The sequence below is a fragment of the Notolepis coatsorum genome, assembly GCF_963971535.1.
Source record: "Notolepis coatsorum genome assembly, chromosome: 1".
Taxonomy (NCBI): Eukaryota; Metazoa; Chordata; class Actinopteri; order Aulopiformes; family Paralepididae; genus Notolepis; species Notolepis coatsorum.
In genome coordinates this window covers 109,170,308-109,242,396 of record NC_140165.1, presented here as the reverse complement: position 1 = coordinate 109,242,396, position 72,089 = coordinate 109,170,308, and the positions used below count along the sequence as shown (strand labels likewise).

General features: G+C 43.3%; 1 protein-coding gene across 1 annotated transcript; it reads left to right on the top strand.

Moving 5' to 3' along the window:
• The first annotated feature begins 12,232 nt into the window (after positions 1 to 12,232).
• Positions 12,233 to 46,228, top strand: LOC311246214 (uncharacterized protein). Its single transcript, XM_084336335.1, has 2 exons — positions 12,233 to 12,275; positions 44,991 to 46,228. Exon 2 carries the CDS (start codon positions 45,474 to 45,476, stop codon positions 46,125 to 46,127), a length of 654 nt encoding a protein of 217 aa, XP_084192461.1. The 5' UTR covers positions 12,233 to 12,275; positions 44,991 to 45,473; the 3' UTR covers positions 46,128 to 46,228.
• The last annotated feature ends 25,861 nt before the right edge of the window (positions 46,229 to 72,089 follow it).

Here is a 72,089-nt window from a genome sequence, read left to right as displayed (position 1 = left end):
CCTGTCTGTGCGCTCCGTCGAGACTGTGCTTACTTTTGTTAATATTTATAGTTTTTAGAGTTTTGTTTGTACCAACTGTTGGTGCATTTAATGTGTATGACCGTCAGTCACTCATAGACATTGGATTACGGGAAACTTACCAACTGGATTACTCACTGGACCAGCTTTCCGAACCGCAAAAATGGCCTGAAGAGATTCTCCGGAGATTAGGACCAGATCCTTTGTTCCTTGATCCCAGGAACAGAGGAACCAGACGGCGTGGGAAGAGAGCTGGGATCCGTAACAGGCTGAGATCCAGACGCCACCGAATACCATTGCCCAGTATATTGCTAGCCAATGTACAATCAATTGACAATAAACTGGATGACATCCGAGCAAGGATTCAATACCAAAGAGACGTTAGGGACTGCAACGTTCTCTGCTTCACCGAAACGTGGCTCACGCCGGAGGTTCCAGACCACGCAATTCAACCAGCCGATCACTTCTTTATCCATCGCAAGGATCGGACAGCAGAGTCCGGTAAACAACGTGGAGGAGGTATTGCCTTCATGTTTAACAAAAATTGGAGCGATCCAACTAACGTGAAGGAATTATCCAACCACTGCTGCCCAGACCTGGAGTATATAACCATCAAGTGCCGTCCTTTCTTCCTCCCGAGGGAGTTAACGGCGATCATCCTTGTAGGAGTGTATATTCCACCGCAAGCCAGCAACAACGCCGCGCTCTCCAGACTCCACGACGAGGTAAATAGAATACAAGCGACGAACGTTAACGCCGCCATTTTGGTGCTGGGCGATTTCAACAGCGCCAATCTGAGAAAGGTATTACCTGACTTCTATCAGCATGTGACTTGCAACACCAGAGGCGGTAACATCCTAGATCACTGTTACACGCAATTTAAAGGTGGCTACAAGGCTCATTCTGATAGTGGCTTTGGTAAATCAGATCACGCGTCAATCTTTCTTTCACCAAAGTACAAACAGAGAATTAAAAGTACTCCTGTAGTCTCGCGAGAGGTGCAGAAATGGGATTTGACGTCAGAGGAGACGCTCCGGTCTGTGTTTCACTGCACAGACTGGAATGTGTTCCGCGACACAGATAACATTAATGTCTACACGGAAACAGTGCTGGACTATGTTTGTACTAGGGTGGAAGAAACAATCCCCACTACCAAAATGAGAGTTTACCCAAATCAAAAACCCTGGGTAGACAAATCCGTCCGTGAAGCTCTGAGAGAGCGCACCAAAGCATACAACGACGGCCTAGTGGCAGGCAACATGAATGACCACAAGGTGGCGCGATACAACGTAAGGAGGACAGTGTCAGAGGCCAAACGGCGCTACAGGGATAAAATTGAACTCCAGTTTGAACAAGCTGACTCTAGAGCTATGTGGCAGGGGCTCAAAACGATGACAGACTACACAGGCGCCTCCCTCAAACTGAACAGTGACATCTCCTTAGCAAATGACCTCAATACCTTCTATGCGAGGTTTGATGCTGGTAATAACAACACCAGCTCACAAGCCACGGCAATGGGGGGGGGGGTGTCGGCTGCTGATGGAGGCGCAGTGTTCAGGGTAACAGAGCATGAGGTGAGGCGGACCTTTAAAAAAGTGAATATCAGGAAGGCAGCAGGTCCGGACGGCATCCCCGGCCGCGTCCTAAAAGTCTGTGCCGACCAACTGGCCCCAGTATTCACTGACATATTTAACCTGTCCTTAGAACAGGCTGTCATCCCCACCTGCCTGAAGAAGTCCACTATTATCCCTGTACCCAAAAAATCCAAGCCTGCTTGCCTCAACGACTACCGCCCTGTAGCTCTCACCTCCATAGCCATGAAGTGCTTTGAGAAGCTAGTAAAGGGCTACATCTGCTCCTCCCTCCCCATCAACATGGACCCCCTGCAATTTGCATACCGCCCCAACAGGTCCACGGAGGACGCCATAGCCCATGTGCTGCACACAGCAGCATCACACCTGGACAAGAGGCAGGGGAACTATGTGAGAATGCTATTCATCGACTACAGCTCGGCATTCAATACCATAGTCCCCTCCATACTCATAGCCAAGCTCAGGGACCTGGGCTTGAACTATGACCTCTGCCATTGGGTCTTGGACTTCCTGACTGGCAGACCCCAGGTGGTGAGAGCAGGCAACTGCACCTCCTCATCCATCACCCTCAACATAGGGGCCCCCCAGGGCTGTGTTCTGAGTCCCCTCCTCTACTCCCTGTACACACACGACTGTGTGGCTCAGCGGAGTAGCAATACAGTCATCAAATTTGCTGACGACACAGTGGTGGTGGGCCTGATCTCTGCCAACGACGAGAGGGCCTACCTGGAAGAGGTCAAGGTCCTGGCGGGATGGTGCCAGGAAAACAGCCTCTCCCTGAACGTCAGCAAAACAAAGGAGATGATTGTGGACTTCAGGAGGTCGGGGGTCAAGGACTACAGCCCCCTCAGCATCGACGGGGCACCGGTTGAGAGAGTCAACAGCTTTAAGTACCTCGGAGCCTACATATCCGAGGACTTGACATGGACCACACACATTGACAGTGTTGTGAAGAAGGCACGACAACGCCTCTACTTCCTCAGGCGCCTAAGGAAGTTCCAAGTCAGTCAGAAGATCCTTAAGAACTTCTACTCATGTACAATAGAGAGCATCTTGACCGGCAACATCACCTCCTGGTTTGGGAATAGCACTGCACAAGACCGAAGCAGACTACAAAGAGTGACACGTTCAGCCGAACGCACAATTGGAGGGGGGCTCCCCACCCTCCAGAACATTTACAACAAGCGTTGCAAGGGCAAGGCTAAGAGAATCATTAAAGACTCCAGTCACCCGAACAACTGCCTCTTTGAACTGCTGCGGTCAGGCAAGCGATACCGGAGTCTCAAGGCGAGCACAGAAAGACTCAGAAGAAGCTTCTATCCCCAGGCCATCAGGCTGCTAAACGAACAATGAATGAACACTACACAACAACAACCACCAAACGCACATAGCACACACATCCACACGCACACACTCACTTTAAACAAACACACTGTAGCACCCACTCCACACACTTTATAGCACACACCCACTTTAAACAAACACACTGTAGCACCCACTCCCCACACTTTATATTTATTGATGAAGGATTGCACTACAACTCGTACACCTTACTGTAAATTGTACCTAAATTGTACCTCATCCCATTTCTGCTTTGCACTAGATAGTACTGTACATTAGTACACTGCATAGTATTGTATATTATATGGTAACTCAGAACATTGTACATATGTCTATACCGAACACTGTGACCTCATTTTTCTTCTTCTAAATTACATGCTATATTATGTTATTTGATACTATCTTGTCTAGCACAGTCTCTGGAGCGTAACAGTAAGAAGCATTTTGTATGAAAGTATTCTGTACTTCTGTATGACAACTATTAAAGAACTTGAACTTGAACTTGAACTCTTTCGTGTCCCTCAGGTGCCTGCGGTTGCGGCGGTATTCGCGTCCATCTTGGGTGCGAACGTGGTATGACCGCGCAGTGTCAGCTGGTTGTATGACTACTGCTGGCCTCCAGCGTCCAAGTTCTTGTAGCCTGACAGATTCACCACAATGTAGTGGGGGCAGCGGTCTAGCTGACCTGTCATAGTATTTCTTCTGGTGCTGTTGTCTTTGCACTCGCTTGTTATGTCCATCTTTTTGGCTTACTACCCCTGGCCGCAGCTGTTGGTTGGTGCTCGGGAGGGTTGAGCGTAGCCTGCGGCTCATCAACAGTTGTGCCGGCGATTTGAAGTTGTCGACTGGGGTATTACGATACTCCAGGAGGCTTAGGTACGGGTCTCTTCCGTCTGCCTTAGCCTTGTCCATGAGTGATTTTGCCGTCTTCACGGTTCTCTCCGCTAGTCCGTTGTTTTGCGGATAGTGTGGGCTTGACGTGACGTGTGTGAACTCCCACGACTTGGCGAATGCCTCGAACTCTTTAGACTTGTATTGTGGTCCGTTGTCCGAGACTATGGTCTCTGGGACGCCATGCCTGGCACAGGCTGCCTTTAGCTTGTGGATAACAGCTGCCGATGTGGTGCTGTGAAGTCTGTCTAGTTCGAAGAATCTGCTGTAGTAGTCGACAGTCACAACATAGTCCTGGTTGTTCCAGTTAAAGAGATCTGTCCCTACAACCTGCCAGGGGCGGTCTGGGATACGATGAGGCATCATGGGCTCCTTGGTGTTTGATGGGCGGCACTCTTGGCATATTGAGCACTTCTCCACGACTTGCTCTATATGTCTACCCATTCCAGGCCAGAACATGATGTCTCGTGCTCTCAGTTTGCATTTTTCCATTCCCATGTGGCCTGCATGGATCTTGATCAGCATATCTCCTCTGAGGCTGGTAGGGATGACTATTTTCTCCCCCTTGAAAATTATTCCATTCGTCTTGGATAGTTCATCTCTGTGATTCCAGTATTCGGTAATGTTCTGGGGGCATTGTTTTCTTTCCTCAGGCCATCCCTCCAGGATAGCCTGGCTGAGCAGCTTTAGCTGTGTGTCATTGTCTGTCGTTTCTCTGATCTCCTGTAGCCTGTCGTCGTGTACAGGTAAGCTGTTGTACACCATGTGTACCTGAAGGTCCATCCCTTCACTGAGACCGTCGTCGTGAGAGGTGAGTGATTTCCTGGACAGCGTGTCGGCTACTGGGATGTCTTTCCCAGGGCGGTGCACGATCGTGAAGTTGTACTTGTGTAGTTGCAGTATCATCCTCTGTAACCGCGGTGGGGCTGCGGCGATCGGCTTCTTCATGATCGACTCCAGGGGCTTGTGGTCAGATTGCACCATAACATGGCGACCGTAGGCATATTGGTGGAAACGTTTGAATCCATAAAGGACTGCGTACATCTCCTTTTCGATTTGTGCGTAGTTGACCTCGCTGTCCGTGAGTGATCTGGATGCGTAGCTAATGGGCCTCCCTTCCTGCATCAGCACAGCACCCAGACCATACTTTGATGCGTCCACTTGTAAGCTGAGCTCCTTATCTGGGTCAAAGTAGATGAGGACTGGCCCAGGTTCACTGGTAAGTATGTCTTTCATCTTTTGGAATGCAGCGTCGTGCTGCGCGTCCCACAGGAATTCATTCGATTGTTTAAGCAGCTGTCTCATGGGTGCGTTGATCTCGGAGAGGCTCGGGCGAATTTCGCCAGATAGTTGACCATACCTAGCACGGTTTCCAGTTCTGCACGGCTCTTTGGCGCCTCCATCTCCTTGATGGCAGCTATCTTGCCTGGGTCAGGCTTCATGCCGTCGGCTGAAAGGATGTGCCCGAAGTAGCTCACTTCGGTGGCTCCGATGGTGCACTTGTCTGCGTTGAGCCGAACGCCTCTCTCCCGTGATCTCGCCATCATTGCATGTAGGTTCTTATCGTGTTCCTCTCTGGTCGCGCCATATACAAGGATGTCGTCTACTATAGCTGCTACTCCGTTCAGTCCCTCGTATGTCTCGTCGATTTTTCGTTGGAACTCGTCTTGGGCAGAAGCGAGCCCAAATGGTAATCGTAGGAATCTGTACCGTCCAAACGGTGTGTTGAACGTCGTCAGCTTTGATGATTCTGTGGAGAGCTTGATGGACCAGTATCCCGACCTTGCATCCAGTACGCTGAAATAGCGTGCGCCTGTTAGTCTGGGTGTGATGTCCTCTAGTGTCGGCAGAGGGTAGTGCGGGCGCTTGATAGCCTTGTTTAGCTCCTTAGGATCCAAACATAGTCTGAGCTTGCCTGTGCGTGGTTTCTCAACAATGACCAGTGCACTGACCCACTCCGTTGGTTCGATGATTCTAGCGATGATCTGTGTGTCTTCCATACTCTGTAGCTCCTTCTTTAGTCGGCCACGCAGGGCGATCGGTGTCCTTCTCAGTGGGCAGACTACTGGCTTGGCGTCTGGGTCTATATGGATGTGACACTCTCCTGGGAATAGTCCTATCCCTTTAAACACGTCGTGGTATTCTTCCATGATGGACTGTTTATCTGTGTGTGCATTCACTGACAATACTAGTTTAATGAGGTCCATATTCAGGCATGCCTGTAAACCTAGAACTGGGGGTGCATGAGTGTCTACTATGTAAAAGTCTAACAACATGCCACGCTCTTTGTATTTACACTTTAACGTGCATGTGCCCTTTACCACTAGCTTCTCTCCACCATATCCTGTCAGTCTGCGTGAGGTAGGCTGTATTTTGCGTTTATCTTGTAAACTGTGATACTCTCTCAAAGGAATTACATTTACTTGTGCACCTGTGTCTAACTTAAATTTAAGCTCTGTGCCCTGTTTTCCTACTTGTATGTCTGCGAACGCTTGTTCTGTTGCATCAAACCGTCTGTCTGTCACGGTGTCTACATACAGTTCGTCTGACTCTTCTCCTGACTCAGAGCGCATGCTAATCTCGTGTACTGACTTTTTCTGGAAGCTACCGGCCCTGCAGACTTTGGCAAAGTGGTTCCATTTTCCACACTTCGTGCACTGTTTTCCCCTAGCTACACAATTATCCCCTTCCTTGTGAGCTCTACCCCCACAGTATCCACAGTTCTTACGTGTGTCTGTGTCGCTCGCTCTGTTCGCTCTCTCTGTCCACTCTGCTCTGGGGCGATATCTCTGAGCGCTATGCTTCTGTTCATGTCTGTGCACCTCGTGCACGAGCTGCTCCTGCGAGCTGCACGTGGCGCCAGTAAAGCTCTTTATCTGTGATTGTGCTAGCTCGTGGGCTCTAGCTATATCTATCGCGTTGTCTAACGACAAGTCTGATCCTACGTTTAATAGTTTCTCTCTTACTTTTGCTGAGTGTATGCCAAACACTATGCGGTCTCTAACCATCTCATCATTGTTCACATATGCACAGTCTTTCACCAGTAGTTTCAATGCAGTGACAAATTGTTCGAATGACTCGCTCGGTTGCTGGGTTTTCTCATGGAATTTGTACCTGGCGAAGATTGTGTTCCTCCTTGGAAGTACGTATGCTTCGAAATTGTCATAGTAGCTCTTCAATACCTTTGCTTCATCTGCACTGAGAGTCCATGTGTTGTGAATGTCTCTCCCTCTTTCTCCGCTCCACAATAGCAGGTAGCTACATTTCTCGTCCTCTCCTTTCTTCTTGAGTGGGCCCGAAAACATCAACTCTGCATGCTGCCTGAACTTCTTCCATTCTCCCGGTAAGTCCAGAGAATCCCAATTCATCCGTGGCGACGGGACTCCGTTGATATCCATGTTCATCCTGCTTCTGACACCATGTCGTATTCGATTAAATAGAATAATCTTCAGGACGAGGAGATAGCGTTTATATGTTTATTCAAAGGTAAGCATCGTTCAGCATGAGTGTAACTCCATTCACGGCTGGCAGCCAACTGCCTGTGAGGACCCCTGGTCAGGTATACATAAGCAAGGTGCGCCTGGCGCGCCTGTCGTAAATGATATATTCATAGCATGAATAATATAGTAAAGATATATTCAAAGCATGAATATTACATCCTCCTTCTTTTAGAGAAAGCTTAATAAGCTATGAACAAAAATGAAATTAGGAATGGTTGTGCAATACTCTGTAAGAGTTTCTTTGTAAACAATAACAAGTGCGTTACCTGTGTTTCTTCGTCAAATGTATATACTCTCTTTTTTAGACTCTTCTTGTATCACAAACAGTACTGTATTTGTAAATCTGGTATGTCATAAATGTCTAGATGTAGCAGTACTGTCTATCTGTATGTCATATGTTATGATTAATTGAAAATGGGGGACCCTGATGTAAACAAGACGAAAGTCTTTCTCTGGTCTGCATCCCCTTAACAATTGTGTGTATTGAGCTGTACTGTATTGTACCCATTCTGCAATCTGTTAATAAAATGTTCAATCATCAATCAATCAATCGATCAATCAATCAATCAATCAATCAATCAATCAATCAATCAATCAATCAATCAATCAGGAAATTGGTCGTGGAGTTACTTACCTCGCCTACCCTACGTGCAGTTAGCTTGATTGTCCAACAGATGGAGCCAGAGCTCCTTGTGTATCTGCAATCGTTAGTTCTTCAATAATTCCTCCATGGTTACATTTGTATAAATGTAGACATATCCATATATCGGACGCTACACGCATGAGAGTATTTATCGTACACATTAAAAGAGACATTATATATCATCTCTGCTGAAAACCTCTCTCAAGGGACACCTACGGGAGACTGCAATATAACACTGGCCCCTGTAAATATCCTAACCCAACCCCCTCCAATGTACAGTCATTTACCTAGTATGGTTTTGTCAATAGTCCAATGTACAATTTTGTTTGTTTGTACAGTGTCCCCCCCCCCCCCTCAATGTACAGTTTTACTTGTTTATACAGTGTGCCCCCCCCCCCCCCCACCTCCAATGTAAATTACCCAGTATGGTTGTCAATATCCCAATGTACCCAACCCCCCCCACCCAACCTCCTCCAATGTACAGTTTCTACGTCAAATGTATATACTCCCTTTTCTTGACTCCTTCTGTATCACAAACAGTACTGTATTTGCAAATCTGGTATGTCATAAATGTATAGATGTAGCAGTACTGACTATCTGTATGTCATGTATGTCATAAATGTCCTGATGAATTGAAAATGGGGGACCCTGATGTAAACAAGACGAAAGTCTTTCTCTGGTCTGCATCCCCTTAACAATTGTGTGTATTGAGCTGTACTGTATTGTACCCATTCTGCAATCTGTTAATAAAGTTTTCAATCAATCAATCAAAACCGAGAGTGACCTTTCTGGAAACAAAAGCGCTCCGCCTGATGGTATAAGCCAGCTTTCATGCGTAATACCTGGCTCTTATCCGCTTGATCAGCCAGATACATTATGGAGCTCAGTATTACATTAATACATTGTTTTTGGAACAGGGAGATTGGAAATGCTATGTAATAGCTCCTTCCTTCTCCACGCATCGACCTGGTATTGCAGTACCTCCAGGAACGGTGCACCCTCTGTCTAAAGAAAAGTTCTGTCTTGCGGATCAATAGATGTTACATTTATTAAATAACATGTTATGCTGTTGGTATATATACCGTAGGTGTCTTTTTCCTCGTGGCCTAAGAGCTGCAGCGTCTGTTGACATTTTAAAAAATCAGCTAAAAACATTACTGTTTAAACGGTCCTTTGGGTAATGTTTGAGCTTCTTTTCTTTTTCTCTGTGATGCATTGTGTTTTTGTTCTGTCTCTTATCTCTTGAATGGTTCTTGCTTTTTATTTTTATATTTGATCTCATTTCTGCTGTATGTAAAGCACTTTGTGAGTTGTCTCTGTGAAAAAAAAGTGCATAAATAAACTTTACTTACTTACTTACTTACTTACTTACTTACTTACTTACTTACTTACTTACTTACTTACTTACTTACTTACTTACTTACTTACTTACTTACTTACTTACTTACTTACTTACTTACTTACTTACTTACTTACTTACTTACTTACTTACTTACTTACTACTTAACTGTCGATCCCACGGAGGAGATAAAACTGGGAACGAGTTTAGGGCTCTCGCGAGACCAATAGCGTCGAGTGCAGAGTGACAGCTCGGATGACAAATGACAGGGTCGCTACAGTATATTGTATATTTTGTATAGTGTTTGTTTGGCCTTATTCTTTTTACTATTTTACTTTATGAAGCACAATGTACCTGCAGGGGCGTCGTTCTGGTATGGTAAGGTTGGCACTCGCCATACCTTGCCAAAAAAAAAAAACGATTACAATTTTTTATGTTGATTTAGAATTCGAATGTCAACATTATGAACGAAGCTTCGAACTATTCGGTACAGCCCTAGCATGTTTTGATATTGTCAATTATCTCACTTTTACTAGGTGACTTTTACTGTGACTAACTGAAATATGCCACAAAAAAAAAGGAAAATGGACATAGGGACGTTTTTTAATCAAAGGGCAGCAGAGACAAGTGTTACAGGGACACAGGTAAGGTCTTACAATGGCTTAGTGATTATAACAGTGCAGTTCAGCATTCAGTAACCCATACTTTTTGTGAATGTGTTTTTGATACTACATTCTGTTGAACACACACCTCAAAACCGTACCTAAGAAAAATGTGCTCAATTGCAAGAAAAGTAATAGACAGTTATGATATTACATTCTGCATAATTCATATGCAAAATATTGTGGTTCCCTGCTTTAGTCTGTTGACACATTTCTATATTGTATAGAAACAACTCCCCAAAAGTGACTATTGCACAACTGATTTGACAAAAAAAAATCAACCAAGGGGGGGAAACACCCCCTTCACCCCCCCCCCCCTCCCTCCTCGCCATACCTTGCCTTTTGCTGAAACGACGCCACTGCCACGGAGGTGGTAGAGGTAGATGTGCTGCTACATCAGTGCAATATTACTCAGGTTAGAAGTACTTGTTAGAGTACTTGTTAAGAGTACTTCAAGTAAAACTCAAGTAAAAGTAGTGAGTCCAAGGTTCGGGACCCATGCGCTTTAATACTAAGGACCAGTACGCTTTAACACTAAGGACCAATGCGATTTAACAGTAAGCACCCATACGCTTTAATACTAAGGACCCATACGCTTTAACACTAAGGACCTATACGCTTTAACACTAAGGACCCATACGCTTTAACACTAAGGACCCATACACTTTAACATTAAGCACCAATGCGCTTTAACACTAAGGACCCATACACTTTAACATTAAGCACCAATGCGCTTTAATAAGGACCCATACACTTTAACATTAAGCACCAATGTGCTTTAACACTAAGGACCCATACACTTTAACATTAAGCACCAATGCGCTTTAACACTAAGGACCCATACGCTTTAACATTAAGCACCAATGCGCTTTAACACTAAGGACCCATACGCTTTAACACTAAGGACCAATGCGCTTTAACACTAAGGACCCATACGCTTTAACACAATACAGTACAGCTCAATACACACAATTGTTAAGGGAATGCAGATCAGAGAAAGACGTTTGTCTTGTTTACATCAGGGTCCCCCATTTTCAATTCATATTGAAAGTGATATGCAGAATACAGAGGTTTAAGAGTTGATGCCGAAGCATGCCTATAAATTACATCACCATAATCCAAAATCGATAAGAAGACTGATTCAACTATTCTTTTTCTACTAAATAGAGGACAATTGGATCTGTTTCTGTACAGGAAACCAATATTTCTGTTGCAGTTTAGAGCTCGTTCAGGGAAGACCACCGCTTTCATTAGATACCCCCATCTGAATCAATCAATCAATCTAAAAAGCTGTGTTCGACCAGCTGTGAAATTCACAGGACCGTTATTTTTCATGAAGCACTCCAACTCCAAGTCCTCTCGACATAGATTGTCACGTGGTCAGATCCACCATCTTACTTCATCAATTCCATAGACGGTAGGCTATATCTTGGCATGGCATCTAACGGCTGGTCTACTGTATATGTGAGACACAGACAGCAGGGACACACAGACCATCTGATCACTGATTCAGGTGAATGCTTTGTCTGGAAGGAGACTCGACTGGAAGAAACTATACAGTGATTTTGGAATACTATTCAGACATTCAGTGTCGAAAGGTATTCCAATCGAATTGAAAAAAACATGGACGATTTTTTGTTTATTTAACAGTCCATCCTGATTGCATTCTGCTCAGGGTTTATGGCGTAATAACAATAGCTGTCGTCGACTCGTCGTTGATGTTGTTTTGCGATGCGCTAGTTCCGAGAAGCGCGTTGCTCAGAGACTAGAGACGCGTCTTGCTGGCGTGCGGAAGGGAGAAAGCGGCGTGAGGTGGGTGTGATCGGGCAAGAAGCAGGGCGGATGAAAACGTCACGCCATTCACACTAGCACGGACTGTAATGATAAGTGTGACTGACAACCTTCAGACAATAAACAGCTGGCTGAAGCAAGCATAAAGATCTACCCGTCTGTCTTATTGATAGTAGACTACAATCTTTACACGGACCATCTGATTTCTCCGAGGACCCCGGGTTTTATATTATATGCTATTGTTGCCTACCAAGATGGCGCCGCCCATCTAGGGACTTGGCAACATAGAGGCTGTGAGGTCCGCCCGAGAGTTGAGTTCACGCAACAACATCAACAACTTAGCTACAGGGTCTTCCATTTATTAGTAAAGGCACAGTGCGCAGTTCGTCGTCGAGATAGAACCTGAGATTGGTGTAGACTGGGAACATCGAGGGTCGTTGTATTTCCTGGTCGGGGACCGTTGGAGACCTAAGCGACTGTAAATCGTGTCTGGTATCTGTGAGTACTTCATTATTATTTTAGTCTGTTTCTGACGGGAATCGTGTTGTTGTTTTCTTTCTTGGAGGGGGGGGGGGGGGGGGGCTGAACTCAACTGAACTCACGTGTCGTGCATTGTGGAATTAACTGATTTGGAATTGCGTTTGTAAGGTGCAATGTTTATCATCCCAGCACTGTTTGCATAAATTATGTCTTTTCTTGAAACGGAGCTTCCCAATCTGGGATCATCCCTATGTTCCCCGGGTCCTATTTTTTTTCCGGTGTTCTACTCCCTGCAGAATTCTACTGCCGAGCGCTCCTGCGCTTGCGCACGCATGCGCATGACCCACAATCCCTTTCCACTCGTTTTCAGCTACAAAATTCTGCTGCCGAACGTCTTGTTTGACTTGTTGATGGTGACGCAATATCTTAAAACATATTTGTACATACATAACTTATTACTGTATAAGCATGTAAATATTTGCATGCAATTGGCTTTGCAGCAGAATGTATAAAGTAGATGATAAAATGTCGTACACCAAAATGTGACGATGACGACATCCAGCTGACACGCAGCTGTACCCTGGTCTGTATAGCAATGGAGAACAGGTGGACCAGTGAGCTGGATGCAATCCTACCTTGAGGGGAGGGAACAGATGGTGGAGGTAAACGGTACCCTATCCCCCCCCCTCACAGTGAGCTGTGGTGTTCCACAAGGAAGCATACTAGGACCGCTACTGTTCCTAATTTATGCAAATGACATGTCGTCAGCTTGTGACTGCAACTTGTTCCTGTTTGCGGACGACTCAGCCCTGCTGGTCTCTGACAAGAACAAGTTACAGGTTGAAAAAACCCTCAGCTCGGAACTAGGCAGAATCTGCATATGGCTCGCTGATAACAAACTATCATTACACATGGGCAAAACAGAGTCCATTCTCTTCGGTTCAAATAACAAACTCAGCAAGACCGACGGCTTCTCAGTTACAGTGGGTGACAATATTGTCACAAGGAAAGATGAAATTACCTACCTGGGTTCCATCCTAGAGGCTAATCTCTCCTGTGACAAAATGGCATCCAATGTAATAAAAAAAGTCAACCAACGAACTCGATTCTTGTACCGGATCTCCTCTCTGGTAAACAAGAACACCCTGAAGACTCTGGCAGGAGCACTCATTCAGGGGTACTACGACTATGCTTGCACCTCATGGTACCAAAGCACCTCAAAGGCGCTAAAAACAAAATTACAAACATCTCAAAACAAACTGGTCAGACTACTGCCTGACCTTACTCCTAGAACCCACCTCACCCCTGCCCACTTTGACAACCTAGGATGGCTTAGAGTAGACGACAGAGTACAACAACTTGCAATGGGCCTGGTCTACAAGATACACTACACGACCAAGGTACCCATGTACATGTCAAAATACTTCCCAAAGGTCAGTGAATACCACGATCACAACACCAGAGGGAGCTCCACAAATCATGTTAAACCCAGATTCGGCTCAAATAAGGGACTAAACACGTTTCGCAATTATGCCACATCAATGTGGAACGCCCTACCCAAAGCTGTAAAGGAATGTGGATCACTACCCACTTTCAAAACCTCTCTCAAGGGACACCTACGGGAGACTGCAATTCAACACTGGCCCCTGTAAATATCCTAACCCAACCCCCTCCAATGTACAGTCATTTACCTAGTATGGTTTTGTCAATAGTTCAATGTACAATTTTGTTTGTTTGTACAGTGTCTCCTCCCCCCCCCCCCTCAATGTACAGTATTACTTGTTTATACAGTGTGCCCCCCGGCCCCCCCCCCCCAACCACCTCCAATGTAAATTACCCAGTATGGTTGTCAATATCCCAATGTACCCAACCCCCCCCACACAACCTCCTCCAATGTACAGTTTCTACGTCAAATGTATATACTCCCTTTTCTTGACTCCTTCTGTATCACAAACAGTACTGTATTTGCAAATCTGGTATGTCATAAATGTATAGATGTAGCAGTACTGACTATCTGTATGTCATGTATGTCATATATGTCCTGATGAATTGAAAATGGGGGACCCTGATGTAAACAAGACGAAAGTCTTTCTCTGGTCTGCATCCCCTTAACAATTGTGTGTATTGAGCTGTACTGTATTGTACCCATTCTACAATCTGTTAATAAAGTTTTCAATCAATCAATCAAAGACCGCATATTTGTACATACATAACTTATTACTGTATAAGCATGTAAATATTTGCATGCAATTGGCTTTGCAGCAGAATGTATAAAGCATGTATAAAGTAGATGATAAAATGTCGTACACCAAAATGTGACGATGACGACATTCAGCTGTAATACCCAGCTGTAGTGCGCAGCTGTAATACCCAGCTGTAGTGCCCAGCTGTAATACCCAGCTGTAGTGCGCAGCTGTAATACCCAGCTGTAGTGCGCAGCTGTAATACCCAGCTGTAGTGCGCAGCTGTAATACCCAGCTGTAGTGCCCAGCTGTAATACCCAGCTGTAGTGCGCAGCTGTAGTGCGCAGCTGTAATACCCAGCTGTAGTGCCCAGCTGTAATACCCAGCTGTAGTGCCCAGCTGTAATACCCAGCTGTAGTGCCCAGCTGTAATACCCAGCTGTAGTGCGCAGCTGTAATACCCAGCTGTAATACCCAGCTGTAATACCCAGCTGTAGTGCGCAGCTGTAATACCCAGCTGTAGTGCCCAGCTGTAGTGCCCAGCTGTAGTGCGCAGCTGTAATACCCAGCTGTAGTGCCCAGCTGTAGTGCCCAGCTGTAGTGCGCAGCTGTAATACCCAGCTGTAGTGCCCAGCTGTAGTGCCCAGCTGTAGTGCGCAGCTGTAATACCCAGCTGTAGTGCCCAGCTGTAGTGCCCAGCTGTAATACCCAGCTGTAATACCCAGCTGTAATACCCAGCTGTAGTGCCCAGCTGTAATACCCAGCTGTAGTGCGCAGCTGTAATACCCAGCTGTAGTGCCCAGCTGTAATACCCAGCTGTAATACCCAGCTGTAGTGCCCAGCTGTAATACCCAGCTGTAATACCCAGCTGTAATACCCAGCTGTAGTAAATAATAATAATAATAATTCATTTAATTTATATAGCGCTTCTCAATAACCCGAAGTCGCTGACAGTAGTCGGGAGCAGGGGTACAAACAAAGAGGCGAAAGCAAAGAAACAAAACAAAACAACAAAGAAACAAAAACAAAGGAACATGAGACCATGGGGGGAACGGGGGAGACAGCCTGATGGCACAAAAAAAAGACCAGCCCAGCTGTAGTGCGCAGCTGTAATACCCAGCTGTAGTGCGCAGCTGTAATACCCAGCTGTAATACCCAGCTGTAGTGCGCAGCTGTAATACCCAGCTGTAGTGCGCAGCTGTAATACCCAGCTGTAATACCCAGCTGTAGTGCGCAGCTGTAATACCCAGCTCTAATACCCAGCTGTAGTGCCCAGCTGTAGTGCCCAGCTGTAGTGCCCAGCTGTAGTGCCCAGCTGTAATACCCAGCTGTAATACCCAGCTGTAATACCCAGCTGTAGTGCCCAGCTGTAGTGCCCAGCTGTAGTGCGCAGCTGTAATACCCAGCTGTAGTGCCCAGCTGTAGTGCCCAGCTGTAATACCCAGCTGTAGTGCCCAGCTGTAGTGCCCAGCTGTAGTGCCCAGCTGTAGTGCCCAGCTGTAATACCCAGCTGTAGTGCCCAGCTGTAATACCCAGCTGTAGTGCCCAGCTGTAGTGCCCAGCTGTAATACCCAGCTGTAATACCCAGCTGTAGTGCCCAGCTGTAATACCCAGCTGTAGTGCCCAGCTGTAGTGCCCAGCTGTAATACCCAGCTGTAATACCCAGCTGTAATACCCAGCTGTAGTGCCCAGCTGTAATACCCAGCTGTAATACCCAGCTGTAATACCCAGCTGTAGTGCGCAGCTGTAATACCCAGCTGTAATACCCAGCTGTAGTGCCCAGCTGTAGTGCCCAGCTGTAGTGCCCAGCTGTAGTGCCCAGCTGTAGTGCGCAGCTGTAATACCCAGCTGTAGTGCCCAGCTGTAGTGCCCAGCTGTAATACCCAGCTGTAGTGCCCAGCTGTAGTGCCCAGCTGTAATACCCAGCTGTAATACCCAGCTGTAGTGCCCAGCTGTAGTGCCCAGCTGTAGTGCCCAGCTGTAGTGCCCAGCTGTAATACCCAGCTGTAGTGCCCAGCTGTAATACCCAGCTGTAGTGCCCAGCTGTAATACCCAGCTGTAATACCCAGCTGTAGTGCCCAGCTGTAATACCCAGCTGTAATACCCAGCTGTAGTGCCCAGCTGTAATACCCAGCTGTAGTGCCCAGCTGTAATACCCAGCTGTAGTGCGCAGCTGTAGTGCGCAGCTGTAATACCCAGCTGTAATACCCAGCTGTAATACCCAGCTGTAGTGCCCAGCTGTAATACCCAGCTGTAGTGCCCAGCTGTAATACCCAGCTGTAATACCCAGCTGTAATACCCAGCTGTAGTGCCCAGCTGTAATACCCAGCTGTAATACCCAGCTGTAGTGCGCAGCTGTAATACCCAGCTGTAATACCCAGCTGTAATACCCAGCTGTAATACCCAGCTGTAATACCCAGCTGTAGTGCCCAGCTGTAATACCCAGCTGTAATACCCAGCTGTAGTGCGCAGCTGTAATACCCAGCTGTAATACCCAGCTGTAGTGCGCAGCTGTAATACCCAGCTGTAATACCCAGCTGTAGTGCCCAGCTGTAATACCCAGCTGTAATACCCAGCTGTAATACCCAGCTGTAGTGCCCAGCTGTAATACCCAGCTGTAATACCCAGCTGTAATACCCAGCTGTAGTGCGCAGCTGTAATACCCAGCTGTAGTGCGCAGCTGTAATACCCAGCTGTAGTGCGCAGCTGTAATACCCAGCTGTAATACCCAGCTGTAATACCCAGCTGTAATACCCAGCTGTAATACCCAGCTGTAGTACCCAGCTGTAATACCCAGCTGTAGTGCGCAGCTGTAATACCCAGCTGTAGTGCCCAGCTGTAATACCCAGCTATAATACCCAGCTGTAGTGCGCAGCTGTAATACCCAGCTGTAGTGCGCAGCTGTAATACCCAGCTGTAGTGCGCAGCTGTAATACCCAGCTGTAATACCCAGCTGTAATACCCAGCTGTAATACCCAGCTGTAATACCCAGCTGTAATACCCAGCTGTAATACCCAGCTGTAGTGCGCAGCTGTAATACCCAGCTGTAATACCCAGCTGTAGTGCCCAGCTGTAATACCCAGCTGTAGTGCCCAGCTGTAATACCCAGCTGTAATACCCAGCTGTAGTGCGCAGCTGTAATACCCAGCTGTAGTGCGCAGCTGTAATACCCAGCTGTAGTGCGCAGCTGTAATACCCAGCTGTAGTGCCCAGCTGTAATACCCAGCTGTAGTGCGCAGCTGTAATACCCAGCTGTAGTGCCCAGCTGTAATACCCAGCTGTAGTGCCCAGCTGTAGTGCGCAGCTGTAATACCCAGCTGTAGTGCCCAGCTGTAATACCCAGCTGTAATACCCAGCTGTAATACCCAGCTGTAATACCCAGCTGTAATACCCAGCTGTAATACCCAGCTGTAATACCCAGCTGTAATACCCAGCTGTAATACCCAGCTGTAGTGCGCAGCTGTAATACCCAGCTGTAATACCCAGCTGTAGTGCCCAGCTGTAGTGCCCAGCTGTAGTGCGCAGCTGTAATACCCAGCTGTAGTGCGCAGCTGTAATACCCAGCTGTAGTGCCCAGCTGTAATACCCAGCTGTAGTGCCCAGCTGTAATACCCAGCTGTAATACCCAGCTGTAATACCCAGCTGTAATACCCAGCTGTAGTGCGCAGCTGTAATACCCAGCTGTAGTGCCCAGCTGTAATACCCAGCTGTAGTGCGCAGCTGTAATACCCAGCTGTAGTGCGCAGCTGTAATACCCAGCTGTAGTGCGCAGCTGTAATACCCAGCTGTAGTGCGCAGCTGTAATACCCAGCTGTAGTGCCCAGCTGTAATACCCAGCTGTAGTGCGCAGCTGTAATACCCAGCTGTAGTGCCCAGCTGTAGTGCGCAGCTGTAATACCCAGCTGTAGTGCCCAGCTGTAATACCCAGCTGTAGTGCGCAGCTGTAATACCCAGCTGTAGTGCCCAGCTGTAATACCCAGCTGTAATACCCAGCTGTAGTGCCCAGCTGTAATACCCAGCTGTAGTGCCCAGCTGTAGTGCCCAGCTGTAGTGCGCAGCTGTAATACCCAGCTGTAGTGCCCAGCTGTAGTGCCCAGCTGTAATACCCAGCTGTAATACCCAGCTGTAGTGCCCAGCTGTAATACCCAGCTGTAATACCCAGCTGTAGTGCCCAGCTGTAATACCCAGCTGTAGTGCCCAGCTGTAGTGCCCAGCTGTAATACCCAGCTGTAATACCCAGCTGTAGTGCCCAGCTGTAATACCCAGCTGTAATACCCAGCTGTAGTGCCCAGCTGTAATACCCAGCTGTAGTGCGCAGCTGTAATACCCAGCTGTAGTGCCCAGCTGTAATACCCAGCTGTAGTGCGCAGCTGTAATACCCAGCTGTAGTGCGCAGCTGTAATACCCAGCTGTAGTGCGCAGCTGTAATACCCAGCTGTAATACCCAGCTGTAGTGCCCAGCTGTAGTGCGCAGCTGTAATACGCAGCTGTAATACCCAGCTGTAGTGCGCAGCTGTAATACCCAGCTGTAGTGCCCAGCTGTAGTGCGCAGCTGTAATACCCAGCTGTAGTGCCCAGCTGTAGTGCCCAGCTGTAATACCCAGCTGTAGTGCCCAGCTGTAGTGCTAATACCCAGCTGTAGTGCGCATGATGACCCACAATCCCTTTCCACTCGTTTTCAGCTACAATAATCTGCAGCCGAACGTCTTGTTTGACTTGTTGATGGTGAGCAATATCTTAAAACATATTTGTACTAGGGATGCTCCGATCACGTTTTTTGCCACCGATACCGATCACCGATCGTCGTGATCCATATCGGCCGATACCGATCCAATACCGATTGTTTTTGATTAAAAAGAAATTAAAAATTATTTTATATAAAAAGTTTTTTTTTTTTTTTTTTTTTTTTATAAAATATATATATTATATAATTAGACTTGTACTTGTATTATCTGCGACTGCGAGACATCGCCACCACGCAACAAGTCAAAATGCTCACTATCTGCAAACAGCTCCACTGTCTGTGTGTACTCTAGTAGCCCAGCTCAAAAGGATTCTCCGGCGCTGCAGCGGGACCCCATTGGTAACGTTAAGTGCTTTGGTCGTTTCACATTCAGCAAGCCCTCAGCTCGAATACGCATTAAATCAATGTTATAAGACATTGATATCAAGAGCTATCTGTAGCTACTGCTAGCCGGCTAGATGACGTTAAGACAGAACTTTAGTTCAATGGGACATTTCGTTTTGAACAGTAAACGAACGTCCGCTAACGCAAGCTAACTGAGGTATGAACATGAACTACTAGACTTTCTGGATCATTTGTTGATATCAGGAGCTATCGGTAGCTAGCCGGCTAAATACCGTTAGACAATGCCTACTAAACGTGAATAGTTGACTGGGTAATTTTGTTTAAACAGTAACGATAGCTAGGTAGCTAACGTTAGCGCAGGTCGAATGCAGTGCACTACAGACTCGAGCAGAGGAGCCGCACCTCTTTGTTTACAAACTCTACACGGGGGCGGGCGGGGCTAGGGAGGAGGAGCAGCGGCAGTTTGCAGGTCGTGTGTGTCTGAGACAGACAGCGAGTGAGAGCTTCGCTTGATCGGTTTCCGCTATCGGCGAATATGACTAATTATCGGAATTCACAGATTGCATATTTATACTGAGTATCGGCCGATAACGATCGGTGGCCGATCGATCGGGGCATCTCTAATTTGTACATACATAACTTATTACTGTATAAACATGTACATATTTGCATGTAATTGGCTTTGCAGCAGAATGTATAAAGCATGTATAAAGTAGATGATAAAATGTACCAAAATGTGACGATGACGACATCCAGCTGACACGCAGCTGTAAAAAGATATAGGCCTGAGTTTAGCGTTATCTTGTTTTAAAATCACTTTTGTATGCATCAAAAATCACTTGTGTGTTAATAATATCACTTTTTATGCATCAAAAATCACTTGTGTGTTAATAATACTTATCCCGACCCTGGTCTGTATAGCAATGGAGAACAGGTGGACCGAGGTGGTCAATTTGATTTCATTGGGAATATACCCTGACGGGTTTGATAAATCCCAGAAACAGAACCTAAGAAGGTATTCCTCCAAATTCACAGTAAAAGGTGAGTATCTACAATGCATATAAAATGTAACAAGTGTCTTGGTAAGATAACTCTTTAATGATTATAGTTGTTCACTGCAGAAGGAGAGCTCTTCTTTGAAAAGAGAAGAGCAGTCAAATCCAAAGAGGATGGACGAAGACTCTTCAAAGAGTACCACTCCTCTCCAATGGGTGGACATACAGGACAGCTGAAAACCCGCACTGCAATGTGCTCGAGATTTTACTGGCTTGGCATGACCATTGATATTGACAACTGGGTATGTGTTTGAGGTGTTTTGTGTTAGATTCAGATTCAGATTTGCATTCAGCCAACTAGGCTTGCACCTGAGGAGTGCATTGATTGATTGATTGATTGAAAACTTTATTAACAGATTGCAGAATGGGTACAATACAGTACAGCTCAATACACACAATTGTTAAGGGGATGCAGACCAGAGAAAAACTTTCGTCTTGTTTACATCAGGGTCCCCCATTTTCAATTCATCAGGACATATATGACATACATGACATACAGATAGTCAGTACTGCTACATCTATACATTTATGACATATCAGATTTGCAAATACAGTACTGTTTGTGATACAGAAGGAGTCAAGAAAAGGGAGTATATACATTTGACGTAGAAACTGTACATTGGAGGAGGTTGGGTGGGGGGGGGTTGGGTACATTGGGATATTGACAACCATACTGGGTAATTTACATTGGAGGTGGGGGGGGGGGGGCACACTGTATAAACAAGTAAAACTGTACATTGAGGGGGGGGGGGGGGGGAGACACTGTACAAACAAACAAAATTGTACATTGGACTATTGACAAAACCATACTAGGTAAATGACTGTACATTGGAGGGGGTTGGGTTAGGATATTTACAGGGGCCAGTGTTGAATTGCAGTCTCCCGTAGGTGTCCCTTGAGAGAGGTTTTGAAAGTGGGTAGTGATCCACATTCCTTTACAGCTTTGGGTAGGGCGTTCCACATTGATGTGGCATAATTGCGAAACGTGTTTAGTCCCTTATTTGAGCCGAATCTGGGTTTAACATGATTTGTGGAGCTCCCTCTGGTGTTGTGATCGTGGTATTCACTGACCTTTGGGAAGTATTTTGACATGTACATGGGTACCTTGGTCGTGTAGTGTATCTTGTAGACCAGGCCCATTGCTAGTTGCTGTACTCTGTCGTCTACTCTAAGCCATCCTAGGTTGTCAAAGTGGGCAGGGGTGAGGTGGGTTCTAGGAGTAAGGTCAAGCAGTAGTCTGGCCAGTTTGTTTTGAGATGTTTGTAATTTTGTTTTTAAAAACATTGGCATGACTATTAACAGATAGTTTCTTAAAGGTCTCGGAATGTGATAGCTGCCAGAAAAGTGGGAAATCTTTGACAGCTACACAGCCGTTACAGTGTATAAAGGTAATTGTGTATAGTGGTATTGATATTATACAACAGCTATTAATAAAGAAGTATTGAAAATGTTAAAGTAAATATTTGTTTTACCTTGATAGGTGTCTGCTGTCTGGGAGCTTATAGGCATTGACCTCACTGGGCCTCTTCCAAAGACTGTGGATGGGTACCTGTATATACTCACAGCCACAGACTACTTCTCTAAATGGGTAGAGGCTTTCCCACTGAAGAGCAAAACAGCAGCTGAAGTGGCACGGCACATCTGCTCTATGGTTTATAGACACGGTTGTCCACAAAGGATCCTCTCTGACCAGGGAAGAGAATTTGTAAATGAAGTATGTGCACTTTTTAAATACTATTGTAGTAAATACAATTCAGGAATGATTCCTTTGTGCTTTTTTTCTTTTTACTGTAAACAGTTTTATGTTTCAGCTCAACAGCAGCCTCTGCAGTCTCCTGGCTATAGAAAGACGCGTCACAGCTGCCTATCATCCCCAAACCAATGGCCTGGATGAGAAGACTAACCACAACATAAAGCGGCAAGTTTTTAATTAGTGTATAATCCCATGAAAATAAAAAAAAATTGTTACCTTAGAATGATCCCTTTATATCTACGTAGGGAGCGGTTCCTTCCATGGAGGGAAGGAATATGTTAATAATATCAGTATGGTATGCAGTGCATGGTTGGGAGCAAGACATTTTGAACCATTTCTGAGACAGGCTTAATTTAGTTTGTTTATCTCTTATTATACATCTTAGAGCTCTCACCAAATTGGTAAATGAGAAGCAGGACAACTGGGATGTGTTCTTGGATGCTACCTTATTTTCTTTAAGGTCAAAGATCCAGACCACCACGAAACACTCCCCTTTTCTCCTGATGTATGGGAGGGAGGCAGTGTTCCCCTCTGAGGTTCCTGTTGACATGCCGGTCAGTTTGTTTCTGGAGTCCTTTAAAAATAATCATAATGGCTTAATATATATGGCTTAAATAATCATAATGGCTTGGCTATGTTTTAATCATATTCAGCTGGATAATTACCAGTAATACTTGTTTTACATTTCAGCTTTCCACCATAATTCTTCCCGAGGAGAGGACTTATGGAAAATATTTGGAAGAAAAAAGGAAGTCCATGGAGACTGTAAAGAAAACAGTAACAGAAAACATCTCCAAGGCTCAGGAAATGCAGATTGCGGCCTATGCGAAACGGGTAAAAAAAAAGTACAAAAATACTGTGTTTCAGGCTGGAGATGAGGTGCTTCTCTTTAATGCTTTTTTTTTAATGTGCCCAATTTGACGACACAAGTGGCTCCAACTATTTGTGCAGTAAATGTCTTTCTACAGTACGGCTCAATACATCCAATTGTTAAGGGGATGCAGACCAAAGTCGACACTCTCTCCATACTGTTGAGTTGGTGGTCCTGGATATCAAACTGGAACCTTAAGAGTATCTGTTTAGATATAGATAGAAACTTTATTGCCATTTCAACACTGTTGATTGGGATTTGTCTTGGTGCCACGTACAGTACAGACAATGTTAAAAACATACAATATAAAAACACAAGAATACAATATAAAAACACAAGAGTACAATATAAAAACACAAGAATACAATATAAAAACACAAGAGTACAATCCCCACAATAAAGAGTTTTACACAAACAATTAAAAAGAAAAAATGCTACAATACCTAAAATAAATTGCTCAGTGTACCAGTTTTAAAGTGCATATTGCCTTAAAGTGCATGTTGGCTGGTGCTAGCCCTTGTTGTGCAAAGTGCCTGTACATTTGTACTCGAGTTCAGGTGACGGACAGCCTCGGGATATGTACTGTTTTTAAAACGGGATGTCCTGCACCTGAGACTTTGGAGTCTTCTGCCAGAGGGAAGGGGGTTAAAGAGGTCGTAAGCAGAGTGAGAAGGGTCCCTGATCATCTTTTCCCCTTTCCGCCGGATTTGTGTGGCATAAATGGAGGCCACAGAGGGGAGCTCACAGCCGATGATTTTTGACGCTGTGCGTACAGTACGTTCTAAATGTCCCCTATCATGGACGGTGGTGTTTCCGTACCACACAGTCATTGAGAAGGTAAGGACACTCTCTACAGTGGCTCTATAAAAACTGAGCATCGCCTCCCTGGACACGCCAAACTTTTTAAGCTGGCGCAGGGAGTGGAGCCTCTGGTGGGCTTTGCTAATTATGAGGCTGGTGTTAACTTCCCATTTAAAATTATCACATATGGTGATGCCGAGGAATTTGAAGCTGTCCACCCTCTCCACCTGCTGGCCGTTTATGTACAGAGGAGGGTGGACTGCCTCCCCGCGCCGGAAGTCAACTATAATTTCCTTTGTCTTGGAGATGTTCAAAAGCAGGTCGTTCTCCTTGCACCATACAGCAAAGCTATCGACTTCAGCTCTATAGGCCGATTCATCCCCGTTCTTAATTAGTCCCACTACTGTTGTGTCATCCGCATATTTAAAAAATCGAACAGAATCAGAGTGGGAGGCACAGTCATTAGTGTAGAGACAGTAGAGCAGAGGAGAGAGAACACAGCCCTGGGGGGCCTCGGTGTTCAAGGTCCTGGAACTAGAGAACAAATTACCTATTTTAACCACTTGTTCTCTGTCTGAGAGAAAATCTAGAATAAAATAGCACAGAGACTCATCAATTCCATCAATATATACTGTATCTTAGTCAGGGACAGCTCTAGTGTATATATACTGTATCTTAGTCAGGGACAGCTCTAGTGTATATATACTGTATCTTAGTCAGGGACAGCTCTAGTGTATATATACTGTATCTTAGTCAGGGACAGCTCTAGTGTATATATACTGTATCTTACTCTTCATCAGTAGTGTATATATACTGTATCTTAGTCAGGGACAGCTCTAGTGTATATATACTGTATCTTAGTCAGGGACAGCTCTAGTGTATACATACTGTATCTTAGTCAGGGACAGCTCTAGTGTATATATACTGTATCTTAGTCAGGGACAGCTCTAGTGTATATATACTGTATCTTAGTCAGGGACAGCTCTAGTGTATATATACTGTATCTTACTCTTCATCAGTAGTGTATATATACTGTATCTTAGTCAGGGACAGCTCTAGTGTATATATACTGTATCTTACTCTTCATCAGTAGTGTATATATACTGTATTCTGCAATATACTGTATCTTAGTCTGGGACAAGCCTAGTGTATATTATACACTAGGCTTGTCCCAGACTAAGATACAGTATATTGCAGAATGGGTACAGACTACAGTACAGTACGGCTCAATACACACAATAATAAGGGGATGCAGACCAGAGAGTTTACATCAGGGTCCCCCATTTTCAATTAATCAGGACATATATGACATGCACAACATACAGATAGACAGTACTGCTACATCTAGACATTTATGACATACCAGATGTTCAAATTTGAGTACTGTTTGTGATACCAAAAGAGTCCAGAAAAGAGAGTATATATACATTTGACGTAGAAACTGTACATTGGAGGAGGTTGGGTGGGGGGGGGGGGGGGGGGAATTGTACATTGGAGGTGGTTGGGTGGGTGGGGGGGGGGGGGGGGGAACTGTACAATCAAAACTGTAAATAAATACTGTAAATAAGTTTGAATGTTGATAACTGATAACATGTTGTTCAATGTTTTTTTTGTTCAACATATGCATACAGTATACATGGAGTGTATATAAATAAATCCATGGTTAAAAGCAACAGTTTTGTTCCCTGAATTCTGAGTTTATTTGATAGCGATATATTGGTGTATTGAAATACCTTACCCCAGAAATCTTACATAAAAATGTTATGATAGAGTATAAAAATATGCTCACCATATGCATACAGTATACATGGAGTGAGTAGTGAGGTCATATAAAATGATTCTGTAGTGGGAGCATTCTTTGATAGCGATATATATGTATTAACAATTAGATTAAAAACAACTACTCTGCTGAATTCTGCTGACAGCGCTCCTGTGCTTGCGCACGCATGCGCATGACCCACAATCGTTCACTCTACAATATTCTGCCACCTTGCTGACGAACGTCTTGTTGAGTCTTGTTGATATATCTTAAAGGGGAACTATCTTATAAATGGCCTTTTTGAGTGTTTAGCATTGTTTCCTAGCTATGTGAACTTATATTAATATGATCTATGTCTCAAAATTCTCATATTGGCGCATTCTTCCAATTCTCCTCTCACAATATTCACCCTCACTGAACTGAGTCGTTTGAAAATGTGCCTATATGTGATGTCATATAGTCACTGCTGCATGTTAATGTTCAAGAGGCGGCGCAGGCCACACAGTGGTTTAGGAGCCCAGGCTCAAAACAGCTCGAGATCTTGAGGTAGAAAAATGCTGTTTTTGAGGACTTGATTAGAAATACAAAACAATGAATAAAAAAAAATATATATATTACAGAGGTGTTCCATAGACTCACAGGAATTGTGTAAAAGTGCCCAAATAGTGAAAGAAATAGTAAAATAGTTCCCCTTTAAACAATATCATCCAAATGTATTTGTAGATGATAAAATGTCGGTACACCTGTTGGAATTCGGAGTGAACTATAGGGTGAGGTGACGTCACCCAGCTGTCCAAAGATATAGGCGATTCGCGCTACGGCAGTAGTTCTCAGCAGAGTAGTAGAATTTTGCAGACGCGTTGTTCTGCGGAATCCTACTGCCTCCTCGCGTCTAGCGAGTCGCGCTACGGCAGCAGTTTTCGAGGAAGTAGTAGTGGAATTTCGCAGCACTGACGTCACCGGCAGTAGTTCTCAGCAGAGTATTGGAATTTTGCAGACGCGTCTAGCGAGTCGCGCTACGGCAGCAGTTTTCGAGGAGGCAGTAGGATTCCGCAGAACACCGGGTTCTATGTTCCCCGCTTTGATTGATTAATAGATTGAAAATTTTATAAATTTTAATTATTTTATTAATTATTAATGTCCGCCTTGTTTCGAACGGTTAAGCTTAGGCCCTCGTTCGAACTGGTTAAGGTTAGAGTTTGGAATCAGGGCTGGTGGTCTAACATTTTCAATCTATCAATCAATCAAAGCGGGGAACATAGAACCCGGGGAACATAGGACCCGGGAACATAGACATGCTCCCCCGCAATCTGACACTTGCATTTTGCAGGTGACGGTCAGGTAACAACAACAACCACAACACGATTCCCGTCAGAATCAGGCTAAAATAATGAAGTACTCACAGATACCAGACAGGGTTTACAGTCGCTTACAGTAGGTCTGAGGTCTCCGACGTTCACCGACCAGGAAATACAACGACCCTCGATGTCTCAACACCGATCTCAGTTTTCTATCTAGAAGACCCTGCAGCTAAGTTGTTTAATATGATCAGTGAACAGGTAACAGGTAAGTTGACCTGGCAGGTAAACTTAAAGGTCCTATAGAGATAACATTCAGCCAACTAGCAACATGTAAACAACAACATACATTTTGGACCCGCAATAATAAAATAAAAAAATATATGTTTTTTGGAGGGAGGGGGATTCTGCACCTTACTAAAATGAAATAGAAAGGCATCTAAAGCCATATCTTACTGCCTCTTACACCAAGTCAGAAGGAAGGTTCACCACTAAGTCACAAAATATCACTAATTATTTTAATAGTTATTTAATTGAGAAGGTGGGAAAGTTGCCACGTTGAATGGTTTGTTACGGTCCCTACCAGATAACAGTTCTCGCGCAAACCGAACGCGGAAGTGAAACTGTTGGGGAAAATATACAGGCGTCCCAGACACTGCAGCACCCTGTCTGTGATCATGACAAAAATAGTAAATTAGATGAATTGCTCAGCCCTAAAATCAAGTTATGAGTTTCAAGGTATGAAACTCTTAATCGAATAATGACTATTATTAGTAAGTAGTATGTGTGTCTCATGGATATACTGTATGCAAAATTAAAAAAGACGATGTCCCTCAGGAGATAATGAATAAAATAATAAAGTAGTACCACAAGAAATGTAGGATTAAAGGTATTGAGGTATGTTTTCCCTGTGTGTGTAAGATGGCGAAGGCTAACTCTCGAAGAAAGCCACTGAAGCGGCAGCTGGAGGAGGTGAAGGAGGAGGCGACCAGAGCCGTGGCTGAGGCCTGCGGGGGGTCAGAGGTCAACACACTCGGGTACGGCGAGGAAAGCACCATGCAGTACAGACTCATTCGATTTCAATTTGTCATTCACTCACCATGTGTTTGAGAAAGTTTACATTAACTATTTTTCTTACAAATGTACTGTAGACCACCAAAGCCCCCAGTCCAGGACTCTGGCTCCACATCAACAGCAGCTGCCCCAGTGCCAACCCCAACTCCTGCCCCAGCAGCTATCCACACCCCCCCTGAGGAGGCAGAAGAGGAACCTGTCCCTTCAGACAGAGAGCCACAGCAGCCAGCCAGGTAAGATAAATTATAGCCTAATAGGAGAAGGTCTAGTCTAGTAGAAGGTCTAGCCTAGTAGGAGAAGGTGTAGCTTTGTAGGATAAGGTCTAGTCTAGTAGAAGGTCTAGTAGGAGAAGGTCTAGCCTAGTAGAAGGTCTAGCCTAGTAGGAGAAGGTGTAGCTTTGTAGGATAAGGTCTAGTCTAGTAGCAGAAGGTCTAGTAGGAGAAGGTCTAGCCTAGTAGGAGAAGGTTTAACCTAGTAGGAGAAGGTCTAGCCTAGTAGGAGAAGGTTTAACCTAGTAGGAGAAGGTCTAGCCTAGTAGGAGAAGGTGTAGCCTAGTAGAAGGTCTAGCCTAGTAGGAGAAGGTGTAGCCTAGTAGAAGGTCTAGCCTAGTAGGAGAAGGTCTAGCTTTGTAGGATAAGGTCTAGTCTAGTAGCAGAAGGTCTAGTAGGAGAAGGTCTAGCCTAGTAGGAGAAGGTTTAACCTAGTAGGAGAAGGTCTAGCCTAGTAGGAGAAGGTTTAACCTAGTAGGAGAAGGTCTAGCCTAGTAGGAGAAGGTGTAGCCTAGTAGAAGGTCTAGCCTAGTAGGAGAAGGTCTAGTCTAGTAGGAAAAGGCCTAGCCAGGTAGGAGAAAGTATAGCCAGGTAAGAGAAGATATAGCCAGGTAGGATAAGGCATAGCCTGGTAAGAGAAGGTATAGCCAGATAGGAGAATGTATACTGTCTTGTAAATGTAAAATGTAAATGTAGGCCTATACCCAGGTAGGAGAAGATACAACATTGGAAAAGCATGGGATTACTGTTCACAAGATCCAATTTATAAAACTTTTTTTTATTTTTCATATCAACACATGGCAACAATTGTTTTACACACAGCAATCATTTTCTCCCCCAACATGGAAGAAATCTGGGCATTCCAAACATTCTGTGCAAAGCCTCTATACTCTATAGTAGTATAACCCCTATTGTGACATTATACCCTAATTTGTGTGCTCCTCCCAACCAGCACTGCATCCCATAGGCTTCTCTATCATACAAGTAGTGGTGTATATCACTGCTGTCAGGTTAAAACCTCACATCTCTTAACAGTCAACCATGTATTTCTGGAATTATACATTGATCTTGTTCGCATCTTTCTATGAGAAATTCTGGTGTATTGATGTTTGTTTGTGTGTGTACGTCAGATCTGCCCTCACGGATGAGGAGAGGAGGCTGCAGGAGGCTTGGTTCGCCCCGCTGGAGGAGGAGCTAGAGGAGGAGCTAGAGGAGGAGCTAGAGGAGGACCTGGAGGAGGACCTGGAGGAGGAGCTGGAGGAGGAGCTAGAGGAGGAACAGGGCAACAGTGAGCTGCTCAATGACCGCTTGAGAAAGACCAGCGTGCAGGTATGGAGAAGATGGACTTGATTTCACTAACTAGTTGTTTCATTTAGTAAAACACGTCGCTCTCTCTCCATTGGTTGGTCCATAGAGACGGATCATTTTGAACAGATACAGATATAGATAATGACGTCTCTGTGCACCCATACTGTATACTGAGACCACCGTGTAGCAAGTTATATCTGACTTGATTTGATTGAAAGGATTCCTTTGATTGTGCTTTTGACCCCATCTTTAGCTAATATTGACATTACTGACTGTTGAACAAGACACGAAACCCCCTCTGCTGCTTCAGTGGTGCTGCCAATGGTTGACCCTAGTGATTCAATTCAATTCAATTCAATTAAAAAAACTTTATTAGTCCCGCAAGGGGCAATTTAAGGCATGATATCACAAACGGCTGCATTCCTATACATTCAAGACAGAACAAGACAAAACAGGGACAAGAGACATACATGACACTTCAAAGCCAGAATGGGATCCCTACATTGTTGATCTGTCAGTCCAATAGATAAATAAATAAATAGATAAATAGATTTGGTGATGGACTGATTCATCTGACTGATATCTGGCATTTTTTAATAATCTGCTAAATGTTAGCACTACGCCCATGTGTCAAACCCACAAGTGTCAATTGATTCCAATAATTAAAATATTTATATATATATATTTTCAAACCATTAATTTCTATTTTTATTTTATAATAAGTAGAGTGCAGATCTACTAAAGAGAATTTTTTGTGTCCCTTTTCTGTGTTATTTAACAGATGCAAAAGAAAAATCATTATAAAACTCATTATCATTTAAATATCGGTATCGGCCATTGAAAAACCCACATCGGTCGACCACTCTGAATAGTGAACTGGGTGCAGTATAGGACCAGTATAACAAATTGGTTCTTAAAGGGGAACTATCTTATAAATGGCCTTTTTGAGTGTTTAGCATTGTTTCCTAGCTATGTGAACTTATATTAATATGATCCATGTCTCAAAATTCTCATATTGGCGCATTCTTCCAATTCTCCTCTCACAATATTCACCCTCACTGAACTGAGTCATTTGAAAATGTGCGCGATATGTGATGTCAGAAAGACACCGCTGCATGTTAATGTTGAGATAGAAGATGAGCTCCACACAGTGGCTGGACCCTGACCAGGAGCCCACACAGCCTCTCTCTCCACACGGCTCAAAACGGCTCGAGATCTTGAGGTAGAAAAATGCTGTTTTTGAGGACTTGATTAGAAATACAAAACAATGAATAAAAAAATATATATATTACAGAGGTGTTCCATAGACTCACAGGAATTGTGTAAAAGTGCCCAAATAGTGAAAGAAATAGTAAAATAGTTCCCCTTTAACCAAAGCCTAATACAAAGACGAATAATCCAGTATTTAATTTGTCAATGTCTGGAGTGACTATTGAACAAGCCATGAAAAATAAACGTATAATAAACAATAAAATAATCGAGACAATAATCAAGAAAAACAAAATACAAAAATGATTTGCTGTGAAAAGAAAAATAATAAAGTTGTAATAAACGAAATAGTCTCTTGTCTGAAAAGGAATAGTAGGAAAAAGCAATATGCTTATCAGGTCCTACCCCTTATTGCAATAAACTAGTAAACCGATATTGGCATTAAAATGTGATATCGGAAATGATCGGTATCGGTTTTCAAATCTTTATTTTTTATTTTAAATTTTAAATTTTTATTTAACCTTTACTTACCCAGGCAAGCAAGTAAGAACACATTCAGATTTTCTTTTATTGTCAAAAGTATGCATAATGTGTTTAATTCCACAACAAGAGATATGTAAGGGATAATGTATGGCTAGGAGGTCATTGTCGCAAAATAATTGACCTTCACTCCGTTTAAAACACCTCGGCGCGGCGCCTCGGTATTTTAAACTCCGTGTCGGTCAATTATTTTGCGACAATGACCGAGTAGGCTATACATTATCCCGCTTATTACATGGCTAACTTACTAACAATATACCTAATTCATTTGACAAATCGCAGTTGTTCTGTGGCTCTGTCAGCCCAAATAAAGTGATTATTATTATCGCGCGGGCAGCAGCTCTGTTCTGGCTCCGCTGTGTTCGGGCTCCGCTCGGCGCTCCGCCCCCTGTCATCGCCGGCAGCAGTGTGTGTCAGTGGGCTTGATTGCCAACAGCTGCGCTCTGCGGTCATTATTGAAAAATCTGCGGTCATTATCGAAAAATAATGACCGCAGTCGGGGGGCTGTTGACCAATCACAAGCAAGCATTTCGGCGAATGTGAAAACGCCATGTAATAAGTAATGTTAATTACCTGAAATTATTCCTTTTTTTGGGGGGGGGGGGGGGGGGGGGAACCCTGCATATATTGGTATCGGTTGATATCGGTATCGGAAATGAAGAGTTGGACAATATCGGTATAACGGTATCGGTAAAAAAGCCAATATCGAGCATCCCTACAATAAACCATTAATATCTTTTCTATCACTTCATCATTAGTCCTACATAACATTGAAGTACACCTTCAAACACATAACAAAATGCGGACGGGCATAGCTTAAGAAATGTTTGCCTTATTTAACATCCACCATTTTGAGGCATGTTATTCTATCACTAATAGATAATATTGTGGGGATTGTATTCTTGTGTTTTTATATTGTATGTTTTTAACATTGTCTGTACTGTATGTGGCACCAAGACAAATCCCAATCAACCGTGTTGAAATGGCAATAAAGTTTCTATCTATCTATCTATCTATCTATCTATCTATCTATCTATCTATCTATCTATCTATCTATCTATCTATCTATCTATCTATCTATCTATCTATCTATCTATCTATCTATCTATCTATCTATCTATCTATCTATCTATCTATCTATCTATCTATCTATCTATCTATCTATCTCTATCTATCTATTCTAAGGATTATGTGTGTAATAAATTAGTTTAGTACACTAATTGCAACAAATCTGAAACTGCATAGTGCACATTTAAATTAGTATCTTTGTGAGGTTACTGTTTTATAATTGAAAAGATACAAAGATATGGTTTTTTTAAGCTGGATTTTCTAATACAGAAGAGGTATTATTTAGAACATTACTTCATATTTTTCTTGTTATTTATTTTGTCCAGTAAGACTTGAAAATATATATTATTTTGTCATATGTTGATTTAGTTATTTTCTTGAGATTTGTCAGATAGATTACTTTAGGCATAATACAGCATGTTGAGTAACTTTGGTTATAGAGATATATTATTTTGTTATATAAAATAATATAAACAATAATTTTATATCCATACAGAGGAGGCATACTTTAAATATATTATAATGATAAGGCATCTTTGAGTAAACTTTGAGTATCATTAAGTATCTTGAGGCTGAAGGCAGTGTCCTCTTTAAAAAAAAATCACAATATGGTCACCCTTGAAGTCGCATTATAATTCACTTAATAAAATAATGACGAGTCAGCCTCCTAAAAAGACAAAAGTTAGTGACACGACTCACACCGCCGCCGCCAAAGTAAGGACTTTGCTCTGTATCGTCAATCAATGGTCAAATAAATATTTGATTAAGGAATATAATATGCCTTTTTGTATAATTTCTCTGTGTATCAGCAAATTTATATATTTTTATGTTAGACATTGAGGGAAATTAAGATTCTCAGATTTTTTACAAACCGCCGCTTATCAACTAACCGGTTAATCGGCAGGTGACGTATGTTGCTCAGTAGTTGCTGATGTCCGCTCAGGAGGTCTGAGTGTTTGCTCAGACCGAATTTTTTTTGAGGGAACATTGGTGTGGTGTATATACAGTATATATATAATTTCAATCTCTTGACATGTGGTATTCTCTTTAGTTTTAGTCTCTTGTATTTATGTCTCATGTCTTTTTTGCTTTTTTATCATGATTAATATGTTTTGTGTGTGCCTATTTAGCATTTATGTATGTTTCTGTGTGTCTATTATTGTTGTGATGAATGTTTTTGTGTGTCTATTTTGCTTTTATTGTTGTGATGAAGGTTTTGTGTGTCTATTTTGCTTTTATTGTTGTGATGAATGTTTTTTCTGTGTCTATTTTGCTTTTATTGTGATTAGGGCTGGCGACGATGTAATTTCGTCGATTTGCATATTCATGATCGACGCGTCGTATTGTTAATTGTATGTGCCTTTTGCTGTGGAAATGGCAGACGTTCAAAGTCATAACGTCATAACGTGTAATCTAACTAATGCGCAGTGAATCACGTTCAAAATAGAATGAACTTCTCTTAACTCATTCAGTGCCGGGGATTAGCCATGGCCTTGTGGTCGCATTGCCACGCTTGAAAATATAGGACTGAGTCACCTTGTTTGTAGAGCTATAACTATATTCTATATTATAGCTATGGATACAATACTATGGCCCATTTGACATCACCTATCTATCGTTCAATATGTGAGAAAGAATACATTTTTCCATCCATACGTTCCGGTGTTATACGTGGTGAATATAAGTATGGTTTTAGAGCGGTCTATGGTAATTCATGAAATCCTGAGTTAAAGCCCTCTACGTCGATTCCACTATAGACGTTGCCATTTCTTGCCTGTATACGCTTTTATCCGGAAATCAAATCTATATCATAGCTATTATGTTCCATCATAAATGCATGAAAGGGGGGGGGGGGGGGGGGGTAGTTTCTGATTATTTGACTGTCAGTAACGGCATTATAACGGTTATCAGCCCGATCGGTATGAAAGCATTGCAGGATCAAGCTAAAATTTACGTCAAATCGTCCTTACCTGTGACCGGGAGTATTCAAAAAATAATATTCCAATTGTTTGATTGCCATCTGGTATATCTAATGTCCATTTGGTCGACGGCATAATCCACCACAACATATAGATATTTGACGCGCTTCGATGGAACTGGCAGAACGGCTGCCCTTGCCCGACAAAGAAACATAAAACCGGAGACCTGTGGCTGTCCCACAGAGAAAGATGCAAGGGTATAAAGGGTGCTCGATACCACAGTCTAGCGTGATGCGGCCGGTATTGCACTTTTACATTCTCATGATGATTCCCCGAGTCTGTGTGCCTGTGATGAATAGAAATATCGAATAAAAGAAATAACGAGTATACAAGTTGTTGGCGTTCAACGATTGGCGCCCAATAACGAGTAAACTCGTTGTTGGCAGTGAATGAGTTAAACCACTATTCGTGATTCTGCCTAGAGCCAGGACTCGACAGTCACATTTGATAACTTCCGTGTTACACTCCAGCTGGAAGGGAGGGGCTGAGCCTGATGTTCTAACAGAACACCGTACATGTTAGAAGCTATGGCAGCTCTTCAGCCCTGCGTTCTACAGCCTGTGAGAACTCCTCTTGCGACTCGCGCTGTTTATGTATACTCCGCGAGCAACGGGTCCAATAAATGCGTCTAAATGCGTCTAACATGCTTTATATCCTCACCATTCCTGTATGCCCATCGGCCGTTGCGGTTAAAAACCTTAATTAACGTTAGCTGCTAGCTCACAGGCACAGGATAAATCAGTTTCATGGAGTTCTAATAGTGAGGGGGGGTGTGGGAGGCTCTCTCTTTCTCTCTATGTTCAACGATGATGATCAATGAAGTAGCCAAAATGTACACTATAAAAACAAACTTGATAGTTGATATAATATGTGAAGTAGTGTTGTCACGATACTGGAATTTCGACTTCGATACGATACCTTGAAAAGTATCGATACTTCGATACCAAAAAAAAAAATATATATATATATATATTATTTTTTTTATAAACAAATTTAGCTTTTGTTGCTGGTTGATTTCCCTCAGCTTCTCTCTGGTACCATAAGAGAAGATAAATATAACACTTTTAAAACCCTTTGTTTATCTTTAGATCACACATTTAAAAATAACTGTTCATCTCACTTCAATCATTTTTATTGCAGATGCAGAACATGGTATTTTCTCAAGCAGACAGATGTAAACACTGTAATCTGTGTTGCATGTACCTGACAAACTGAACTGTTTGTATGTATTACAGTTAGTAAGTTTCTTTTATTTATTTAGAGAGAGAGAGAGAGAGAGAGAGAGAGAGGCTATGCTCGGAGCATTTTAGTAACGTTACATTTTCAACAAGATTGCTGCTATTTAAACTAGGGATGCTCGATATTGGCTTTTTTACCGATACCGATATTCCGATATTGTCCAACTCTTAATTTCCGATACCGATATCAACCGATATCAACCGATACCGATATATGCAGGGTTTCCCACCCCAAAAAACGGAATAATTTCAGGTAACTAATAATTTCACTGGATATATATATAACAAATATTGTTATTGTTTTTTTCTTTTTTTAAACCGATACCGATATTTTCTGATATCACATTTTACTGCCGATATCGGCCGATAATATCGGTCGGCCGATAATATCGGACATCCCTAATTTAAACACTTCATGGAAACGGGGTAACGTTAACCTTATGTCGACTGTAGTATTGTATGACCTCGACATAACGTTTAAACGTTAACGTTACTCCGTTTCCATGCAGTAATTATAAAAGTGGCCAGCTAAGCTAAGGGAGCTAACGGCTAGCAGTAGCTAACGTTAGCTGATAGCTGCCTGTAACGTTACTAACAACTTATCAGCTGTTGATATTATGCGCCATCAGTAGACAACGTATCATGTATTAAACTAGAGTTAATGGTTTAATGCTTCAGTCACAGTGACGTTGAAAGAGCAGCTGTCACAAACCTCTTTCATTTCTTTATGGAGATCCGCGTTGGCACTGATCTGTAACACCGCTTGCAAATAGCATTGGGGCATCTTCTTTAGCTTGTCCTTCGTTGTTTACTTGAAACCCGAAGTACCTCCAAACAGCACTTCTGCTGTTTTCTTTATCCACAAGCACAAGTGGCGGATGCTCTGCATTTGCCATCTTCAGCTAAAATGTTTGTCGGCTCTGTGAGGGGGAGGGCTGGAGGAGGCGGAGGGGCAAGCGTGCTCTGAACAGCGTGTCAACAACTTGCGGTAGAACACTCGCCAGCTGGTACCGATACTGCAGAAAGTATCGGTATTTCGGGAAATGAGTATCGAAACCATTTTAAATATTCAGTATCGATATGTATCGATACTTCGATATTTTTGACAACACTAATGTGAAGTGATGAAATATTTCACTTCATTAGCAAAAAATATTGTAAAATCATTAAGTCTGCTATAAGCTATTCTCCCACTCGTGTGTGTGCGACTGTGCGTGCATACGTTTACTATAGGCTACTCTTTTTGACATGGATTAGGCTAATTAGCTTTAACAATCCTGATTCCTGAGCCTATTTTATTCAAAAGGAAGATATTGATTTAAATATGTATATATATATATAAAAATTAGTGCCATCAATAGATAATTTTTTTTACTATTAATCTCAATTTTCTGTAATTAATCTAGATAAAAAATTGCAATTTTCTACTTGAGACCGAAGCTTGTAACAGATAAAATCATGGAATTAGTGTAAAATCAACACAAAAAGTATATTTAGATTCAAAGACTATTTTAATAGCTTTCTTTGAATACAGTTTCTCTCCTGTGAAATACAAATGTTCAACAAAACCATCAACATTGACTCAGCTAGACCTCTTTCTTATATCCGCAGTGCTAAGATTGAAGATTTTTCACTCCATAGATTAATCTAGATGAATTTATTTGAATGCTTTAAATAATTTAAATTAATCTCAAGTTAAAGCATACATTTTGACAGCCCTAATAAAAATAAATTTTAATCGTATCTCATGTGCTGGCACAAGCACTACCATAGCGTGGAGTGGAGAGATAACACACAATACATATAATAATTCATGGAAATATACTAAAGAGCTATTTATGGCCAGTAAAAATCTCTCTGGCTGGTAGTTTTTTAAATCTAAAGCTAAAAAGGATGAGGGGATACTCATTAAATCATTGGGCACCAAAAACAAGTATACTCGTGTTTCGTCGCCAACGCTTGAGCGGCAAAAACGAGTTTTCTCGTTTTTGGATCCTTTGATATTTTTCCTTTGATCCCCATTCTAAACACTTGCACGGACCTCCCTGTATCTCCCTTGCACCGCTGCCTACGTTAAAATCGCAATGACGATCGAATCCAGCCAGGTGGCAGTATCGCCTACCTTTTGAACTGGGATAGTTTAGTGTGGGGCCACTTTAGTGTGGGGAGTGTCTGCAGGAACTCCTCCCCCTCAGAGGGAATCCGGACAGAGCAATCGCTCTGAGATTTTATCGCCTCAAACCTATTGTTTCCCGTATGATAGCCATGCCCAATTTACACGAGTAATTGCGACTGTGATGGGATCACTGGGATTATTCTTTTCGGAGTACCTTCTAAGGCTAAGGTAAGGTCTATTTTACCGAACCTAAAACGTGCTTTTGGTAACGATTGCAGTTTCGAGGTAAACAGAGTTTCAGGCAAGCAACCCGAACGATTTGGGCATATGCATATAAGACGTCATATCTCGCAATCCAGAAAAAAATACTGGATTATTTTGGAAAGGGGCGATGTTTAGAGTGTAATAGCGCACAAACTAAAGTGTGTAAAAATTAACTGGTTTGTCAATGTTGGACTATAAACAATGCCTGTCAAATGAGCCATACTATTGTCTCCATAGCTATAATACAGAACACACGATGGGTCCGCAAACATTGCGAAAATGGTCAATAACGCTGGCGCCATAGAGTAAAGATGGGAAAACAGCGTGGCAGTCAATGAGTTAAACATTTTGAAATATTCAATTGCAAATATAATCAATTGTTGTTGATGGTTTAGAATAATCGACTAATCGATAAAAGAATCAACTGATTAATCGATAACAAAATAGTCGTTAGTGACAGCCCTAATTGTGATTAAGGTTTCTTGTGGGTGGACCCAGGAAGACTAGCAGTTGCTAAGGTACCAGCTAATGGGGATCCTAATAAAAATAACACATATAACATTAGTGTTTTTAGCTAACCTTAGTTATGAAAAGTAAAACCTTTACCTGACAAACTTGGAAAATTCTGCATTATGATCACTAGGGATACTCTGGGATTGTAACCCTTTGGTATTTGCTGTATAACCCTATCGTGCCACTTTGGCATTTGCTGTATAACCCTGTCGTGCCAGAATCCCTGCTCCCACTTTGTTTTGCTTTCTCCACTGCCAACTCACCCGTGCCGGGCCATAGTACCCATGCTGGTTTTAGCTACTACTCTGCGGTGGGTACCAAAGGTCCTATCTAAATCAAATCAAATCAAATTTATTTGTAAGGCCCAACAACACACGTTAATGTCCCCATGGGCCGGACACGTCTTCTTTAAACAAGTCAAGAAGAAACATCACAATAGGTCAAGAACAAAACACCATAAAGTCAATTTTTTTAAATAAATGCAAAATAAATGCAACACTCCCAGACATACCCCACGAGAAGGTAAGGAAAAACTCACTAAAACCTAGCAATAGGAAAAAATGCACCACAGGCAATGTGGAGGAGAGAAACCTTAGAAGGGCCATTCAAGGGGGGATCTCCCTTCTTAGATGTCAGTGATAGTAGTGTTGCAGTAAAACAGGCGAGCAGTTGATAAAGCATGCACTCACATGTGTGAGTAAGTGCATGCGATAGCAACTGAACATTTTGAAAGATTAAAGATAGAGCTGATAGCGGATCTATTTGAGGCAAAGGGGCGGCGTAGAGAGGGTCGCATCCTCCCGGTCTTCATCACGGGACGTCCAACACTCCGGTCATCACTCCGAGACAGCCACTCACAGGGAGACAGAGGGGCGGCGCAGAGAGGGTTGCATCCTCCCGGTCATCACTACGAGACAGGGGGACAGGCGTTAGTAGTAGTCTTTAGTGCTTTGCGATACTGTAGACCGTTGATTGGTCAATGGAAATCGTCGCAGAAATGCCACTCCATGTTTATGTTCACCGTCCGGCACCAACCGCCATTTTTAGATACAGCAAAGGGTAGCGTTAATAACCACACCTAAACGGTTCATTTAAATATGTTAAAAACATTTTAGGCGGAAAATGGGGTATCCAATTGCTGGATCTTGATTCATATTTTATCTAGTTTAGATCATAGTTTTGACAGTTTGATCTGAATTTCGTAAGCCTCCTCCTACCTTCCCGACTCTCTTCACATGTCTATTGTGTGTAAAGGAGATACGTAACTGGTAGGATACAAATGCTTGCCATGCTGGCCAATGGAGAGGAGTCACTAGAAAATATATAAATACATGTTTGATAGTTCACCAAACTGATCGGTATATGCTGCACGTTAGAAACATATTTTCATATTTGTACATTTATAGTTATAGGAAAACTCCAACATTTTGGGAAATTAGCTTATTTAACATCTTGAGTTAGACAAGAAGATACATACCTTTTTTGTCTCTGTGCATGCATTAGGCTTAGGGAACGCCCGCACCGTTAGCGTAGCTTAGCTTCATCACTGGAAGTGGGTCAGAGAAGTTCCCTACAGTCACGAAATACACTCCAAATACAACTCCAAAACGTTCCTGTAAACATGTTGTGACCTGTGTATTTACCACGTGGAGAAATAAAAAATTATTGAATTCGACATTTACGTTTTCTAAGCAAATATACTCTGAACTATTTTTTGCCTAACCACTCCTCTCTGGGCGCAGTGATTTCACACAACGCAGTGCTACTTTCTAATGTGACGCCAGTGTTTGTTTACATTTTCATTTCATTCAAAGGATCCGAACCGATTGAAGTTTATGGATACCATGACTGTGGTAAGTTTTAAGGGGCTAGCGTTACACAATAAATTAGTTATAATAATATCACGAGTGTGGATTCACTCGCCCAAACCCTGTAGCCATGCATCGCAGTCACGAAAGGGGCTAAGGGGCTAACTAGGTCGATAGTCGTATTCATCAATCTCACAATATTCGCTAACGTTAGACAGATGGAATACAGCCTTCCATCTAAAAACATAAATGAAAACTTACCACAGTCATGGTATCCATAAACTTCAATTGGTTCGGATCCTTTGAATGAAATGAAAATGTAAACAAACACTGGTGTTAGCGTTAGAAAGTAGCACTGCGTTGCGTGAAATCACTGCGTCCCGAGAGGAGTGGTTAGGCAAAAAATAGTTCCGAGTATATTTGCTTAGAAAACGTAAATGTCGAATTCAATAATTTTTTATTTCTCCACGTGGTAAATACACAGGTCACAACATGTTTACAGGAACGTTTTGGAGTTGTATTTGGAGTGTATTTCGTGACTGTAGGGAACTTCAGGGTAAAAGTCTGACCCACTTCCAGTGATGAAGCTAAGCTACGCTAACGGTGCGGGCGTTCCCTAAGCCTAATGCATGCAGATAGACAAAAAAGGTATGTATCTTCTTGTCTTACTCCAGGGAATTACATTAATCATCTTCCAACATTTTGGGAAATTAGCTTATGTAATTCCCTGGAGTAAGACAAGAAGATACATACCTTTTTTGTCTATCTGCATGCATTTGGCTTAGGGAACGCCCGCACCGTTAGCGTAGCTTAGCTTCATCACTGGAAGTGGGTCAGACTTTTACCCTGAAGTTCCCTACAGTCACGAAATACACTCCAAATACAACTCCAAAACGTTCCTGTAAACATGTTGTGACCTGTGTATTTACCACGTGGAGAAATAAAAAATTATTGAATTCGACATTTACGTTTTCTAAGCAAATATACTCGGAACAATTTTTTGCCTAACCACTCCTCTCGGGACGCAGTGATTTCACGCAACGCAGTGCTACTTTCTAACGCTAACACCAGTGTTTGTTTACATTTTCATTTCATTCAAAGGATCTGAACCAATTGAAGTTTATGGATACTGTAACTGAGGGGTACAATTCCCTGACTGTATTGATAAGTATGGTATCATTAAACCACTACCGCTTTATGTACTTTAATTACTGGCCATACAGTACACGATATATGAATATGATGAACACTTCCCACAATGAAATCGGTTCCGAACAAAGGTATAATCAAGTATTTAATGGAGCAAAAGGTACATAGGATACTTTACATTATTCTTTGAATGCACTTGTAAGGCAAAGGAATATGCGTAGGCAAATCAATAACGAATGTCCATTCTCTGGTTACGCAGGAGGTAATTATACAACCTGAATCTTAGGGAATTATATCTATGGTACACTAGTAATATAGCGGGAGATACTGGAAGGGGTTCCCCTGGTTGTAAGCCAGCGGGGGGGGTAGAAGATCTGTCGGTAGTAGGACGTCTGGTCAACAATGACTAAGGAGACTTCAGGTACAGAAGCCGGTGCAGTAGCCTCTTGATCCACAGACGAATACAGCTTGGTTCTCTTGTAGACTGTAGCTCCACAGTGAAGAAAGCTAGTCGGCCTCAGGCTCTCTGAAGCGCCGACTCGACTTGACTCCTCTCGGGGTAAATCCAACACGTACAGGCGTCGGCGATTATCCGCTCCATAAATCACAGGACCAAAGCAAATATATTCCAGCCGCAAAGGGCTATGTAGTCGTCGGGTAGATTAATCCAGTGTACATGTCCATACGGTTCTCGTCTAGGTCTCCTCGGGTGAAAGCGCCATGCGGTCGGCCCAGCCTGGATAAGAACTCTAGCTAATACGAGAAAGCGTAGGAGATGCGGGTCACTGTAGAACTTTAACCGCACGATACACTATACACAAATAGACTATTAATGACTTAATAGAAATATGTCGCACTCGACGGTATAGCGCCAAACTCTGACAATTCAGTTACTAATTCGCACGCGGTCTCAATGCTCTATTCTGAGGCCAAACAGGCCATACTTCACCGCACGTTGTATCGTGGGTGAGGCTTCAACTTATCGGTAACATACTAAAAGGACGAAGGGTACGGAGGTAAGGGGCTTCTATATTCACCTGCGCCGTATTTATACGCACGGTGAACAAACTAGTTCCAATCTCATTTCTGTCGCGTATCCCTGGGCAAGGCCGGGCATGTCCAGACACATCTTGACGGTGACTTTGAACCTGGCTCCGGAGGCCGGTCCCTGGCGCCGGTGGACCGCTGTCCAATAGGAGAATGAACTATTATGGTCTGGGCTAAAGGGATATTCCGTGTATATGTACAAGGAATATACAAGGGATATCAAACGATATACAAATACTATGCAATATATATCAATAAATAAATATATATATTCGGTTTAATCTGATCCTTCGTAACAGATACCATGACTGTGGTAAGTTTTCATTTATGTTTTTAGATGGAAGGCTGTATTCCATCTGTCTAACGTTAGCGAATATTGTGAGATTGATGAATACGACTATCGACCTAGTTAGCCCCTTAGCCCCTTTCGTGACTGCGATGCACGGCTACAGGGTTTGGGCGAGTGAATCCACACTTGTGATATTATTATAACTAATTTATTGTGTAACGCTAGCCCCTTAAAACTTACCACAGTCATGGTATCCATAAACTTCAATCGGTTCGGATCCTTTGAATGAAATGAAAATGTAAACAAACACTGGCGTCACATTAGAAAGTAGCACTGCGTTGTGTGAAATCACTGCGCCCAGAGAGGAGTGGTTAGGCAAAAAATAGTTCAGAGTATATTTGCTTAGAAAACGTAAATGTCGAATTCAATAATTTTTTATTTCTCCACGTGGTAAATACACAGGTCACAACATGTTTACAGGAACGTTTTGGAGTTGTATTTGGAGTGTATTTCGTGACTGTAGGGAACTTCAGGGTAAAAGTCTGACCCACTTCCAGTGATGAAGCTAAGCTACGCTAACGGTGCGGGCGTTCCCTAAGCCTAATGCATGCAGATAGACAAAAAAGGTATGTATCTTCTTGTCTTACTCCAGGGAATTACATAAGCTAATTTCCCAAAATGTTGGAAGATGATTAAACAGAAGGATTTGTAGATACAGTAATAAATGATAATCGATTTTAATGATAAATTCATATTTGACCTTGACCTTGACCTTATTTTTTTTTGTATCCACTTTTTCTCCCATTTTTCTATTTTCTCCCATCCCAATTTCGTATCATCCAATTCAACCCTCCCCTGTCACGGACGCTGTTTCTTGCCTCCCACAAGCCGGCTGCAATGTGGACTAAGTCATACATAGCACAAGTCCCCTCCGGTACTTGAGGTAACAGCAGTCGCATCTTTTCACCTGCGCAGCTCGATCTCTCAGTGGCGAGGAGTAACGCGTGGGAGGCTCACGCTGCCCCTGACACTTCCTGATTCTACTGCGCAGGCGCACCAACCGACCTGTAGGAGTCGCTGTCCACAATGCCCGATCCCCACCCTTCAGTTTCCCTCCCCGTAATACGGCCAATGTGTATTAGTATGGACGACCAGCTAAACTGAAAGCAAATGTGGAGCGCTGGGCTCGAACTGACGAGCCCAGCGTCTCCAGCATTTCGTGGCGAGTGCCTTGCCCACTACGCCACGTAGCCGCCCCGACCTTGACCTTATTATGGCCAAATCATACATCTGTGGATAGGGGAAATGCTCCTCTTTCCAATGGCAGGGTTGAATCTGGATTTAGTAATTTCCTTGCGGTTTTACGATAATTAGCATTTTCCGATAAATTCGTATTTCCGATAAATCGTATAAAACATCGGTAAAAATGAAAATATACACTTTGACTACTGTTTTTGATAGGGTTATGGTCTTTACTCTTGGCTACAAAAATAAAATTAATTTAAAAACATTAACCTCTAACATCCAAGGGCCCACATGTGGACGATTCGCGATGCCACTTTGCCGACCTCTATGGCTCGGGTGTGCATTTCTTTTAATACAATATATAGATAGAATTAAAGCCCTATTTGTTGCCTGTCGATTGCCCTTTTATGTGACAAAATCCGTTCAGCGGTTCTCGAGTTACATGCCGATATGTGAGGCGTACGCAAAAGTACACATTACCACCCCCGACTCCCGGGGCTCTAGCTCCGTCAATCATTTGGCGATCTCGAAAATCCTTGCACAGGGTTGTAGCCAATGAGTGTGGCTTTCCAGTGATACCCCATGATATGATAATTGGGGATCTAATACGGTCTCTATTGATCGATTTATGATAAAGAAAAGCAGGGTCCCCCTATAGGGGGACCTTAAGGCTTAACAGGTTAAGGAATTTTGGTATGGTGTTTTACTTATTTCAGTAATAATGAATCACGTTTTTTTATTAATTTAGATGAGATAAGTGCCCATTGTATGAAATTGGCTCTTAATCTGAGTTTCTCTCTCTTCTCCAGAGTAATTGCAGCCTTGCTGCTGTCCCCAACGACGAGAGAGATTCAAGGCTTCACTGCTGTGACCAATGTGGAAAGAGCTTCACCCTAAAGACACAGCTTAAACTACACCAGTGCATTCATACAGGAGATAAACCCCACCACTGTGACCTGTGTGGGAAGAGCTTTAGTCACTTATCCAATTTAAAGACACACCAGCGCATTCATACAGGAGAGAAAAACTACCACTGTGACCAGTGTGGAAAGAGCTTCATTCTATTATGCAATTTCAAGAGACATCAGCACATTCATACAGGAGAGAAACCCCACCTTTGTGTCGTGTGTGGCAAGAGTTTCGGTCTGGTAGGAGATTTAAGGAATCACCAGCGTATTCATACAGGAGAGAAACTCTACCACTGTGACCTGTGCGGGAAGAGCTTTAGTACATTAGTCCATTTAAAGAGACACCAGCCTATTCATACAGGAGAGAAGCCCTATCATTGTGACATGTGTGGGAAGACATTTCGTACATCGTGCCATATAAAAAGACACCAGCGTGTTCATACAAGAGAGAAACCCTATCATTGTGACATGTGTGGGAAGATATTTAGTACATCATGCCATATAAAAAGACACCAGCGTGTTCATACAGGAGAGAAGCCCTATCATTGTGACATGTGTGGTAAGAGTTTCAGTCAGGCAGGGGATTTAAGCAAACACCGGCGTATTCATACAGGAGAGAAACCCTTTCAGTGTGACCTGTGCGGGAAGAGCTTTGGTACATTATTCAATTTAAAGACACACCAGCCTATTCATACAGGAGAGAAGCCCTATCGTTGTGACATGTGTGGGAAGGCATTTAGTACATCAGCCCATATAAAAAGACACCAGCGTGTTCATACAGGAGAGAAACCCCACCTCTGTGTCGTGTGTGGCAAGAGTTTCAGTCAGGCAGGGGATTTAAAAAAACACCGGCGTATTCATACAGGAGAGAAACCCTTTCAGTGTGACCTGTGTAGCAAGAGTTTCAGTCACGCAGGAGATTTAAAGAGACACAAGCGTATTCATACAGGCGAGAAAACCTACGACTGTCACATGTGTGGCAAGAGTTTCAACCAGGCAGAATATTTAAAGAAACACCTGCGCATTCATACAACATAGAAACCTGAACACTGTGACCAGTGTGGGAAGCGCGTCACCATCCCTGGAGACCTAAAGGGATATTTAGTAGAACTTGTCAAATGTCAGCAGTCTTACCGCTACGTAAATGCATAGGGTCTTTATTTAGGCTTTAAATAAAAGGTTTGATGATGATGGACAAGTAAGCTAGCAACCACTGTTGTCGATGTCGTCCACTGTCAACACCACCATTCCTCCCATGTGTGAGACCCCTGATTCACTTCCATTCATTCTGGAGACCTAGTACTTCTGAAGTATAAACAAACTATTGTTGTAAAAATGTCTTGTAAAACAGACAATTGTGAGTCAAAAGTAGGTGTTTGTTTTGGTATTTGATGTGTCTTTACTCTTTACATATGTATTGCCTTTGAAAAATTAAAACAGATCTGGTCAATTTGTTGTAGGTGTATTGTATGGAATGTTTGGGGAGTGGTTACCATGGTTACATGCTCCCTTGCTGGTAGAAAGATTCTAAACATTCTGTGAAAAGTTGACAGTTGGTGAGAAGTGAAATATAGTTCCTTTTCTGATGGAAATGTGAAAATGGCAACATTAGCAAAGAAAATGTGAATTTGACCCAGAAAGATATGGTACACCGAATAATATTAGTATAGTTTATACTTCAGAAGTATGATATTTAGACTTGGTCCTCAAAATGAATGGAAGTGAATGAGGAGACTTGATAGAGTTAAGACTGCTGATTTTCTACTAAAGTGAAATATCCCTTTTAAAGGGCCGTACCAGTTTGGTGATAAACCTACTTTAAATGTACCTTCTGGTCAAGCAAAAGAAAAGTAGGCTCTTTCGATGCACATTACCTTTTTACTCATTAACATTACTTGTGAACTCGTTACCAAAGTCTGTCTACAGTGAAGTCGGTTCAGTCTCAAGCCAGTCTTAATTTTGCTGATTGATTAGTTCAGCGGTTCTCAAACTACGGGTCACGACCCAAAGTGGGGTTGCGCATTGACAAAAATCAACCGATTGGCAGAGAAATGTGCTGATAATGAGCTGGATTACGAAACTCCGTTAGTGACACTCCAGGTTAATCTGCAGAGATTTTGGGGTAATTCGTCTTTCGTGTGACGAGCTACTGAAAGTCAAGTTCACTGGACAGGCCCTCGCAAAGTTCTGGTTATCAGTCCGGAATGAGTACCCAGTCTTGTGTAATGCTGCGCTGAGAAAGCTTGTCCCCTTCTCATCAACATACCTCTGTGAGGCTGGATTTTCAGAGTAGAAGCGGATCTCCGCCAAAGCGCACGTGAGCGCATTTTCTTTTCATGTTCTGGCAACATATTTTGGCTAAATATGCCTTGTTTTATAAATGTGTATACAGAAACAATTTCGTTGCTTTTGTTGATAATATGAATTCATTTCATTGATAACAGTGCTGTAATTTCATTTTCTAATAAATTGCATGATCAAGTTCAACAACGTGTGCTTTTATTTTGATATTCCTTATTTCCATGTTGAAATTACGTGATACATTAAGTGTGGGGTTGCCAAAGAAAATCCTAAATAAAATGGGGTTGTGGTATAAAAAAGTTTGAGAACCCCTGATCTATGCAAAATACAACATCATTGGGGTTGTAAAATGTCGTCTTTCACCCGTTCATGGCGCTGTAGTTGTACTGCAGACTAGAGATGCTCGATATTGGCTTTTTTACCGATACCGATATACCGATATTGTCCAACTCTTAATTTCCGATACCGATATCAACCGATACAGATATATGCAGGGTTTCCCCCCCCCCAAAAATGGAATAATTTCAGGTAATTAACATTACATATCTCTTGTTGTGGAATTAACACAACATTATGCATACTTTTGACAATAAATAAAATCAGAATTTGTTCTTACTTGCTTGCCTGGGTAAATAAAGGTTATAGAAATGTAAAATATATATATATATATATTTCTTTTAAACCGATACCGATATTTTCCGATATCACATTTTAATGCCGATATCGGCCGATAATATTGGTAGGCCGATAATATCGGACATCCCTACTGCAGACCTATGGACTTGGCCCAGTCCACCACCCTCTTCCTCATGGGGGACGACTTGGCCCAGATGGACTTCATCTTCTCCCAAACACGGGACCCCAGGAAGCTAGTGGGGCGCACCTCTTTCAGAGTGGTCCCTAGGGAGCCCTAGAAAATAGAAGCACAGGCTGTAAATTGGGTTATCCAAATAATTATATCAGTGTTATTAACCTGCAATGAGTCTCCTGGCCATTTTCACTGCGGTCAAGTGAGCCGTCTTTTGCTTTTGCGTGGTCAAACCAGCCGCTCTTGGTCAAATCAACAATGAAAATTTGGAACCAATCTAGACGCCACTTTGGCTTTCACGCAACATCTTTTGCTGCCCCGGTGGCCTCAAACCCGGCCTTCCCCCCATCTATGATTGATGGCGCTTTCTCAACCTGGACTAGTCTCGGTATTAGAACATTTAAAGATCTCTATATCGACAATACCTTTGCTACGTTTGAACAATTATTGGTTAAGTACGGTCTCCCCAGAAGTAATTTTTTTAGGTTTTTACAGATCCGGAGCTATGTCCGCAGCTTAGATACCCAGTTCCCCATCCTTCCTGGTGAAACACAACTTGACATTTTTTTTACCCCTCTTCCCACTCTAAAGGGCTCCCTGTCGAGAATTTATAGGCAGCTATGCTCGTTACAGTCCACCTCCTTAAATATTATTAAGTCCTCATGGGAGGAGGAATTGGGGGATGCGATATCTGATGACATGTGGGAAAAAGCACTCAAAAAGGTCCACACCTCTTCCATCTGTGCTTGGCATGGTCTCATCCAATGCAAAATCATCCATCGAGCTCACTGGACTCCAATGAGACTATCCAGAATCTACAAAAGTGTGAAACCTAACTGTCCACGATGTAATCGGTCCCCAGCAAACCATGTGCACATGTTTTGGAGCTGTCCATCCCTAGCAGACCTTTGGGAAAACATATTCAATACACTCTCTGAAATATGCAGTACTCAGGTGGAACCAGATCCTTTGACTGCGCTATTTGGTGTTACCTCACCCTTACTACAACTGACAAATAATAACAAAGAGGTCTTGGCCTTTGTTACTCTGTTAGCGAGACGGTTAATCCTACTTCAGTGGAAATCCTCCTCACCCCCTTCCCATGCCCTTTGGATTAAATCTATTCTTAACTGTATTAAACTAGAAAAAATCCGACACACACTCCGAGGATCTACAGACAAGTTCTTTTCTATGTGAGCTCCCTTCTTTTCCTATGTTGAGAGGACCCACCTTCCCATATTTAGGGCATCTGGCTCAGCAAGATGTGTTTTTATTATACATTAATGACATAATAATAATAATCATGAAATTCATTCTTTTAGCAGATGACACTAATATCATTTGTTCAGGGGAAAATTTGCAGGATCTTTTGCAGGTGATCACACAGGAGTTGATCAAGTTTAAAAAATGGTTTGATGAGAATAATTGTCGTTGAATTTGAGTAAAACTAAATTAATGTTATTCGGAAAGCGCAATAGTGACATAACAGTGAAAATTATGATAGACAATGTATGTATTGAAAGAGTAGAACAAACCACATTCCTGGGTGTGATCATAGACGACAGGATAAGCATGGAAACCCCACATCAGTCAAGTAAAATCCAAGATGGCCAAAAGTGTGGGGATTATGTATCGATCCAAGAATTTTGTCAACCAAAGGTCACTTCTCATCCTCTACCATGCACTTGTGGTCCCATATTTAAACTATTGTCTGGAAGTATGGGGTAATTCTTATCGTTCCAATATATCACCTCTTTATATACTGCAAAAAAAGGCCATTAGGATTGTGTACAATGCTAAGTACAACCAACACTCTACCCCATTGTTTTTACAAGCATCAGCTTTTAATTTATGGGACTTGATCATACTGCCGAAATCATGTTCAAAGCTTCACACAACTCTCTATCAACTCCCATCCAATATCGGTTCACTGAGAGGGTAGGAACCAGGAATTATAATCTTAGAGGGAAACAGAAACATCAGCAACCGGGTGCAAGAACCACTCTAAAATCTATGTTCATATCTGTTTGTGGAGTGAGATTATGGAATGGATTGGACGAGGAGGTTAAACTGAGTAAAACATGAACCAGTTTAAAAGAAAGTAAAAAAAATAAAAATAAAATAAAGGAATATTGGAAAGGTATAAGGAGGAGGGTGACCATGACGTTTGGCATTAAAAGGAATATGTTAAGGAGGGGCGGTCAGGGGGCGTAGCGGAGATTGCGCTCGTCACCAACGCAGGAGATGCTGTGTCCGAGCCCAGCTCTCTGCGTTGCTACAAGCTTGGCTGGTCGTTCATACTAATACAATTGGCAGTATTAGGGGGTGGGAAGCTGGTGGGTGGGAATCTGGCGTTGTGGACAGCGACGCCTACAGGTCAGGTCTCTGCGCTTGCTCAGCGGGGGCAGGACTTGGTGGTTGGTGGCCCTCCCACGCGTTACACTTCACCAAATGAGAGTCCTCGCTGCCAAGTGAAAAGACGTCACTGGCTGTCGCCGCACGTATCGGAGGAAGCGTGCGATCGACTCGGGACGCCCTTGTACCGACTCGTAGGAGAACATGCGAACAACAACCAGGTAGGGGAGGGGGGGAATTGGCACAACGACTAAATTGGGACGGGGAGAAAGAGCATTCTTAGAGAAAAAAATAAAATAAAAAATTGGAATATGTTATATAGAATATGTATTAACTAGTGAGACTCATGTATGTCTTGTTGAGATGTCAGGGGAATGTGGGAAACAGAGCTATGTTACATGTTGTATGTATAGCAATTGATGGTCAGGGTGTGGGGAATGGAAATTCACAAGCTTAGCTTCTTCCATCCCCCTTTTCAAACCATTATGTGGTGTCTGTTGTTACTGTTGTCTATTGTTTTGTGGTGGTTATTGTACTGTTTTGTGGTTGTCTTGTATTGTATAGGTTGCATGGTTTGAAATAAATAAATGAAATGAAAGTATGTGGTGCCGGCAAACCGCATGAGACCCACTTCTCCAACTCCACCAACCCCCGCCGGGTGTGGCAGGGAATCAAAGCCATCCCTGACTACAAGGGGACAACATCACCCATAAACAGCTCTGCCACATCAACCGAGGAGCTGAACCATTTCTATGCCCGGTTCGACAGAGCAAACAGGGACCAAGTAGTGCAGCCCCTCCCCCCCAGCGGCACAGCCCCCGTCCTGAGCCACCATGACGTCAGGTGTTGCCTCCGGAATACCAACCCAAGGAAGGCAGCGGGACCTGATGGAGTGGTGGGCCGCATACTGAAGGAGTGTGCGGATCAGCTGACGGAGGTTTTTACAGATATATTTAATCTTTCCCTGCTATTATCATATGTCCCAGCATGCTTCAAAACATCCACAATTATACCAGTACCCAAGCAGTCAGTCGTCACGTGCCTGAACGACTACAGACGCGTGGCACTCACCCCCCTCCCTGCTAAGTGTCTAGAGAGACTGGTCAGGAAACACATCACATCCATCATCCCGGCCTCCTTTGACCAATACCAGTTTGCTTATAGGCAGAACAGATCAACTGAAGATGCTATAGCCATTGTGCTTCATACCGCCCTAGAACATCTGGAGAAGAAAAACACCAACGTAAGAATGCTCTTTGTCGACTATAGCTCTGCCTTCAACACTATACTCCCCTGTAAACTCATCAGTAAACTCCAAACCCTGGGTCTGTGTAATATACTGTGTAACTGGGTGCTGGACTTCCTCACAAACCGCACACAAGCCGTCAGACTGGGCAACTACACCTCGTCCACCCTGTCTCTCAGCACCGGCGCCCCGCAGGGTTGCATACTCAGCCCATTACTGTACACCCTGCTCACACATGACTGTTCCCCCTCCTACCCCTCCAATTACATCATCAAGTTCGCAGACGATACCACAGTTGTGGGTCTCATAACAAACAACAATGAGTCTGCCTACAGGAGGGAGGTGGAAGACTTTACAGCCTGGTGTGACAACAACAACCTGGCGCTCAACATAAAGAAAACAAGAGAGATCATAGTGGATTTCAGAAGATCAAGGCCTGACCACTCCCCTCTGCTCATCAACAACGAGGTAGTGGAGAGGGTCACTGAGTTCAAGTTTCTGGGTCTCAGTGTGAGTGAGACCCTGTCCTGGAGCACCAACACCACCTCAGTGATCGGGAAAGCTCAGCAACGCCTATACTACCTAAGGAAGCTGAAGCAGGCTGGCCTGCCACGAAATCTCCTTGTCAACTTTTATTATTGTGCGGTTGAGTGTCAAAGTCCTCAGAATCAGCATTTTCGACTAACTTTGATGTGGGATAAAAAAAATATTTTCCCATAAGCAGTTTATGAAACTTCCATGGTTGTACTTAGTACTTCTTAGACTACCTGTACAAATTATATGAAATATTTTTACTGTGTACTTTTTGAGTAATTTCAGTTTCAAAGTCCCCAGAATCAGAATTTTCGACTAACTGTGATGTTGGATAAAAAAAGATTTTCCCATAAGCAGTTTATGAAACTGCCATGGTTGTACTTAGTACCTCTTAGACTACTTGTACAAATTATATGAAATATTTTTACTGTGTACTTTGAGTAATTTCAGTTTCAAAGTCCTCAGAATCAGCATTTTCGAATAACTTTGATGTTGGATAAAAAAAGATTTTCCCATAAGCAGTTTATGAAACTTCCATGGTTGTACTTAGTACTTCTTACTCTTAGACTACTTGTACAAATTATATGAAATATTTTTACTGTGTACTTTTTGAGTAATTTCAGTTTCAAAGTCCTCAGAATCAGCATTTTCGAATAACTTTGATGTTGGATAAAAAAAGATTTTCCCATAAGCAGTTTATGAAACTTCCATGGTTGTACTTAGTACTTCTTAGACTACTTGTACAAATTATATGAAATATTTTTACTGTGTACTTTTTGAGTAATTTCAGTTTCAAAGTCCATGTATGAAAGGTGCTTTATAAATACTTACTTACTTACTTACTTACTCAGAATCAGCATTTTCGACTAACTTTGATGTGGGATAAAAACAAATTTTCCCATAAGCAGTTTATGAAACTGCCATGCTTGTACTTAGTACTTCTTAGACTACTTGCACAAATTATATGAAATATTTTTACTGTGTACTTTTTGAGTAATTTCAGTTTCAAAGTCCTCAGAATCAGCATTTTCGACTAACTTTGATGTGGGATAAAAACAAATTTTCCCATAAGCAGTTTATGAAACTGCCATGCTTGTACTCAGTACTTCTTAGACTACTTGCACAAATTATATGAAATATTTTTACTGTGTACTTTTTGAGTAATTTCAGTTTCAAAGTCCTCAGAATCAGCATTTTCGACTAACTTTGATGTGGGATAAAAAAATATTTTCCCATAAGCAGTTTATGAAACTTCCATGGTTGTACTTAGTACTTCTTAGACTACCTGTACAAATTATATGAAATATTTTTACTGTGTACTTTTTGAGTAATTTCAGTTTCAAAGTCCCCAGAATCAGAATTTTCGACTAACTTTGATGTTGGATAAAAAAAGATTTTCCCATAAGCAGTTTATGAAACTGCCATGGTTGTACTTAGTACCTCTTAGACTACTTGTACAAATTATATGAAATATTTTTACTGTGTACTTTGAGTAATTTCAGTTTCAAAGTCCTCAGAATCAGCATTTTCGAATAACTTTGATGTTGGATAAAAAAAGATTTTCCCATAAGCAGTTTATGAAACTTCCATGGTTGTACTTAGTACTTCTTAGACTACTTGTACAAATTATATGAAATATTTTTACTGTGTACTTTTTGAGTAATTTCAGTTTCAAAGTCCTCAGAATCAGCATTTTCGACTAACTTTGATGTGGGATAAAAACAAATTTTCCCATAAGCAGTTTATGAAACTGCCATGCTTGTACTTAGTACTTCTTAGACTACTTGCACAAATTATATGAAATATTTTTACTGTGTACTTTTTGAGTAATTTCAGTTTCAAAGTCCTCAGAATCAGCATTTTCGACTAACTTTGATGTGGGATAAAAAAATATTTTCCCATAAGCAGTTTATGAAACTTCCATGGTTGTACTTAGTACTTCTTAGACTACCTGTACAAATTATATGAAATATTTTTACTTTGTACTTTTTGAGTAATTTCAGTTTCAAAGTCCCCAGAATCAGCATTTTCGACTAACTTTGATGTTGGATAAAAACAATTTTTCCCATAAGCAGTTTATGAAACTGCCATGGTTGAACTTAGTACTTCTTAGACTACTTGTACAAATTATATGAAATATTTTTACTGTGTACCTTTTGAGTAATTTGAGTTTCAAAGTCCCCAGAATCAGCATTTTCTACTAACTTTGATGTTGGATAAAAAAAGATTTTCCCATAAGCAGTTTATGAAACTGCCATGCTTGACTTAGTACCTCTTAGACTACTTGTACAAATTATATGAAATATTTTTACTGTGTACTTTTTGAGTAATTTCAGTTTCAAAGTCCTCAGAATCAGCATTTTCGACTAACTTTGATGTGGGATAAAAAAATATTTTCCCATAAGCAGTTTATGAAACTTCCATGGTTGTACTTAGTACTTTTTTCTTTTTTTTAAAATTCATTTTTTAGCGTTTATCGCTTTTTCTGAACAGGTTGAATGGGATATAGATCAGGGGAAGACACTGAGAAAATACGGCAAGTCCGGGAGTCGAACTCGTGTACCCCAGATCCGTGACGCGCACGGTTGTCCCCGACTTCGAAATAGGGCCGAGATACGCGGTGAGCTACTGGAGCTCCCCTACTTAGTACTTCTTAGACTACCTGTACAAATTATATGAAATATTTTTACTGTGTACTTTTTGAGTAATTTCAGTTTCAAAGTCCTCAGAATCAGCATTTTCGACAAAAAAAATTTCATTGTACTAAATGTATAAAACAAATTACTTACTTCAAAACTGTATTTTACTAAAGTTACGCCACAATAAATCTCTATATGCTATTTCTTCCATTTCATGGAGCAATGATCCTTGTGTTAATAATTAACACAAGGATTCAATGTGCTTGTATGACATCACATGTAACAATTTCAAACTCATTAACTCAATATCTTGCAAATCAAATACATTTGTGTGAGACTGCTTACAGTTTTTTGAATATGTGGGAGACTGTGCAAAATAAATTAGCACAAAGAGCCTCTCTAAAACAATATAGGCTATGTACTGTATAAGCTGTTGTGGAATAGAACATACGTTTATTTCTGTGGCCACAGAGCTCAGTTTACACACGAACGTCTGACCAGAAAGTGAGAAAGAGCTTTGGTCAGACTTACAATAAATACATAATTTGACATGACGTACATAAGATGCCCAGATATGACAAGAAAGGTAAACAAAAATGCCCTAGTGAGAAAATGAAAACAAAGAATGGGTCTATGGCTTTGTTATGTCTTCACACAAAGAACTGGAGAGGAAAATAACCTTGGACGTCTCATATCTCCTGGCCCTTTTGGCTGTTGTTATAAGAACACTGTTAAGACTGTCGCCTAGTGTCTGAGCTGTAGTTAACCTATATTAACTCAAGGCTATCGACATAGAATATGTAGTATTTTTAACACAGAACTATTATGACATGATCATATTTTCTCATTACAAGGTTTTTAGTGACCTTTAGGGCATCTGGCTCAGCAAGATGTGTTTTTATTATACATTAATGACATAATAATAATAATCATGAAATTCATTCTTTTAGCAGATGACACTAATATCATTTGTTCAGGGGAAAATTTGCAGGATCTTTTGCAGGTGATCACACAGGAGTTGATCAAGTTTAAAAAATGGTTTGATGAGAATAATTGTCGTTGAATTTGAGTACAACTAAATTAATGTTATTCGGAAAGCGCAATAGTGACATAACAGTGACAATTATGATAGACAATGTATTGAAAGAGTAGAACAAACCACATTCCTGGGTGTGATCATAGACGACAGGATAAGCATGGAAACCCCACATTAGAGAGTCCTCGCTGCCAAGTGAAAAGACGTCACTGGCTGTCGCCGCACGTATCGGAGGAAGCGTGCGATCGACTCGGGACGCCCTTGTACTGACTCGTAGGAGAACATGCGAACAACAACCAGGTAGGGGAGGGGGGGAATTGGCACAACGACTAAATTGGGACGGGGAGAAAGAGCATTCTTAGAGAAAAAAAATAATAATAATTGGAATATGTTATATAGAATATGTATTAACTAGTGAGACTCATGTATGTCTTGTTGAGATGTCAGGGGAATGTGGGAAACAGAGCTATGTTACATGTTGTATGTATAGCAATTGATGGTCAGGGTGTGGGGAATGGAAATTCACAAGCTTAGCTTCTTCCATCCCCCTTTTCAAACCATTATGTGGTGTCTGTTGTTACTGTTGTCTATTGTTTTGTGGTGGTTATTGTACTGTTTTGTGGTTGTCTTGTATTGTATAGGTTGCATGGTTTGAAATAAATAAATGAAATGAAAGTATGTGGTGCCGGCAAACCGCATGAGACCCACTTCTCCAACTCCACCAACCCCCGCCGGGTGTGGCAGGGAATCAAAGCCATCCCTGACTACAAGGGGACAACATCACCCATAAACAGCTCTGCCACATCAACCGAGGAGCTGAACCATTTCTATGCCCGGTTCGACAGAGCAAACAGGGACCAAGTAGTGCAGCCCCTCCCCCCCAGCGGCACAGCCCCCGTCCTGAGCCACCATGACGTCAGGTGTTGCCTCCGGAATACCAACCCAAGGAAGGCAGCAGGAACTGATGGAGTGGTGGGCCGCATACTGAAGGAGTGTGCGGATCAGCTGACGGAGGTTTTTACAGATATATTTAATCTTTCCCTGCTATTATCATATGTCCCAGCATGCTTCAAAACATCCACAATTATACCAGTACCCAAGCAGTCAGTCGTCACGTGCCTGAACGACTACAGACGCGTGGCACTCACCCCCCTCCCTGCTAAGTGTCTAGAGAGACTGGTCAGGAAACACATCACATCCATCATCCCGGCCTCCTTTGACCAATACCAGTTTGCTTATAGGCAGAACAGATCAACTGAAGATGCTATAGCCATTGTGCTTCATATCGCCCTAGAACATCTGGAGAAGAAAAACACCTACGTACAAATGCTCTTTGTCGACTATAGCTCTGCCTTCAACACTATACTCCCCTGTAAACTCATCAGCAAACTCCAAACCCTGGGTCTGTGTAATATACTGTGTAACTGGGTGCTGGACTTCCTCACAAACCGCACACAAGCCGTCAGACTGGGCAACTACACCTCGTCCACCCTGTCTCTCAGCACCGGCGCCCCGCAGGGTTGCATACTCAGCCCATTACTGTACACCCTGCTCACACATGACTGTTCCCCCTCCTACCCCTCCAATTACATCATCAAGTTCGCAGACGATACCACAGTTGTGGGTCTCATAACAAACAACAATGAGTCTGCCTACAGGAGGGAGGTGGAAGACTTTACAGCCTGGTGTGACAACAACAACCTGGCGCTCAACATAAAGAAAACAAGAGAGATCATAGTGGATTTCAGAAGATCAAGGCCTGACCACTCCCCTCTGCTCATCAACAACGAGGTAGTGGAGAGGGTCACTGAGTTCAAGTTTCTGGGTCTCAGTGTGAGTGAGACCCTGTCCTGGAGCACCAACACCGCCTCAGTGATCGGGAAAGCTCAGCAACGCCTATACTACCTAAGGAAGCTGAAGCAGGCTGGCCTGCCACGAAATCTCCTTGTCAACTTTTATTATTGTGCGGTTGAGAGTGTGCTGACCTAAGGTGTGTCTGTGTGGTTCTCTAGCTGCACAAAGGCAGAGCAAGAGGCTCTACAGAGGGTGGTGAAGGCGGCAGGCAGGATCGTCGGGACTCCTCTACCAAACATCACCTCCGTCTTCACCTCCCGCTGCCTCCACCGCTCCAAGTGTATTATCAAGGACCAGTCTCACCCATCACCTCTTTCAGCTTCTTCCCTCAGGGAGGAGATACCGGTCCATACATGCGAAGAGTTCAAGACTTATGAACAGCTTTTCCCCCCAAGCAGTCAGACTGTTAAATTGACTGTCCCTTCACGTGCACCATGCACTTACCTGGACTTGATAACCACTATGTTACCGCTCATCATGTACTTTATTATTTAAAATATTCTGTTATATGTACAGTGTTATGTGTTTCATGTATGTATATATTGTACTATGGTCTGTGGGAGCTCCCCTGAAATTTCGTTGTATACTTGTGTGCAATGACAATTAAAAGTCTATTCTATTCTATGGTCCACATGTGGTTGACTCGGGCAGCCACGTGGCTGAGGGGGAGGTAGCTCCTCTCCGTACCTGGCATGTGACATGGACCCCGCCGCATTGGCTGTCCAGGTGGCGTGAATACTTTGGGCAACCAACATGTCCTTCCGCGTTTCTCTGATTGGCCAGCGTTGGCCAGTGCTCTCCTTCGTGAATACCAGCGCTCTACGCTCGTTTACCCCCTCATGAGGCTCCCCCCAGGTGCTCGTTGCCACGCATGCGCATGAGGCTCCCCCAGGTTAATACACGCTTGACGGCACTCACACGCCAAGCGAGGCTAATCGCGGAAATGTAATGTTATGTTCGAATCCGTAGAATACATATTTATCAAAACAACATATTTATCAAAACAACTACCAGATAGGGCGGTTAGGTGGCGTAGCGGAGATTGCGTTCGTCACCAACCCCGGAGCTGTGAGCTGTTCGAATCCAGCTCACAGCTCCGGGGTTGTCACCAGCTTGGCTGGCCGTTCACACTAATACAATTGGCTGTATTAGAGGGTGGGAGAAGCTGGCGGGGTGGGTCCGGGTCGTTGTAAACAGCGACTCCTACAGTTCGGTCGGGGCGCCTGCTAAGCGCGGATAGGACCTGAGAGGGATAGTGTGATCCTCCCACACGCTACGCCCTCTCAATGAGAATCCGCGCTGCCAGGTGAAAAGAAGCGGTGATTGGCTGGACGTGTGTCGGAGGAAGCACGTGGTAGCCTCCACTCTCCCAGATGATCTGACTGTGGGGGGTAAGTGCGCAGCGACCAGGAAGGGATTGGGAATTGGCATACGACTAACATTGGGATGGGAGAAAATCTGAGGAAAATGGAGGGGGAAAAAGATTAAAAAAAAAAAAAAAAAAAACTACCAGATTCACTCATAACGTTATTTCGCCAACACAGCCCAGCTGTCAGAAACTGTACATTGTAACGTTATATAACATAACGTTATATAATGTTATTTCGCGTTTTATTCATAACGTTATTTCGCGTGACAACACAGCCCAGCTGTCAGAAACTGTACATTGTAACGTTATATAACATAACGTTATATAATGTTATTTCGCGTTTTATTCATAGCGTTATTTCGCGTGACAACACAGCCCAGCTGTCAGAAACTGTACATTGAGGGGGTTTGAATCACTGTACATTGAGGGGGTTTGAATCACTGTTTACACTCCCCACTTACTGTACCATGTTCTACATATGGAACCTCATCTCATGCACCGGTTTGAATCAAAGCCCTATCGAACGTACTCAAGCTCTACTGTCTTTAACTATAATGTTTACACTCCCCACTTACTGTACCATGTTCTACATATAGAACCTCATCTCATGCACCGGTTTGAATCAAAGCCCTATCGAAAATACTCAAGCTCTACTGTCTTTAACTATAAATGTTTACACTCCCCACTTACTGTACCATGTTCTACATATAGAACCTCATCTCATGCACCGGTTTGAATCAAAGCCCTATCGAACGTACTCAAGCTCTACTGTCTTTAACTATAAATGTTTACACTCCCCACTTCCTGTACCATGTTCGTTCAAGAGTGGATATATGTTACAGAACATGCCTGTTAATTACCTTTTAAATATCTGTTATGTGGTTAGGGTATGTATGTTTTTTAAATAAATGCCCAGTCTTGTAAATAATAATAACAATAATTGCGTTGTGAAACCTGTGGTGCTCAAGTGCAACATCCCTATATACTATATACTCATGTACCATGTTCTACAGTAAGTGGGGAGTGTAAACATTTATAGTTAAAGACAGTAGAGCTTGAGTACGTTCGATAGGGCTTTGATTCAAACCGGTGCATGAGATGAGGTTCTATATGTAGAACATGGTACAGTAAGTGGGGAGTGTAAACATTTATAGTTAAAGACAGTAGAGCTTGAGTATTTTCGATAGGGCTTTGATTCAAACCGGTGCATGAGATGAGGTTCTATATGTAGAACATGGTACAGTAAGTGGGGAGTGTAAACATTTATAGTTAAAGACAGTAGAGCTTGAGTACTTTCGATAGGGCTTTGATTCAAACCGGTGCATGAGATGAGGTTCTATATGTAGAACATGGTACAGTAAGTGGGGAGTGTAAACATTTATAGTTAAAGACAGTAGAGCTTGAGTACGTTCGATAGGGCTTTGATTCAAACCGGTGCATGAGATGAGGTTCCATATGTAGAACATGGTACAGTAAGTGGGGAGTGTAAACAGTGATTCAAACCCCCTCAATGTACAGTTTCTGACAGCTGGGCTGTGTTGTCACGCGAAATAACGTTATGAATAAAACGCGAAATAACATTATATAATGTTATGTTATATAACGTTACAATGTACAGTTTCTGACAGCTGGGCTGTGTTGGCGAAATAACGTTATGAGTGAATCTGGTAGTTGTTTTGATAAATATGTTGTTTTGATAAATATGTATTCTACGGATTCGAACATAACATCACATTTCCGCGATTAGCCTCGCTTGGCGTTTGAGTGCCATCAAAAAGAAAATGCGCATGCACGCGTTACCGGCGTAGGGGGAAAACGAGCGTAGAGGGCTGGCCGATCGCTGGCCAATCAGAGAAACGCGGAAGGACATGTTGGTTGCCCAAAGTATTCACGCGTCCAGGTGACCTGGACATGGAGAAGAAGAATCATCAAAATGTATATTTAAAAAGGGATAGTTCTGATATTTGGAACTCTAGCCCTATTTCTCTACCAATAAACAATAATGATGATGTTGTTGTTGTTGTTGTTGTTGTTGATTGGTACTACTAGGAACTTCTATCACTGAGTGTGTCTGACTCCCACCTAAACGGACAATGTATAACGTATGATTCATAAGTATGAAGTATATCACGGCATACATACCTTATGCATACTACACCTTATGTGTATACTGTATACTTACTTCATCAGAGTATTTAGCTTTTTTTAATTATTATATATACATATTAGATAATATATATATTGTAACTAACTATATGTATTGTAAGGCAAATATAACTGAGAGGGCATACATACCCTCATCTTGCACCTTGACCTATTTACACTGCCTACTTGCCCATATGTGCATGCTCAGAGTTAATTATATTATTTACACTGCCTATTTTTATTTTTACTTCTCCACTGTACTATAATTCTATGACCTGTATCATATCTTCTACTACCTGTACCTCCCCTCCCCCATGCTGCTATGATGCCTGAATTTCCCCAAGAGGATCAATAAAGGAATATCTTATCTTATCTTATCTTATCTTAAAGTGAACTATCAGTTAAATATTTGTTCTACGGGGGTTCCGGTTCCGGGTTGAGAATGGGGTGAACGTCTCTGAGCCATGCTGCCACTCCCAAACTTTTATTTTACTTTAAAAAGCCTCTTTTTTTTATTTCAAGATAAGTGAACCACTAATATACATCATCCATATCTCTGCCAGTATTATTCGACCCAAAAGAAAAAAGAAGAACAAGCGTGATGGCTGCGCGAGTCTTGAGAAGCGGGACCAGCCCCGTGGATGGAGCTACCATGGCGGAACTAATGGAGGAACTCAAACAGGCTTTCACCACGGAGTTCAGAGCGTTTGCTGCCTCGCTCAAGTCCAGACTCGACGGCTTCCAACTGGCGGTCGCAGACCATACCCAACGCCTGGCCTCCGTAGAAGACGGTGTTGTGGAAAATGTGTATACGGGGGTGGAGGTAGGAAAGGGGTTAGTCTTGACTAGTTTAATATAGGTCAACTAGCAGGGCTCAAAGACACTAGGGCGACAGTCTGGCTGATGTTCTTAAAACAACCTCAAGATAGGCAGATGGACATTTCAGTACATCATATCGTGTGCTCTAATCTTGTGTCTTTTCTCTCTTTCATACATACACAGCACACACACACAAACACACAGACACACACATACACAGCACACACACACAGACACAGCACACACACACAGACACAGCACACACACACAGACACACAGACACACACAGTCACACAGACACACACACACACACACATTCCCTGTGTCACAATACACACATACAATACACACACGTCTGTACACAGACGCACACACACACAGACACACACACACAATACACACATACAATACACACACGTCTGTACACAGACGCACACACACACAGACACACACACACATACACACACACACACATACACACACACACACACACATCTCACTCTCTCTTCGATGTTCTTAATGTTTTACATCATATCGTGTGTGTACATCATATCTTGTTTATCTCTCTTCGATGTTCTTAATGTTTTTATCTAAATCTATGTTCTTCTTAATGTCTTTATCTCTCTTCGATGTTCTTAAGGTTTTTATCTCTCTCCGATGTTAAATCTACGTGTCATCTTAATGTACGACATGTCATATCTGACATGATATGACACGTCATCATATCTGTCATGTGGGGGCAGGACTGAGAGGGGATTTAGGGGACAAGCAGAGGGATTGAGGGGTAGAGTGTTTTTTGTTCAAGCTGTGGTGATCCTCTGCTCGATCCATAGCTTTTGCTGTTAAGAACTTCTTTTCCTAAATAAATTACCTACTTGTTAAAATTGGAAATATCGTCTCCTGCTGTGTTAAACAACCATCAGCCACAACATTTGGTGACCCTTGACCTGTAGACCGCCCTGCCGGGCCCCCTCACACGGCCAGCTCCGGACCTCTCCCGTAGAAATTCTGGCGGTGTCGACAAACAAACACAGGTGAGCATTTTTGCTTTTGATTAGAATATCCGTAAGAGATTCTGAGGGAGGAATAAGTTGAGCTGACTGTGTGACGAGGTCTGGATGGACGGCTAAGACGAACACGAGTGGTGAGGTGTTTACACTAGGGCGATTCCTCTTTTAACAGGCTATAAGTGCGCCACTAATCAATTTTAATTGCATGTTTTCGACCTCTGGTCAAATTTTTCTCCATCTGTTCAAACTTCTCCCTGACCCCTTTCCCTGATCCCTTTACGACACTCTCCACATACACACATAACTGTGCCTTCTGTCCTCTGTAGATAAGACTCTCAATTTTCAAAACAAAAACCGGTGCCGCTCTGCTGTTATTCAAAACACACTATTACAGCTGGCATTCTCTGTGTCAAACTAATTACGTTTACGGATACACTATTGTTCGTTTTCTTATTGGCTTGTGAAGTTGTTGCTACAGAGAGGCTAGCTGTGATAATATGAGCAGAGAGTAAAAAAAAAAAAAAAAAAAACAATTTGGGCAGCGTGAGACGAGACTCTAGCTCATAGGTGTCAAACTCACGGCCCGCGGGCCAAATCCGGCCCGCCACGTCATTTGATGTGGCCCCCCAAGAGCTCAGGAAAAAAAAAATAAAAAAAAAAAAACGTTTTTTTTTTTTTTTTTTTTTTTTTTTTTACATTAATATTGGGTTAAAAAATAGCAGTGTTAAAATAATTGTGGGTTAATGCGTTAATAAAGCTTTAACTTTGACAGCCTTAGTTATTACACATTCTTACACATACATGTATGTTGAACATCTGAGGTAACAAAGGAAAAAAGCCAAAAGCACTTACTCCTCAGACATTCTTTGACAATTTTACAGCCCAAAATACAAAAAAGATCCAGGCGGAATAGGTAACAAAGGGTTGAAGAAATATTGTCTGAACTGTCAGATGCAAACTGGCTGTGTGACATAACCGAGCATCTCGCTCAATTGAATAAGAAGCTGTAGGGACGCAAACAAATCCCACCCAAAATTTGACCAATATAGTTGTGAACTGAGACAACCCTTATTTTGTTATTTTTGAGTACAGTTACAGTTGAGTGTTCATGCAGACACATAATAGCAATTTCATTACGAATAGAAAATGGGGGACCCTGATGTAAACAAGTCGAAAGTCTTTCTCTGGTCTGCATCCCCTTAACAATTGTGTGTATTGAGCTGTACTGTACTGTACCCATTCTGCAATCTGTTAATTAAAGTTAATTAAACTATCTTCCATTAGTTGGATGTATGGCCTCTGCAAGGTTGTGTGCAGCCATTTGTTTTTGTAACATCTGCTACATCTGTCCCATGTGTTCTTTGCAGCTCACAGTTGTTAGTTCTGCCCCTCTTGACTGTGACAAAAAGGTTTTGAACAAACTTAATGTCATAGCTTGTATTTGATGATATTCTTCTTTGTTATTTACTTGAATGGTTTGATCATTGATTGGTGGAGTAATATGGGGTTCTGATAAACTCAAATTATTTGTTAAAATAACATAAGCTAACATATATTTTTACATTTATGCAAATTAATATCCAATATGTATAACTTGAATAAGTAATAAATACAGAAACACCATGTTTAACAATATGTAAATGTGTAGCTACATTTATTTTACATTACATTAACATTTATACGGTCTTTGGCCCTTTGAGGGCAACCATAATGCTGATGTGGCCCTCTGTGAAAATGAGTTTGACACCCCTGCTCTAGCTTGTTTGCACTATTGGGCCCACACACACACACACACATTCCTGTGTCACAATACACACATACAATACACACACACGTCTGTGCAAAGACACACACACACAGTCACACACACACACAGACACACAATACACACACACCGACATACACACATACACACACACACACACACACAGTCACACACACGCACACACACACAGTCACACACACACACACACACACACAGTCACACATACAATACACACATACAATACACACACACCCCCCCATCGTTTGGATCAGAGATCAGGCCCCTGATCTCTCTCTCTCTCTCTCTCTCTCTCTCTCTCTCTCTCTCTCTCTCTCTCTCTCTCTCTCTCTCTCTCTCTCTCTCTCTCTTTCTTTCGTACATGTATAGAAACTATATTGGTCGATTAAAGACACACAGCCCAGTTTAAAGGAGCGATAGTTGGAAGATAACTCATTCTGGGCGTAGAGCCAGCTAGCAGGTCTGGGCGTTGTGCCAAGAGAGATAGCTCTCTCTCTCTCTCTCTCTCTCTCTCTCTCTCTCTCTCTCTCTCTCTCTCTCTCTCTCTCTCTCTCTCTCTCTCTCTCTCTCTCTCTCTCTCTCTCTCTCTCTCTCTCTCTCTCTCTCTCTCTCTCTCTCTCTCCTGGGTTTGCTGACCCCTGTTGGTGGGCCAAGGTGTAGCATACAGACTCATCACATCTCTTTCTCTCTTGGGTTTGCTGACCCCTGGTGGTAGAAAACACACACACACACACCGACATACATACATACACACACACACACACACACACACAGTCACACACACACACACACACACACACACACACACACACACACACAGTCACACACACACACACACACAACCACACACACACACACACACAGTCACACACACGACACACACACACACACACACACACACACACACACAGTCACACACACGTACACACACACAGTCACACACACGCACACACACACAGTCACACACACACACACACACAGTCACACATACAATACACACACACAGTCACACACACGCACACACACACAGTCACACACACGCACACACACACAGTCACACACACACACATACACACACAGTCACACATACAATACACACATACAATACACACACACCCCCCCATCGCTTAAAAAGTTAGCTATTACACCCCAATAGGACGCACCAGGTTGGGGAAAAAGTAGGGTTTGGATCAGAGATCAGGCCCCTGACCTCTCTCTCTCTCTCTCTCTCTCTCTCTCTCTCTCTCCTGGGTTTGCTGACCCCTGTTGGTGGGCCAAGGTGTAGCATACAGACTCATCACATCTCTTTCTCTCTTGGGTTTGCTGACCCCTGGTGGTAGAAAACACACACACACACACCGACATACACACATACACACACACACACACACACACACACAGACACACACACACACCGACATACACACATACACACACACACACACACACACACACACACAGTCACACACACACACACACACACACACACAGTCACACACACACACACACACAGACACACACACACACACACACACACAGACACACACACACCGACACCGACACACACACACACATTCCTGTGTCCCGGTAGACAGCGGGTTGTGACGCACACACACACCGACACACACACACACACACACACATTCCGGTGTCCCGGTAGACAGCGGGTTGTGACGCACACACACACAGTACGCACACACACACAGTCACACACACACACAGTCACACACACACACACACAGTCACACACACACACACACAGCAAAGACACACACACACACACAGACACACACACACCGACACACACACACACACATTACGCACACACACACAGTCACACACACACACACACACACACAGTCACACACACACACACACACAGTCACACACACACACACACACAGCAAAGACACACACACACACACACACACACAGACACACACACACCGACACACACACACACACACACACATTCCTGTGTCCCGGTAGACAGCGGGTTGTGACGCACACACACACAGTCACACACACACAGTCACACACACACACACACACACAATCACACACAAACACACACACACACCGACATATACACATACACACACACACACACAGACACACACACCGACATACACACACACACACACACACACACACACAGTCACACACAGACACACACACACCGAGTTGTAGTAGCGTTGTAGTTGTAGATCTAGGTTAACTGTGTCCTGGTAGATCCAGGTTAACTGTGTCCTGGAGTGGTAGTTGTAGAGTAGTGGTAGATCTAGGTTAACTGTGTCCTGGAGTAGTAGTTGTAGAGTAGTAGTAGTAGATCTAGGTTAACTGTGTCCTGGAGTAGAGTAGTAGTAGATCTAGGTTAACTGTGTCCTGGAGTAGTAGTTGTAGAGTAGTAGTAGCTGAAGTACAACCACACACACACACACACAACACAATAAACACACATACACACTAAACAACGATGCATACAGCAGAGGACATACTGTTAGACCGGAACCCGCTCATAAAGAACCTAATTCTCAAGGTTGGTGTCCGGTGGCAGAGGCGTACAAAGGCCGGGGACACAAAATGGCCTTCCGGAGGTACTTTTGACCTCGACGTATGCGAAGAGATGAATGTAATGATTCGTAACCACAAGCCAGGCGACAGCAGCAAAAAGAGGTTGAAAAAGAGGACAGAAGAGTTGGGGGTAATGAAGCTCTACGCCCAGAAGGGGAGAGCATACAGGCAGGAAGCTTTAGCGCTAAATCAGAGAGAGACGGATATAGGGAAACCAACATCCCCACCTTATGTCACGCAATTGCCGGTGGGCACTGTGACAATAAGAGGAGAATATGAGGAGACGGAATTAGGGACCCCCGCTAGGTCAGAAACCCCCGCTAGGTCAGAAACCCCCGCTAGGTCAGAAACCTCCGCTAGATCAGAGACCTCCCTTAGGCGAGATACCCCCCCCAAACTGACCCCGCAGGATCTCTATCCGAAAGTCCTGGCGGCATATGGCGAGACAGTACGTCGGAAGTTGTATGATGCAGAGGAAGAGGAGGTAGAGAACCTGGGCAGGCAGAGGGAGGGAGTCGGGAGGAAGATAGAGGAAGAGGCCCGTCAAAATATGGCACAGCAGACATCAGGGAAACACGGGGCGTGTGGCCACACCAAACTGTTGACTGATGAGGAAGATGAGAACGACACGAAACCAGCACAGGAGAAAGGAAACATTACAGGAACCCTGACTTTCGCCCCTACATTCCTGGGAAGTGTGACAAGTACAGGCCAGTTTCCCCTGCTAATAAAGGGGAACGATATCTTTCACATGCCATGGTCACCTCTAGACATCGATGGCATAATAGCAAGACTACCGGACCTTTCAGAAGGAGCCTCCAGGTGGATCACGCAGTTTGAGGAAAATACGTCATCTTTTCTGCTAGCAGTGGGTGACGTCAAATCCCTGTTGACGCGCTTGCTAGGAATTGGTGCCTGCCGGGACATCATGGGTGATACATCGATGCGAGTGGCATGCGACACGCAGGCCCATGATGGAGACATATTCAACGCGCATAGAGCGGCGTTGTGGTACAAACTCAGGAATCAATATCCATCACGTATTAATCCGGCAAAACTGGCGGGCAACCCCATAATGGAGACGGAAGGGCCTGGCACCTATGTGAACAAAATACTGAAGGAGTGGAGAGGTGAGCTAGGACACAACCCAGAAATTGACCCGTTGCAGAGGGCGATGTTTAGAGAAAGTGTGATGAGAGGGCTTCCAGAGGTGGTTAAGAATAGACTGGAAGACGTGGTGGGGTTAATGGACATGACTTATCCTTTGTTCTGTGCACATGTAACACATAGTATGGAGAAGCAAAGGGCTCAGGAGCAGAAAGTCAGGGAACAGGATAGAAATGACTCAAGGAAGTTAACTCAGCAACAACTGCAGCCCCAAAGGAGGTTGCAGGCAGTAATGGTGTCATCTGCTACCTCTCCACCCATGCAGGACCAGGGACCCCCGCCTGCACCTCAGGTAGTGAGAAGCTATGGCTATAGTTCACAGAACCAGGCGTCCAGGCGGCAGGCAGGGAATGGGCAATCAGGCCCACGGTTTACACAGGGACCGGGGAACGAACAACAGTTTCCCCGTTTCCACTGTTGGAACTGCGGCATGCAGGGACACAGGGAAATGAGATGTAGGCAACCATACCGTCCCGGCTCGGAGTATGGAAGACCCGTGCGCCAGGGGGAGTCACAAGGGCCCCACGACCAGGGGGAGACAGGAGGGCCCCGAAACCAGGGGGGTAATCACTAGGGGTGCCCAGAGAATGCGACGGGGGGAAATCAAATGATTGTGGTTTCCAAGGGAGCTGAGCAAGAACCTATTCTGCAGGTCCTAGTGGAGGGCAAATTAACAGAGATGATGGCAGACACTGGAGCAGGTTTTTCCTGCATAAAGCAAAAATACGCCGCTCACTTACCCCAGTCTGGACAGTATGTTCGGACGGTCGGATTCTCGGGAAAAACACAATTAATACCCACATCAGATCCAATCTCTATGACGTATAACAACAAGACCATAACAATACCTGTATTAATTTCGGACAGCACCCCGCGCAATCTCTTGGGACGAGATGCAATGTGTAAACTAGGCTGTAAAATCCTATGTACGCCTGAGGGGATTCAAATTGAACAAGACGTGTACCAAATGATGCTACAAGAGACGGGGGAGAAAGAGGCCACTGTGTTCTGGCTGGGCAACATAGATGCAGAGCTGCAAAGGGTCTGTGACCCCTGGGAGCCATTTCTGAAAACCCAACTGCCTCAGTCTAGACAAACAAACATGGAGGCACATTGCACACTACAATATTTGACGAATAGTGACCTAGTTAGGAACAAGGCATGGTTGCAGGGACAGCCCGAGCAGGTGCAGATTAACTCATCTACGATAATTGTAGGGAGACAGGGCGCGGCGTTGAGGGTTAACACGGGTAAGTATCTACGGGAACAACATAGACTAAGAGACGCCGCCCCACACATCACTCTGAGAATAAATCCTGGTTACGAATCCGAACATCTAGGTTCAATGATACAGGAATCCGAGACTCAAAGGTGGGTCTCCACGGAATCTCCGCTAATTTGGAACAGCGCAGATGGGAGTTTCATAAAAATAATGATTTCCTTTTCAGTTTTGGCAAAACCGCAAGTAATCAGATTACCAGGAGACCCTTGCGTTATTCCAGAGGCGGATGCTTTGCTGGAACAGGACATGTTGGCACGCACCCCGGAACGGTTGTGGTCAAAACACGACACAGATGTGGGTCTAATATTGTCGGCACAGCCAGTGAAGGTCAGGTTAAAGAAGGGTTGTAGACCACCCTTTATCAGACAGTATACAATGAAGCCAGAGTCGGAGGAAGCTATATCACATCAGATTGAGGGACTGTTAAAGGGGGGAGTGCTCGTCCCTTTCAAATCCAGATGTAATACACCTATCCACCCAGTGCTAAAGGCGGACAGGGCTAGGTACAGACTGGTACACGATTTGAGGGCGGTGAACGACGTGGTGTCTGGACCAGAGGCGGAAGTTGCTAATCCACACACCCTCCTGACAAACATCCCGAGTAGCTCGCAGTACTATACGGTCATTGATCTCACGCAGGCATTCTTCAGTGTTCCATTGGAAAAAGAGTCTCAGTATCTGTTTGCTTTTACCCACAGGGGGAAACAATACTCTTACACCCGGTTGCCACAAGGGTTCGCGCACTCGCCGCATTACTTCTCGAAGGCGCTCAAGGAAGACTTGCAAGGAGTGTGCGACACACTGCTCAGCACGGTTTTACTGTATGCCGATGACATTCTAATCTGCTCGGATACACGTCAGCAGTGCCATGAGGACTCCATCAAAGTTTTGAGTGGATTGGCCGTGGGAGGCCACAAGGCATCCCGTTCAAAACTGCAGTACTGCCAGCCAAAAGTTGAGTACTTGTCTCGCGTCATTCAAAAGGGCATAAAAAACATCTCACCCACGCAACTCGAAGCTGTATCCAAGGCACCTAGGCCATTGACGGTCCGACAGATGATGACGTTTTTAGGGATGACTGGGTACAGCTCTGAGTGGGTGGAGGACTATACGATAGCGACAGCGCCGTTGAGGATGATGATAAAAGAGGCGGGTACAGACAAGCTTCGCGCTCCCTTGACATGGACCGAGGAGGGGGAGGACGCGTTCATAAACATTAAGCGTCTGTTGTTACAGGCCCCTGCCCTGGCGCTGCCGGATTATGAGAAGTGTTTCTGTTGTGTATTGACATTCTAAGTTTGCCCCTTATTAGATATCGTCACGCCCCCTGCTAATAGGAAGACCCAGACATACAAACAGCACACTGAGATGAAGAAAGGTGGTTTCTACAGAAACAAGAAGAAACGTGTGAATAAGTTGGAGCACGAACAGGACGAGCAGAGTGACTGTGAGTCTGATGATGATGATGATACTGTACATGTGTTATCTGTGCTGGACAGTGATGATGGATACTGGGTCACACCACTGTTGGACAATAAAGCAGTGCGGATGCAAGTGGACACCGGCACACGTGTGTCCATGGTATCAGAGGCTGTTTTCAGAGAGAAGCTGCAGCACCTGACTCTTCGAGTGAGCAAATTGAAGTTGAGGACCTACACTGGAGAGGCTGTTCCAGTGTTAGGAGTTGTGAATGTGACAGTGGAACACAACAAGCGGAAGAAGACTCTTCCACTGTACATCATTCGTGGAAACCGTCCAGCTCTGCTAGGACGGCGATGGCTTGAGAAACTCAGACTGAACTGGCAAGAGGTGTTCATGGTTAAGGATGGAGACACAGGCCCCCTACAGGAGATTTTGAAGAAGCACTCCAAAGTTTTTGGTGGAGACCTTGGTAGCATGAAGGACATTACTGTTAAGCTGACAGTCACACCAGGAAGCACACCGAGGTGTTTAAAGGCTAGACCTGTTCCGTATGCCATCAAACCCAGGGTAGATGCAGAACTAGACAGATTGGTGGAGAGTGGGGTATTGGCGCCAGTGAGCACCAGTGAATGGGCCACGCCGATTGTTCCAGTCAT

What these genes read in the sequence shown, in the direction of transcription:
- LOC311246214 (XM_084336335.1), top strand. Translation starts at nt 45,474, where the DNA reads ATGTGTGGGAAGACATTTCGTACATCGTGCCATATAAAAAGACACCAG.